At 32.8% G+C, this 72,089-nt stretch overlaps 5 protein-coding genes and 1 pseudogene across 6 annotated transcripts; all 6 read left to right on the top strand.

Annotated features, from left to right (window-relative positions):
* The first annotated feature begins 6,319 nt into the window (after positions 1-6,319).
* Positions 6,320-9,335, top strand: LOC106796472 (receptor-like protein EIX2). The gene is given in 7 exon segments (XM_026126038.2): positions 6,320-7,003; positions 7,005-7,059; positions 7,062-7,201; positions 7,203-7,493; positions 7,495-7,653; positions 7,655-8,449; positions 8,451-9,335. Coding segments are annotated over 7 exon segments (2,796 nt in total). The 5' UTR covers positions 6,320-6,433; the 3' UTR covers positions 9,237-9,335.
* Positions 9,336-15,324: 5,989 nt separating this feature from the next.
* LOC100792966 (receptor-like protein EIX2) lies at positions 15,325-38,585 on the top strand. 2 transcript variants are annotated; one of them, XM_026126217.2, is made up of 2 exons: positions 15,325-18,646; positions 38,166-38,585. In XM_026126217.2, exons 1-2 carry the CDS (start codon positions 15,346-15,348, stop codon positions 38,210-38,212), a joined length of 3,348 nt encoding a protein of 1,115 aa, XP_025982002.2. In that variant the 5' UTR covers positions 15,325-15,345; the 3' UTR covers positions 38,213-38,585. The 2 variants fall into 2 exon arrangements, with proteins under 2 accessions (XP_025982002.2, XP_040866515.1); XM_041010581.1 differs by lacking the exon at positions 38,166-38,585 and adding an exon at positions 19,512-19,775.
* Positions 38,586-44,351: 5,766 nt separating this feature from the next.
* On the top strand, positions 44,352-45,385 carry LOC121173745 (O-glucosyltransferase rumi homolog). Its single transcript, XM_041010591.1, has 2 exons — positions 44,352-44,632; positions 44,757-45,385. Exons 1-2 carry the CDS (start codon positions 44,352-44,354, stop codon positions 45,064-45,066), a joined length of 591 nt encoding a protein of 196 aa, XP_040866525.1. The 3' UTR covers positions 45,067-45,385.
* A 2,539-nt stretch (positions 45,386-47,924) lies between these two features.
* Positions 47,925-59,285, top strand: LOC100790856 (receptor-like protein EIX1). Its single transcript, XM_041010388.1, has 7 exons — positions 47,925-47,933; positions 48,307-48,694; positions 56,767-56,996; positions 57,076-57,124; positions 57,209-57,340; positions 57,881-58,119; positions 58,497-59,285. The coding sequence occupies exons 1-7, from the start codon at positions 47,925-47,927 to the stop codon at positions 59,283-59,285; spliced, it is 1,836 nt and encodes a 611-aa protein (XP_040866322.1).
* A 1,308-nt stretch (positions 59,286-60,593) lies between these two features.
* LOC121173742 (receptor-like protein EIX2) lies at positions 60,594-64,174 on the top strand (annotated as a pseudogene).
* A 4,365-nt stretch (positions 64,175-68,539) lies between these two features.
* LOC106796471 (uncharacterized) lies at positions 68,540-70,468 on the top strand. Its single transcript, XM_014768764.2, has 2 exons — positions 68,540-69,369; positions 69,466-70,468. Exons 1-2 carry the CDS (start codon positions 68,540-68,542, stop codon positions 70,466-70,468), a joined length of 1,833 nt encoding a protein of 610 aa, XP_014624250.1.
* Positions 70,469-72,089: the final 1,621 nt, after the last annotated feature.

Below are 72,089 nucleotides of genomic sequence, written 5' to 3'. Positions count from 1 at the left end.
TTAGCCACATAGCCAAAAAGCCAACCTGTGATGAAATGTATCCCTTGCACCCTTGTTGAGCCAAAATTAGTAATTATTATTTTTAAATAAAACCCCTGAGCCTAATTGTGATATCTCTAACCTTATTTTAGGGTTCTAAGAGAGCATAAAGGTTTTAGTCATAATAAACTCCTAATTTGGGGGATGGGTAGAATGAAGATGGTCTTGGGAATGTAAAAGTAGCACATAATAAGGCACCCAAAAAAAAAAAAAAAAGAGCTTGTAAGCCCAAAGTCTCTTTCCAAAAAAAAAATAATAATAATAATAAAAAGAGCTTGTAAACACAAAGTCTCTTTCCAAAAAAAAGAGAGAAAATAAGGGCAGAAAAAAAAAAAGAGGTGCCATAAGTGCTAAGGTTGGAAATAAGAAAAATAGATTGCATATGTGTTAAGGCTGAAAAACAAATAAAGCCTAGGCTAAGTATAAGTTTTTCTAGGATGAATGCTCTCTTATAACCTTAAGTTTGAAATCCCAGAAAAACCATGATTTCTTGTCTAGCCAGGCCCCATTACAAGGCAATAACAGTCCTTAGTGATCCACCAAATGTAAGTAAGAATAACTTTAATTGAGATGAAGTGCAAAATTTGGGAATCTTAATTGCAGGTCGTATAAATTTTAAACACTCACCCCAGACACTTGTGCGTAGAGATAAACACTAACCTTGTGAGGAAAGTGAGGCAAACCAACTTGATTGATTTCCGATACTAACCAATTGCATCTTGATGTAATTCATGCTTCCATTGTGAGATTATGACAAATGCGGAAAGGACCAGTTGGAGGAATCTGAGAAATTGTAGCCATTGAAAGTGTTGAAGCATTCGGAGCCTGCTTTTAATTTGATTTGCTTGGGGACAAGCAAAGTTTTAATTTGGGGGATTTTGATAACTGCTAAATAATTGTATTTTGATGATAGAAAATAAGGCAAAATTGTCTTTAAAAATAATTATTTAGCAGTTATTTGCGCTTAAATATTAAAGAATTGATGTTTTGTTGAATTTTGGCTGCAGATATAAAAACTGGAGGTGTAACAAGCAAAAAGGCTAGAAAAATTGAAGAAAAGAAGAAAATCTGAAGCAGGCCCAGTGCAACACGCGCGCTAAGCCCGCGATCTAACAGATGCGTGCGCTAAGCCTGCAACACGCGCGCTAAGCCCGCGATCTAACAGAAGCGTGCGCTAAGCCTGCAACATGCACGCTAAGCGCGCGATCTACACGCGCTGAGCGAGGGGGTGTCGCGCTGAGCGCGCCTACGAAGGCCCAAAGCCCACTTCAGCAGCTATAAATAGAGAGCCAGTCCAAGGGACAGAACACACCACGACAGAACCCCCTCTCCTAGGGGTTTCACTTACTCCCTTTCTTTCACCCCTTCTCATTGTAAAGTCCTCAATGGCCATGAGTGGCTAAACCCTTAGTTAGGGTCTGGCAGGCCTAGAAACCAATGCGATGTATGATGTACTCTTCACTATTTATCAATGCAATACCAGGTTTTTCTTTCCTATTTTCTTTTCTGTTTTTACCTTGCATACTCATCTTTATATTCTGTTAGGGGTTAGATGCTCGGGAGAGGGTAACTTCTAAATAAGATTTAAAGAAGATATGCATGCATTAGTTTTAGGGGGTTAGACGCTCGGGAGAGGATAACTTCTAATAGAACAAGAAGAAAAGATATCATAATAAAATCATTGCTAGGCATAGAGTGATTGCATTATGCCCATGCGTCAAAGCAAACATCTAGAATTAGAACTTCATGCATTTTATCTATTGCGTCTTTGCAAAGGCATTTGGGGGATAGATAGGTAAAATAGGCTTGTCATCGTGAGGCATCAGGGACAAGTAAATGAATAGATGTGGGTGGGATAGAATCACCTGAATTGGTAAAGAAAAATCATAAACTCATACATCCTAGGCAGGTTAGGCAAGTCAGTTCCCAATATCTTATCTTGACTTTATCTTTTTCTTTTATTTTAAATTTTAAAAATCTTTTATCTTATCTTATCTATTATCTTTATCTTTTATTTTAAATTTCTTTCATCTTATCTTATCTATTATCTTTATCTTTTATTTTAAATTTTAAATTTCTTATCTCTTGCTTTTAAATTGGGTTTGCATTAATCTAAGTACAAACAAAGTCCCTGTGGATTCGACACTCGGACTTCCGAGAACTTTACTACTTGTGACGATTTGGTACACTTGCCAACGAGTTAACAGAGATTATCAGGTGTTTTGCAAAGAGAAGGGAGACCAACAGCAATTGTGATGTTAATCTTTAAGCCAAGGTCAGGATCATCCCTGTCTTTGAGAATAAGGCAGACACACTTCTTGTTGATCTTCATGGCTTGTGTGAGACCACTGCAACAATCTGCTGTGGGTGCTTTCGCGTCAGCACCCAAATATGGCAGACACGTTGCAACAGCTGTCAGGGATTCTGCACATTTCTGTTTGTCTTGAGCTGAATCTCCCATTGCATGACTAACCAATACCAATGTTATTGCTAACACTAGCAAGTGTGGTAGACAAGCATTTGAATCCATTTCTCAATCTTGATGAATGAATGAGTGGAGATAGATTATATTATAGTCTATAGAAAAAGTTGTAGGTAGAAATTGTTAGGTTGTGGTGCTACATGTAAAATATTGGTTTTTTTGTTTTAATTTATTAGAAGGTTCTGTAGTGTGTTATGTTTTAGAAAACATGGGAATTGGGAAGGAAACTAGTAGATGAAAATAAATTCTGTGGTTTCAGTGTGAGTTCAATGAAGAAGACCAGTTTCTTGACTTAGTCTGGATCATTTCAATTTTGTACAACACCAATTGTCCACTAAAGAGTTATATACTATTTCTCGGGGTTTTTTATTTTTTGTCTAGAGCTTAGTGTTCATGGATAAACATATATTTTCTTTTCTTAAAGTACATTTTCCTACTCCAAAAGTGTTAAATCCTCTCATGTTATTGTACCCCTAGTAGTTATTTGTTTCTGACCGAGTCTCTTTAGTGTCCAATTTGCTGATGTGAAGGGTAGAAGGACCCAATGACAATGTTGTCATCAAATTTGAAAAGAAATAACTATAAAAAAACAAAAAAAAAAATAGACCAAAACACTATTAAACACTAAATGAAATTAAATATGTTTTTATCCTTTTTTCAGGAGTGTGTGATTTAGGCTCATTCAATTTAGAAACACTACATGATTATACAGAGACTTGCTTATAATATTAAGATAATTGGTGTTCAAGAAAAATTACGTTTTCTGACTATAGCAATTACAGTCTACTGCATTTGGCTGTCTAGGAACAAGCTGATTTTTGAAGATTATCAATTTTCTGTCATAGAGGTTATTAGCAAGATTAAGTTTCTTATGTATAGACAAGCGCACCTGTTGCATTTGTTTTAGCATCTTGATATATGTCTTCTTGTATTAGGGAGACTTTTGATTTTCTTTAACTGCGGAGTATGCCCCGTTTATTATTGTATCATTTTGGGTTTAATATAATTTACATTTTTTCCCAAAAAAAGATAATTGTATATTTAATTAAATGAATTTGATAATATAAAGATGATCGTGAAAAGTTTACGAAAGATAGTGTGCGAGGAATATGTTAGCTATTTAGGTGTAACTTATTGGAAAGTAAGACATAGTCATGTAGATGTGGTAGGTTTAACCCTTGCTGCCAAAGTAAAAAATTAAGTGGGAAAAAGAAAGATAGAAACCCTCAGGGTAGCTTATAGTTAGGAGGGCTCAATATGTCTCCCTTGACCAAACAATTTTTATAAAATCATAATATTTTTGTGTATAAAATTTACTTTAAAATTCATTTAGTAAAACATTTTAGTTTTAGCTTTATAATTTTAAAAACCTAAGACTTAATATATGAGAAAAATTTGCTAAATAAAATATGAGATCAGCTGAATTTTTTATTTTAATAATTTTTAATATAAAAAATAATATATTAGAAAAGTGTGTTAACATTTCTCTTGAAATGATTAGTGTTTTTACTAGCCTATGTTCCTAACCGCAACAGGCGCCGAAATTGTGGGTTAACCAGGCATAGAGAAATTCCAAAAGTTGTGAGTTGTAAGAAGTCTTTGAAAATCACATGTCCTTAAAAAAAAATCCAAATAAACTGAAACAATGTTTGACTGATCTATTTCCTATCTTCAAAGTTAAAGGCAAGTCTCTGGAGAAGATGACTTCGATAAAGACACAATAAAACTGCTTCTGGTGAAGAGGGAATTTCAAGACATTGGTTCTTCCCCAAAAGCAACTTAACTCTAATGAGAATGTGAAAACTGAATAAGAGGATATATAGTCTAAAACCAACTAACATTCCAAAATTCCTCACCAACCATCCCTATTATATTAGACAACCACACCCGTGATGAAAATTGTAGTGCGATCTCATTCCACTGTCTCAATTAAATAAAAAATATACAAAATATCACAATAAGGATATGTTAATTAAGAATTTAATTTAAATACACTTTCATTTGCAATTAATTAATTATATATATTTCCTATAACTTTTTTACTAATTGTTTTACAAATCATTTGGTGATTTCTAATTAATTAACAATTTAAATTTTTACACTATCTATCAAAATTAAACTCATATATTAACAGCATCAAAGTTATTTTCGTTTTAATTTTGATACTTTTGTTCTAATTAAGTAGTACTAGCAGTTGCCATTCTCATTATTTTATTATACGTACATTCTACATTCTGCTTACAACTTGCAATGAATGGAAAAAGTGGAGCTTGGACATCATTTGTCTGCATGACATTCACACCACTCACAAAAAGTGAGTGGAAATTTTTAGACAAAATAGATGAAGAATTATTAATGTTCAACCATCATTGGAAGTGGAAAGTTCATTATGAGAAAGAAAAGCAGTTCGCCAAAATGGAAAGCAGTATAGGTAAAGAAAGCTCAAGTAATTTTCAACTTCTGGGCATTCCATGTAGAGATAAGAAATGACAGTTCATAGAAAAGAAAAGGCAAAAAAAATGATGGCTTAAAGATCTTTATCTTTGAGCTGTTTGTCTCTACTAATCAACTATAGTTAGCTATTTTAATTTATGATTGTCAACTTGAGATACCATTAAGATAAAAGTGGTGTGAAAAAAGAGCATCAAAGTAGGCGTACGTATGGCGTCGATCAAGAGTCACATCACTTGTTCTGTGAGGGAAACAAAAAACATTACAAGTTCAAAATTAAAAATAATAGAATTCCCTTTATAAAACACATATATAATTTGTTTCTCAATTCTCATAAGAAAAAACCACTTGCACTTATGGGTTGGCACAAGGGTCCTTGTGGCAGCCATCATGCACAACAATGCAAATTCCCTGACTTGGTAAAAAAGGCTAGGAGATTGTAACATTTGGAAATATGTCAGTGAGATTTTCAAAACACCAAACAGTTATAGTATCAAATGTTGTATCTTCAAATTTGGCTTCTTTCTACGAAATAAAGTTGCAAAAACGGAAGACCGAGAGCTTAATTAGACATAGAATTCAAATGGAGCATGCATCATTGACATGAAGACTGATGAGAAATTTGAAATAACATTTCTTACATAGAATTCAAAGATTTCACACGTAGTCCATTGTTTAGAATAAACTGCTACATATATATAACCCGTTGTAAAAAAAAATTATAAAAAAATAAAAGGTTTAATTATCCTTTTGGCCCTTAAAGATACGACAATATTTTTTTTAGTCCTTATAGTTTAACTCATGGGACCAGAAACTCACAATGACACACTTTATCTGCAGCAATCAAAACCATCATCCCATTGGAACGATCAACATAGTTCAATGCTGTGATACCACTCCAACTTGATGAGAGACTGTCAAGAAGGAGATTACATCATGGCAATTGGCAAATGCTAAGCTTGCAGAGGTCGGTGGCAGACTCAAGAATAATGGAATGTGTAGTGGCTTTGTCTCATACCTCCATTACACTTCATTTGTACCTGAGCTTGCTTCCCTATTTTTATTAATTTTGTTCATGTTTATGTGTGAGTTGAATCTTCCCCGCGAGGATCAAAAGATAAAAAAAATTGTAAATATAAGAATCAAAATGAATGTCTTAAACTATAGGGACTAAAAAAAATTATCACAACTATAAGGACTAAAAGGGTAATTAAATCAAAATTAAATAAACTAGAGCAAAATAATGGTGGTGTGGTTAGACACTTTTAATCCTAATTGTCTCCTTGTAGACATATATACCTCTACATATGTGTGCATTTTGCAACCACCACCATTAGTGGAAAAAAATTTTAAATGCAAACCCTTCTATGGTATATATCCTATATAGGCATTGTTAGTAGTAAATACCAACCGTGAACCAGAAAATTGTGGATTCAACCTTTTTCGTCTTCCTTCTTCTTCATGGCAGTGCTATTTGCAACTCATGTTCTTCTCTTGATATTGTCCACTGCAACAACTCTCCACTTCAGTGCAAGCAAGGCAGCAAGGCTCAATATGACTTGCAGTGTGAAGGAAAGGAATGCACTCCTCAGCTTCAAGCATGGACTAGCAGACCCTTCAAACAGGCTTTCATCGTGGTCTGACAAATCGGATTGCTGTACATGGCCAGGGGTTCACTGCAACAACACAGGTAAAGTCATGGAAATCAATCTCTACACACCTGCGGGCTCTCCCTATAGGGAGTTGAGTGGAGAGATTAGTCCTTCTTTGCTTGAACTAAAATATTTGAATCGTTTGGACTTGAGTTCAAATTATTTTGTTCTTACTCCAATACCAAGCTTCCTAGGCTCATTGGAGAGTCTGAGATACTTGGACCTTAGCTTAAGTGGGTTCATGGGATTAATCCCTCATCAACTAGGAAACCTCTCAAACCTGCAGCACCTTAATCTGGGATACAATTATGCTCTTCAGATAGATAACCTTAATTGGATATCAAGGCTATCTTCCTTAGAGTACCTTGATTTGAGTGGTTCAAGACCTTCATAAACAAGGTAACTGGCTTCAAGTACTGAGTGGACTTCCATCTCTTCAGAACTACACTTGGAGAGCTGTCAAATTGATAACTTAGGACCACCAAAAGGAAAAACCAACTTCACACATCTCCAAGTCCTTGATCTTTCAATTAACAATCTCAATCAGCAAATCCCTTCATGGCTATTTAATCTCAGCAACAACTCTTGTCCAACTTGATTTACACAGTAACCTTTTACAGGGACAAATTCCACAAATAATATCAAGCCTTCAGAACATAAAAAATCTAGACCTGCAGAACAACCAGCTCAGTGGGCCACTTCCAGATTCATTAGGCCAGCTTAAGCATCTTGAAGTTCTAAATCTCAGTAATAATACCTTTACTTGTCCAATTCCCTCACCATTTGCAAACTTGTCATTCTTGAGAACTTTAAACCTGGCTCACAACCGACTGAATGGAACCATTCCTAAGAGTTTTGAGCTCCTCAGAAAACCTGCAGGTATTAAATCTTGGAACTAATTCTTTGACTGGTGATATGCCTGTAACTCTTGGAACTCTCTCAAATTTAGTGATGTTAGACCTTTCATCTAATTTGTTAGAAGGATCTATAAAAGAGTCAAATTTTGTAAAACTTTTGAAATTAAAGGAAACTACGTTTGTCTTGGACAAACTTGTTCCTCAGTGTCAACTCTGGATGGGTTCCTCCTTTTCAGCTTGAATATGTTTTACTGAGCTCCTTTGGAATAGGTCCTAAGTTTCCAGAATGGCTAAAAAGGCAAAGTTCTGTGAAGGTTTTGACAATGTCTAAGGCAGGTATTGCAGACTTGGTTCCAAGTTGGTTTTGGAATTGGACTTTGCAAACTGAATTCCTGGATCTGTCCAACAATCTGTTAAGTGGAGACCTATCTAACATCTTTCTCAATTCCAGCCTCATAAATTTGAGTTCTAATTTGTTCAAGGGTACATTGCCAAGTGTGTCTTCAAATGTTGAAGTGCTGAATGTTGCCAATAACTCAATTTCTGGAACAATTTCTCCCTTTTTATGTGGAAAGGAAAATGCTACTAATAAGTTAAGTGTGCTTGATTTTTCAAATAATGTCTTATATGGTGATCTTGGTCACTGTTGGGTGCATTGGCAAGCATTGGTGCATTTGAACTTGGGTAGTAACAATTTGTCTGGTGTTATTCCAAACTCCATGGGGTATCTATCTCAACTTGAGTCTTTGTTGTTAGACGACAACCGCTTCTCTGGATATATTCCTTCAACACTGCAAAATTGCTCTACAATGAAATTCATTGACATGGGCAATAACCAACTTTCTGACGCAATACCTGATTGGATGTGGGAAATGCAATATCTAATGGTTCTTCGTCTAAGATCCAACAATTTCAATGGCAGCATTACTGAAAAGATGTGTCAACTTTCTTCCCTTATAGTGCTGGATCTTGGCAAATAACAGCCTGTCAGGATCCATTCCAAATTGTTTGGATGACATGAAGACAATGGCTGGTGAAGATGACTTCTTTGCCAACCCTTTAAGTTATTCATATGGCTCTGACTTCAGTTATAACCACTACAAGGAAACTCTTGTCTTAGTTCCCAAAGGAGATGAGTTAGAGTACAGAGACAATCTGATATTGGTGAGAATGATTGATCTTTCAAGTAATAAGCTGTCTGGAGCAATTCCATCTGAAATTTCCAAGCTATCTGCTTTGCGGTTTTTGAACTTGTCTAGAAATCATCTGTTTGGAGGGATACCAAATGACATGGGAAAAATGAAATTGTTAGAATCCCTTGATCTCTCACGAAACAACATTTCAGGTCAAATCCCTCAAAGCTTATCTGATTTGTCCTTCCTCAGTGTCCTGAATCTATCATACAACAACTTATCAGGCAGAATTCCCACGAGCACCCAACTTCAGAGCTTTGAAGAACTTAGCTACACTGGAAATCCTGAGCTTTGTGGTCCTCCTGTAACAAAAAATTGCACAGACAAGGAAGAGTTGACAGAGAGTGCTTCTGTTGGACACGGTGATGGTAATTTCTTTGGAACATCAGAGTTTTATATCGGTATGGGAGTTGGATTTGCAGCAGGATTTTGGGGTTTTTGCAGTGTTGTTTTCTTCAACAGAACTTGGAGGCGTGCTTATTTTCATTATCTTGACCACTTGAGAGATCTGATTTATGTGATAATAGTTTTGAAGGTAAGAAGGTTACTTGGGAAATTGTGAGTTTACATGTTAACTGTTAGGAGTGAGAGACATTACAACGTGTTATTCTAGACATTAAAAATGTGAAAAGGTTTACCATACTATGTACATGTTCATATGGGGTGTCTGTTTGTTTTGCTTTATTGGTAATAAATGTTCTTAATGTTAAGAGAACTAGACGAGCTTCAGACTTGAGCATCAAATTCTGTTTTGTATTTATGACGCATTATTGTCTTCTACTATCTGTGCACTAACAATGATTAGCATTAAAATACCTGAAATGACACACTCGATGATTGGATTTAAGAAGATTGTTTTACACATGTAACTTAGAATTTGCCTGAATGAATTTAATTAGTGTAGAATGTTGGAGCTTGCATAGGATTCTGCAGTTTCTAAACCCTTCCACATCTTCCTTCTCTTGCTATTCATGCATTTTTTCTATAATACTCATTAACAGGACTTAGGAAATAATTGGGTAATAAAAAGTATAATTTCTATACTATGAATATTTGAAATTAATTAACATTAGCTAATTTGATTTAAATAACAATACGCATAACGATAAAGAAATTAAAGGAAGAAATAAAAATAAGAAAACTAAAGAAGAAAATAAAAGAAAAAATTTAGGAAAAAAATTGTTTGGGAATTTTAACAAACACCTCATGTAATTGTTGGGGTTAAATCAATGAAAAAATTGTTGGGGTTTAATTTCATTGAAGTTTCTATCACCTAATAACTACACATTCATATTTAATAAAGGTTATATTATCATAAACCCATCATATTATCTTCACTTTAATTCCTAGTGAAGAGACCTAAATCCCTTGATTACACTATCAATCCCTTAAATTAACATAACTAAATGATTTTCATTAAGATAAAGTGTTTATTGATGCTCAATTCTTTTTATCTTATTCCTAGACATAAAAATTATTAGGTGTTTTTTGCAATTCGTAGTTCAAAGAATTTTTTAATTACAATTGAATAAAAAAAATCATACAAACAGGTGATTAAGCCAAAAACGCATATTAAACATAGAAGAGAAACAATTAGAATGCTTTATTCAATTAAAAAATAGTCATTACATAAAAAATGAACCAATTATATTCAACTCCAACAAAAGAGAAGATTAGTTCATGACAATAAAAAAACATAAAAGACATATATCACATAAATATCCTAAAATGACACCAAAATCTAAGAATACATGATAATTATCTATCATCCAAACTTAACTCAGGATAAAAAAAAAAGTAGCACATTAAAATTTTATAGGGATAGAAATGATATATTTTACCCTATTTTTTTTCATGCTTGACTTAACTCTCAACATTTGTTGTCAATGATAAGAAACTTTGGCATAGATTTGATGGAGTGGCCTACGGTTCAAGTTAAAAAAGTGGGGACCTTGATATGGATTTGGTGGAGTTGTCTGTGGTTTGTCTAGAAGACAATTTTTTTTTCTTTTCTTTTATTTTCAATAATAAAAATTTGATCATTTAAAATTAGTTATAGGTTCAAATTGCATGTAATAGAAGACTTGAATTTAATAATGCAAGACTTTTTTTGTTGTTTATATGGCACAAGAATAAATTATATTTCTTTGTAGATTGTTTAAGTGATCTCATGAATTATTTTTTTTAAATATTATATTGAACGTGAGTATTTTTATGATTGCTTAAATTTGGCACTTAAAATTATTTAAAAAGTAAAATGGAAATTAAAATTATGTTGCTCCTATTAGTATTTAAGTTGATAACTTGTAAAGAAAATAAAAAATATGATACTAATTTTTATGATAAAAAATTAAGATTCATTTTCAAATTAATTAGAAATAGACAATTAACACAACAAATATTTCCAAATAGTGATAATATATAAACTGAAAAGCTTATGCATTAAGAATGCAAATCTTCATAAGTTAGATATTTCAATAAATTATATATTTATTTTTCTCTTCTATCACTATTCTTAAAATATCACCACACAAGTAAATGAAATTCATACAAAGACTTTAATATATGAAGACTTGTGGTCTAACAATAAAATAGCTAAGGCCATAGATAAATAATTTAAAAAAACATGCCACACTTCTTGGTATATCATATCCTCTAATTTACTTTTTAAGCTAAATATGATCTACAATATATGGAGAAATTTGGACCAAGACTTATAAAAGAAAAAAGTTATGATCTCAATAATTATGGTAGACCAAGTTAAACAAGCATTTTACACTTCTTTGTATCTTACTAATTAATTTTTAATGAAAAAGAATATAATATTCAGGCTAAAATACAATTAGAAATAGACGACACAACAATCTTTTTGATTAATGACAATGAAAATTAGTTTTTTTTCACATATAAGAAGAATATTATTTTGTAAATTAAAAAATAGATCAAAATTAAATAGTTAGATTGAAACGAAAGAGTCTTTTTTTATATAGATTTTTTAACCGAAATAATATTTAAATTAGATCATTTTCCTATAATTGATGTATTCATCATTTATAATTTTTTTCCTTGCTTACTTAATTCTAAACATTTGTTGTCAATGATATGAAACTTGATATGAAGGTAATGTAGTGACCTATGGTTCATGTTGAAGAAGATAGAGACCTAAATATGGTTGGCTGGACTTTGTGGAGTGTCCTAAGGTTCAAGATGAAAAAATGAAGGACATTGACTTGGACTTGATGGAGTAGTCTATGGTTCAAGTGGGAAAAGTGGGGTCCTTGATATGAATTTGGTGGAGTGGGAAGTGGTTTATCTAGGAGACTAGACAATTTTGTTTTCATTTCTTTTATTTGGAATAATAAAAGATTGATATTTTAAAATTAATTATGGGTTCAAACTGCAAGTAATAGAATATTTGAATTATATAAGGCAAGACATTTTGTTATTTACTTAACACGTACAGGTTTAACGAAAGGATTAATTGATATAAATAATAGTTAAAATTTTAAGACTAATTAAGCCGAATTTAATTACCTTTGTTGTAAACTACTCAAAGTTTTTAAAAAATTATTAATATTTTCTTAAAATAAAAATTTCGTTGATTTAAGAAATCCTATACTGTAAATTAAAATAAAATGTTTCTTATTTTAATATTTGAGACAAGAATAAAATATATTTATTTGTAGAAGATTATTTACGTTATCGTATAAATATATTTTTTAGAATATTATATTGAACGTGAGTATTTTTATGATTGTTTAAATTTGGCACTTACAATTATTTAAAAAGTAAAATGAAAATAAAAATTATGTTTCTCCTATTATTTAAGTTGATAACTTATAAAAAATACAAAATATGATACTATTTTTTATAGAAAAAAGTTAAATTCTTTTTCACCACTTCTTTTTTTATCAATAATTAATTTTTATATGATAAAGGAAATCATATTTAGGTTTGAATACAATTAGAAATAGATGACACAAACAACCTTTTTTTTCATGTGGAGAGCTTGAGACGGGTGGAAGACTAAGTTTCAAATGAAACTTTTTTTAGTAATTGTTTTACAAATCATTAGGTGATTTCTAATTAATTAACAATTTAACTTTTTACACTGTGTATCAAAATTAAACTCATGTATTAACAGCATCAAAGTTATTTTCGTTCTAATTTTGATACTTTTGTTTTAATTAAGTACTACGTACTAGTAGTTGGCATTCTCATTATTTTATTATACGTACATTCTACATTCTGCTTACAACTTGCAATGAATGGAAAAAGTGGAGCTTGGACATCATTTGTCTGCATGACATTCACATGTAGAGATAAGAAATGACAGTTCATAGAAAAGAAAAGGAAAAAAAAATGATGGCTTTGAGATCTTTATCTTTGTGAGAGTGTTACTGCTTGCACCTCCTTGCTTGCTATGCAATCATTTACTTAACAAAAATGTAACGAAAGGATTGATTTAAATAATAGTTAAAATTTGAAGACTAATCAAACCAAATTTAATTACCTTTGATTTAAAGTATTAAACGACTTGAATTAACAAAAGTTGGACTTTTAATAAAAGACTTGATGGAGTCCATGAAATAGAAAACTTGAATTTTTTTAATAAAATGTTGAACTTTTATTGTTTAATTAACAAAAGTTTAACGAAAGGATAGATTAAATAATAGTTAAATTCAATATAAAATTTTGTGTATATAGGAATTTTAAAAAGGGAGATAGATAAAGTAAATTCAAAATTATTTCCTATTCTAAGAATTAACTCGGGAGAATTGGATAATAAAGTCAATAATTAAAAAAAGGAAACATAATAAAAAAATTAAAAAAGTCAAGAAAGACACTTGCAGCAGTATAAATAATAGAAGTTTTATAATTTATATGCAGAAGCAAGAAGCACTTATACAATTAAGTTGATTTCTATATATGCGTTGCAGAAGTTGAAGAAGGCAGAGACCTTAATATTAGTGGACTTTGTGGAGTGTCCTAAGGTTGAAGTAGTCTATGGTTCAAGTTGGAAAACTGGGGACCTTAAAATGGAGGACCTTGACATAGACTTGATGGAGTAGTCTATGGTTCAAGTTGGAAAAGTGGGGACCTTGATATGGATTTGGTGGAGTGGGCAAGGGTTTCTCTAGGAGACAATTTTGTTTTCATTTCTTTTATTTTGAATAATTAAAATTTGATATTTAAAATTAATTATGGGTTCAAACCGCATGTAATAGAATGTTTGAATTTTATAAGACAAGACTTTTTGTTGTTTACTTAACACGTACAGGTTTAACGAAAGAATTGATTTGAATAATAGTTAAAATTTGAAGACTAATTAAGCCAAATTTAATTATATTTGATGTAAACTACTTAAAGTTTTAAAAAAATCATTAATATTTTCTTAAAATAAAAATTTCATTGATTTAAGCAATTCTATACGGTAAACTAAAATAAAAAATGTTTCTTGTTTTAGTATTTGGCACAAGAATAAATTATATTTCTTTATAGATTGTTTAAGTTATCGTATGGATTTTTTTTTTTGAGAATATTATATTGAACGTGAGTATTCTCATGATTATTTAAATTTGACACTTGCAATTATTTAAAAAGTAAAATAGAAATTAAAATTATGTTTCTCCTCTTATTTAAGTTGATAACTTGTAAAAAATATAAAATATGATACTGATTTTTTTTTGAGAAAAAAAGTTAATATTATTTTCACTTCTTTTATATAACTAATTAATTTTTATATGATAAATAAAATAATATTCAAGTTAGAATACAACTATAAATAGATGACACAATAACTTTTCCAATTGATGATAATTAAATCTAGTCTTTTTTTCCTATATAAGAGAATATTATTTTGTGAACTGAAAAATTGATTAAAATTAAATAATTAGATTGGAAGGAAAAAAAAAATTATAGATTTTTTAATAGAAATAGTCTTTAAAGTACACCCTTTTCCTATAATTGATGTATTCATCAATTAATTGAGTTAGATATTTCAATAAATTGAATATTTATTTTTGTCTTCTATCCTATTCGTAAACTATCACCATAAATGAAATTTAGACAAAAACTTTAATATATGAAAACTTGTGGTCTAACAATAAATAGCTAGGACCATAATTTTATAATTTAAAAAACATGTCACACTTCTTTGTAGATCTTCTAATTTACTTTTTAAGTTAAATATGATCTACAATACATGGAGAAATTTGGACCAAGACTTATAAAAGGAAAAACTATGATCTCAATAATTATGATAGATCAAATTAAACTTCTTTGTATCTCACTAATTAATTTTTAATAAAAAGAAAATAATATTATGATTAAAAAACAATTAGAAATAGACAACACAACAATCATTAATGACAATGAAGATTAATTAGTCTTTTTCACATATAAGAAGAAAATTATTTTGTGAATTGAAAAATTGATCAAAATTAATTCGGGAGAATAATTCGGGAGAATTGGATAATTAAATTGATAATTTAAAGAGGCCAGCGTAAAAAAAAGAATGAAAGAATAATTTAGTATTTGGCACAATAATAAAAAAGGTAAAAAATAATGAAAGTGAAGAAAAAAACAGGCAGGGCAGCAGTATAAATAATAGAAGTTTGATGATTTATATGCAGAACCAACAACTACACTTGTTTTCTATATATTCTTGCATGATCATGAATTCTTCCTCCATTTATATTCTTGTCTTTGTCCAGCTTTGGTTGTTGAGCTTACCATGCAGAGAGAGTGTGTGCATCCCAAGTGAGCGTGAGACACTTTTGAAGTTTAAGAATAATCTCATAGATCCTTCCAATAGGCTTTGGTCTTGGAATCATAATAATACCAACTGTTGCCACTGGTATGGAGTCCTCTGCCACAACGTCACTTCCCATGTTCTTCAGCTTCACCTCAACACTTCAGATTCTGTTTTCGAGTATGACTATGATGGCCACTATCTCTTCGATAACAAAGCATTTAAAGCATTCGATGAGGAAGCTTATAGGAGATGGAGCTTTGGTGGAGAGATAAGTCCTTGTTTGGCTGATTTAAAGCATTTGAATTACTTGGACTTGAGCGCCAATTATTTCCTTGGAGAAGGTATGTCAATTCCTTCTTTCCTTGGGACAATGACTTCCTTGACTCACCTCAACCTCTCTCATACTGGATTCAATGGGAAGATTCCTCCTCAGATTGGGAATCTCTCTAAGCTTCGATATCTTGACTTGAGCGGCAATTATTTACTTGGAGGAGGTATGTCAATTCCTTCTTTCCTCGGGACAATGACTTCCTTGACTCACCTCGACCTCTCTGGTACTGGATTCATGGGGAAGATTCCATCTCAGATTTGGAATCTCTCCAATTTGGTGTATCTTGGCCTTGGAGGTGATTCTGATGTCGAACCTCTGTTTGCTGAAAATGTAGAATGGCTATCAAGTATGTGGAAGCTTGAATATCTTCATTTGAGTTATGCAAACCTATCCAAAGCATTTCATTGGCTACACACTCTCCAATCTCTTCCTTCTTTGACCCACCTATATTTGTCATTCTGCACACTCCCTCACTATAATGAACCATCCTTGCTCAACTTCTCATCTCTGCAAACTCTCCATCTTTCCGATACTAGTTATTCCCCTGCCATTTCTTTTGTCCCCAAGTGGATATTCAAATTGAAGAAACTTGTTTCTCTTCAATTATCATATAATGAAATCAACGATCCGATTCCTGGTGGTATTCGAAACCTCACACTTCTTCAAAATCTTGACTTGTCTTTCAATTCATTCTCATCTTCTATACCTGATTGCTTATACGGTCTTCATCGTCTCAAGTCTTTGGACCTAAGTTCCTGCGACTTGCATGGGACTATTTCTGATGCCTTGGGAAATTTGACTTCTCTTGTTGAACTTGATTTATCAGGTAATCAACTTGAAGGAAACATTCCAACTTCTTTGGGTAATTTGACTTCTCTTGTTGAACTTTATTTGTCATATAGTCAACTTGAAGGAAACATTCCAACTTCTTTGGGTAATCTCTGCAACTTAAGGGTGATAGATTTATCATATCTCAAACTCAACCAACAGGTTAATGAACTTTTAGAAATTCTTGCTCCTTGTATTTCCCATGGACTCACAACACTTGCAGTTCAGAGTTCACGACTTTCAGGCAATCTGACAGATCATATTGGGGCATTTAAAAATATTGTGCAGCTAGATTTTTCCAACAACTTAATTGGTGGTTCTCTTCCTAGATCATTTGGAAAACTTTCATCATTAAGATATCTCGATCTCTCTATGAATAAATTCAGTGGAAATCCATTTGAAAGTCTTCGATCACTCTCTAAATTGTTATCTCTTCATATTGACGGCAATCTTTTTCACGGAGTTGTCAAGGAAGATGATCTTGCAAATCTTACAAGCTTGACGGAGTTTGTCGCATCGGGGAACAATTTCACTTTAAAAGTGGGTCCCAATTGGATTCCTAATTTTCAACTTACCTATTTGGAAGTGACATCATGGCAGTTAGGTCCCAGCTTTCCATTGTGGATTCAGTCACAAAACCAACTTCAATATGTTGGACTATCTAACACGGGGATTTTCGATTCTATTCCCACACAGATGTGGGAAGCACTTTCTCAGGTTAGGTATTTAAACCTCTCTCGTAATCATATCCATGGTGAGATTGGGACTACATTAAAGAATCCAATATCTATCCCAACTATTGATCTAAGCTCAAATCACTTGTGTGGTAAATTACCCTATCTTTCAAGTGATGTGTTTTGGTTAGATCTTTCAAGCAATTCATTCTCTGAATCCATGAATGACTTTTTATGTAACGATCAGGACGAGCCAATGGGATTAGAATTTCTGAATCTTGCATCAAATAATTTGTCAGGAGAGATACCTGATTGCTGGATGAATTGGACATTTCTTGCGGATGTAAATTTACAAAGCAACCATTTTGTTGGGAACTTACCCCAATCCATGGGTTCCTTGGCAGACCTGCAGTCTTTACAAATTCGTAACAACACACTCTCAGGAATATTTCCATCCAGTTTGAAGAAGAATAACCAATTGATATCCTTGGACCTTGGGGAAAATAATCTTTCAGGAAGTATTCCAACATGGGTTGGAGAAAACCTCTTAAATGTGAAAATCCTTCGCCTTCGATCAAACAGTTTTGCCGGCCACATTCCAAATGAAATATGTCAGATGAGTCTTCTTCAGGTTTTAGACCTTGCACAAAACAATCTGTCTGGCAATATACCGAGCTGTTTCAGTAACTTGAGTGCCATGACACTAAAGAACCAAAGTACAGATCCTCGTATCTATTCTCAAGGAAAACATGGTACGTCTTACTCTTCGATGGAAAGTATAGTTAGTGTGCTACTATGGCTGAAAAGAAGAGGAGACGAGTACAGAAACATTCTGGGTTTGGTAACAAGCATTGATCTGTCAAGTAACAAGTTATTAGGGGAAATACCAAGAGAAATCACATATCTAAATGGATTGAATTTTTTAAACATGTCCCACAACCAATTGATTGGTCATATTCCACAAGGTATAGGTAATATGAGATCATTACAGTCCATTGATTTTTCCAGGAATCAACTTTTTGGTGAAATCCCTCCAAGCATTGCAAATTTGAGCTTTCTGAGCATGCTAGACTTGTCATACAATCATTTGAAGGGAAATATTCCAACAGGAACTCAATTGCAAACCTTTGATGCCTCCAGCTTCATCGGCAACAATCTATGTGGTCCACCACTGCCCATAAACTGCAGCTCCAATGGGCAAACCCATAGTTATGAAGGAAGTGATGGGCATGGAGTGAATTGGTTTTTTGTCAGTATGACAATTGGATTTATTGTGGGATTCTGGATAGTGATTGCTCCTTTGCTGATTTGTAGATCATGGCGGTATGCCTATTTTCATTTCCTTGATCATGTGTGGTTCAAACTTCAATCTTTTCGCTCAGGTATTATCACTGTTTAGTGTTGCTTAGAATACTCCGGTGTTTTATCATTGTATTGGCAGGTTGATCAATTTGTAGTCATTGCTATCTTCTTTTTCTTTTTTTTTTTCAAATTTGAGAGCCTTATTTAAATTCTGTTTTTGGATGTAAAGAGGGAGAGTAGCTGAACGTAAAGAGGGGAAGGATAGGAGGTGTGGGGAAATGAAACTAAGGATAACCAAGTAATTTCAAATGCTTTGGTAGTCTCAATAGTAGACCATATATATATATATGTGTGTGTGTGATACAACAAAGTCCAGGATAGATAAAACAACCCATACCAACTATACAAATTACAAGTTAATTATTATTTTTACATATTTTGATGTACAATAAATAGCACCAACACAACAATGTTATATTTACTAATATTTTTTTAATATTAACTATTTTAATATAATTAATACTGTTATTTGAACAACATAGACATTATCTTCATTTTTTCCCTTCATTTTTTAATTATATAATTACATTAAATATTTATATATATACAAAACTATCATCTATATAATTCTATTTCTATTGAACAAATAGATTATCTTTAATAAAAAATACTTGTGATTTAAAAATAAAAAACTATAACACAACATCAATTTTTACATTGCTAATTAACTAAAAATAATTCTAATTTTTTATCATTGAATGCATGAATTATATTGTAACAAAAACAAATTGATCTAATATTGTATGTAGTTACTTTTGTTTTGTATTTATTTTTATCTTTTATGAATACGCATCTAAAAAACATTTTCAGAACTGAACACACAAAATGATATATGATTATAAATTGTATAATAAATTATAAGTTTTGTCTTTCATGTATGCACAGGTGTGTTTCTTTCCAAATTGTGCAAATGCTGGTTGACAAATGGGTGAGATCAAAAGCTCAGGTATGGTGGCTGCAGGACCTGTGCACTCTCTTCAATTTCTCCACAACCTTTTGATGATGTAGATCTCTCAGATGAACCTGCCGTTGCTCCATTCCCGCAATACTAAGTAGTAGTATTTTTCTTAATGCTAGCAAGAAATAATTTAAATGGGTGTATTTTGATGCTTAATGCGTGTTTAGTTTGTAATAAGGATGTTGCGCTACACACCAATATGGAATGTGCCATTAATTTATGTATTCTGTTTTGTACAAAATTTTAATGCTGGAAGTGGTCTCTCGGACTCTTCCCATTGAAAACCAGTGTAGCCAGCTTTCATTATTTTTGGTTAATATATATAGATTGTTCTTTAGTACTGATTGGTCTGAATAGAGTAATAGATTCTAACTCTTTAAATGAATGGTTAAGAATTTGAATTTTATCAACTTTTAGTTCTTCATCCTTCTACAAATTGTTGGTTAATTTTGAAAATCGAGATAATCCTGGATAAATCTGAAGTCGTGTATAAACACTTTCAGATTGAATCAAATTTCGGGGTTCAACCAAAATTGTTCAATCGGATAAAATCAGAAGATTATAATTCAAGAGTTTTGTTTTGGTCTTGTGAGTTTTTCACATGTTATGCTTTCTGAACCAGGATGATTATTTATAATCAAAGAACAGGTGGTTTTTGGCGGTTGATGGAAGTTATTTATTTTTAAAAATTGCCGTTGATGGAAGTTTTAGTAACTTCCATGTAACTTCCAACCGTTGATGGAAGTTTTAGTAACTTCCATGTAACTTCCAACCTTTGCCTAAACCGAACATCTCGTTATTACATTAAAACAAGCGTGCACTCTTATTTTAACATAATAAAGAGATCAATTACACTAAAATGTCCAACAAACCTCCCCCATTTTAGTGTAATTACCGATCAAATCACCAAAGTCATAACATACCACAAACTACTGCATAGATGAAATATCGTGACGATTGAATTTCATCTTAGCAAATTACACGTTTCAAATATTCGAATATCAGGGTGTCACTAAGGATTGAACCCTTTCTATTCATAATGAATACATGAAGATAATCTCCACAATAGTTTATAACATTACTCTTGCTCGACACTAGTTTTACTAGCCTGTGTCCCTATCCTTCATAAGCATATCAAAGCCAAGTCCCAGCTTCTTGAAGCGGCTAAACTTCATGCTTATATAGGTAGTCCTTTTCTTTCTTGCACCTGCAAATGCAATTTTTCAAAAGAACCATTGAGAAGTTATACTTCAACCTCCTTAACTTACAGAACCGAACACATTCCTTTTGGGATACTTTCGATGATGTGTTCCAATCTCTATATGTTAAGCTTTCCACATTGAATTCAGCACCTAATGTCATATTAGATGGGAATTGGGTATCTTAACATAAGAGATTTCATATGGACTTTAATCCTAATCCCACAGCCGACCTTTTCACGAGATCTCTACTTAACCCTTTGGTTAAATGATCGGCCAAATTATGCTGAGTTCTCACAAACTCCACTGATATCACACCATGCATGATTAACTCCCGAACCATGTTGTGTCTAACACCCAAGTGTCTAGACTTCCCATTATACACTTGACTATATGCCTTAGCCAAAGCTGCCTGACTATCACACCTGATAGACATGGGAGGTATAGGTTTGGGCCACAATGGAATCTCATAGATTAGATTTCTTAGCCACTCAGCTTCTTTACCAGCTGCTGCTAAAGCTACAAATTCAGATTCCATTGTTGAATTTGTAATGCAGGTCTGTTTCTTGGATGCCCAAGAGATAGCACCTCCTCCAAGGAGGAATACCCAACCACTTGTGGATGAATAATCCTCCATATTGGTTATCCAACTTGCATCAGAGTAACCTTCAATAACCGAAGGAAATCCAGTATATGTCAAACCATAGTCAATGGTTCCCTTTAAGTACTTGAATACTCTATTCATAGCTTGCCAATGATGAGAACTAGGATTACTTGTAAACCTACTGAGTTTAGCAACAGCATAAGCTATATCAGGCCTAGTACTAATCATTGCATACATGAGTGATCCTATCGCCCTTGAGTATTCAAGTTGAGACACTGCTACACCTTTATTAGGTAATAGCTTCAGGTTAGGATCAATGGGAGTACTTACCGGAGAACAATCTTTAAAATTAAATTTCTCCAATATCTTCTCAATATAATGTGATTGAGAGATGGAAATACCATTGTTTCCACGTTTGATCTTTATTCCTAAGATCACATTCGCCTCCCCCATATCTTTCATATCAAACTTAGAAGACAAAAATGCCTTAGTTTCATCAACTTGATCTTGGTCGGTACCAAAGATCAACATGTCGTCTACATACAGACAAATGATAACTCCTTTGCCATGAGTATCAAACTTGCTGTATAGACATTTATCTGCTTGGTTTATAACAAAACCACTAGACAACACAACCTCATCAAATTTTTGATGCCATTGCTTAGGCGCTTGTTTCAAGCCATAAAGAGATTTCATCAGTTTACACACCTTATTTTCATTTCCTGGCATAACAAACCCTTCAGGTTGTTTCATGTATATCTCTTCATCCAATTCACCATTTAAGAATGCAGTTTTCACATCCATTTGGTGAATCATCAGATTGTGGATAGCAGCAAGTGCTAACAACAGTCTAATAGTGGATATCCTAGCAACAGGAGCATATGTATCGAAAAAATCAATACCCTCCTTTTGCCTAAAGCCTTGGATAACCAATCTGGCTTTGTACTTGTCAACAGTACCATCCACTTTCATCTTTCTCCTAAAGATCATCTTACATCCTAATGGCTTACATCCAGGAGGTAAGTCAACCAATTTCCATGTATTATTTTGCATGATGGAATCCATCTCACTTTGGATTGCTTCTTTCCAGAATACAGCATCCCTTGAAGCCATTGCTTCACTAAAAGTCTTTGGGTCTTCCTCAACATTAAGGCAATATTGATATTGAAATTCAATATCATTCCTTGACCCTTCAACCAAATAGAGTTGAAAGTCATCACCAAATGACTTAGCTTTTCTTACTCTCATACTCTTTCTAGTTTCAGTACTAGTTAAAGGTATATCCTCAATATTAACTGAGATTTTCGACATGGAATTCATGTCCTTTGGCCTAGGTATAGATGTAAATCTTTGTTCATCAAAGATAGCATCCCGTGACTCTATAACCGAGTTCACAGCAACATAATCATTAGATTCTAGCACATAGAATCTATATGCTTTAGAATGTTCAGCATATCCAATAAATATGCAATCTATACCTCTTTCACCTATGGTTTTCCTTTTAGGTTCTGTAAGCCTGACTACAGCCCTACATCCCCAAATTTTGAGATAACTCAAATTTGGTGTCTTTTTGTGCCAAAGTTCATATGGGGTAACCTTATTCCTTTTGTTAGGAATTCGGTTCAACAAGTAACAGGCTGTCAACATAGCCTCACCCCAAAATCCTTCACTTAAACCCGAATAGGATAACATGGAATTCACCATTTCTTTCAAGGTTCTATTCTTCCTTTCGGCTACACCATTCTGTTGTGGTGTATAGGGAGCTGTAGTTTGATGTATTATTCCAGTAGATTGAAAATAAACCGGATCATAATACTCACCTCCCCTATCCGTACGAAGAGTTTTGATTAGCCCATTTTGATGAAGTTCTACCTCTTTCTTATAAATTTTAAATTTATCAAGAGCTTCATCTTTTGTATTTAATAAATATACATAACAATACCTTGATGCATCATCAATAAAAGTAACAAGATATTTTTTATGACCTAATGATGGAGTAGCATGAAAATCACACAAATCACTATGAATAAGGTCTAAGACTTTAGTCTCACTTTTAACATCCTTAAAAGGTTTCCTAGTGATCTTGGTCAACATGCAAGTTTTGCATTTTTCAATGTTCATATCAAAAGGAGGAATCATACTTGTTTTTGACATATCTTTTAATCTTTTGTAATGAACATGTCCTAATCTAGCATGCCAAATTTCTGATTTTGTCATATTAGTTATAGAACTACACGAGGCCATACAAACAGATTCATGAACAAAAGGAACATCAATGTTTAATTTAAACATTCCATTACAACGATAACCAAATCCAACAAACGAACCATGTCTTGACAAGATGTACTTGTCACTTTCAAGTACTTGCTTGAAACCATAATTATTTAAAACCATACCAGACAATAAGTTCTTACGAATACCAGGTACAAATAAGACATTATCCAAATACAAACTTTTTCCGGAAGTAAAAACTAAATTCACACAACCTAATCCTAGGATTGGTTCAGTTGCAACATTGCCCATCTTCACAATAGAGCCATCATCGATTGGTCTAAATTCCTTGAACCAACGACAATCTTTGCACACATGGCTTGTTGCTCCCGAATCAAACCACCAAGCAACGTCATCATCCTGCACATAGAATGCATCAGATATTAGTGATACATAATTTGAATTCGTATTCGAATTAAAATTATTCACTACAATCTGACCTTGTTGCTTTTCAGGATCATTAGACCCACTTGGACCAGCCTTGTTCTTTCCTTTGAACACCCGGCAATCCCTCTTTAAATGACCAGGTTTCCCACACTTCCAACATGACAATTTTGTCTGTTTGTTTGGACCTTTGTTCTTATTTCCTTGAAATTTTCGTTTGTTACCTTTAGCATTGTAATTTTGCTTAACTGTTCCACTTTCCTCTACCATATTAACGGAAGAGGAACCTGCTACGGTTTTATTATTGACTTTGTCAATTTCCTGAGCCCTCAGCGACTCCTCAATCATGAAATGACTACCGAGTTGAACCAGAGTCAACTCTTCCTTCATATGTTTCAAGGTATGCTTGAAGTCTTTCCAAGAAGAAGGCAGTTTATCAATTATAGATGAAACTGCAATGGATTCATCCATTTTCAAATCATGTTGAGTAAACTGACCCAAAATCCGCAGCAGTTCATTATATTGCTCCATAACAGGCCTCGAATCAATCATTTTGTAATTAAAGAAATTACTAACTAAGAATTTGTTACTTGAGGCATCTTCTGCCATATACTTGGATTCAAGAGAGTCCCATAATTCCTTAGCAGACTCAACATTTTGATAAATATCAAAGAGAGAGTCAGACATACCGTTCAGAATGTGTCCACGACAAATGTAATCGTCGTTCTCCCATTTCGAACGCTTCCTTGTTTGATCCAGAGTTTCGCCTTCCATATACACCGGCATCGGTGTACTCAGCACATACACCACATTCAATGTTGTCAAGAGAAAGTGCATCTTCTTCTGCCATCTTCTGAAATCCTGCCCTTCAAACTTGTCCAACTTCGCAAACTTGCTTGTCATCTTCGAACTATCGTTCGTCATCTCGAAAGATTTGATTCAATCTTTTGTTGGTTAATTTTGAAAATCGAGATAATCCTGGATAAATCTGAAGTCGTGTATAAACACTTTCAGATTGAATCAAATTTCGGGGTTCAACCAAAATTGTTCAATCGGATAAAATCAGAAGATTATAATTCAAGAGTTTTGTTTTGGTCTTGTGAGTTTTTCACATGTTATGCTTTCTGAACCAGGATGATTATTTATAATCAAAGAACAGGTGGTTTTTGGCGGTTGATGGAAGTTATTTATTTTTAAAAATTGCCGTTGATGGAAGTTTTAGTAACTTCCATGTAACTTCCAACCGTTGATGGAAGTTTTAGTAACTTCCATGTAACTTCCAACCTTTGCCTAAACCAAACATCTCGTTATTACATTAAAACAAGCGTGCACTCTTATTTTAACACAATAAAGAGATCAATTACACTAAAATGTCCAACACAAATTTTATTATTAGTATCTCAATTATCTTTTGGGCGGTCTTAATCTATATTTCTGTTTGTCATTGGCAATTATAGTGCGAAACTATTTAAATTGAGAATATTTTATTGGAAACCTCCCGGCAGAGTTTTATATTTAAAGTGACCTAAAAATCATGTGATAAAATTTTAAGGTATTACAAATATTTTGTCAGCGTAAAACTGCTAAATAATTAAAATTTTGACAAAAAAGAAGAAAAAGGATGTATAATAAACAAAATCAATAATTCACAATACACAAATTAACCTTTTAGCATGTTATTATTATATCAAAACCTTTTTTTTTTGGTACCTTTCAATTTGTCATTCAAGTCTAGAAGGACCTATGTGTGGACATCTAAAGGACTCCATTTATGGGTGAAAAATTTCAAAATTTGTTTATCGTACAGAGCAGGATTTTATATAAATATATAAGTGGAGTTACTATTATCACTTCGTGCCATCAATGTTATTCACAATACCCATGTGGGTAGAAAATTAGGAAATTCCAGAAGTATTTTTTTATGGAAATATAATTTTATCATACAAATATATAATAGAATCATATTTTTGTGACATTGTTGGGGACATAATTTTCTTACTACAAAACTGTATTTTCGTTATTATAATAAAAGGGATGTAAAGTAAAATGCAACCGAGATACAATTCTATTATTGTTATAATAAAGGAGTGTAAAACAAGGTAATGAGAAAAGGATTTTATTTTAATTATTGAATATACACCCAATATAATCTTGATTTCGTTTCAATTTAATTATTTTACAACCCCTTTATTCCGTGTATATTTTAATAAACAAAACCATGTTTCCATTTAGACCATTGTCACCCTCCATCCCTTTCAAGTCTTTCTTCTTGCTCCCTTAACTTGCACATCCCCTCCCCACTTGTTTCATTTTCAGCAAGCGTCACACAAATCTCTGCCACTCGTGGCGCAATGCCATCTCTACACTGTGCAGCAATCTGACTCAAAGAAAAAAGTGGAGTCGTCATCATCTGAATAGCTCAAGCAAATTCCATGGTGGTGGCATCTCACTCTCTTTACCTTCCTTAACCAGAAATGGAAAAATGACTAAAAAGAAAAGAATCATGACCACAACACACAACTGCAAAGGACAATAGTAGCCCCATATATAAGTCATAATAGATGTTAAGACTTGTAACTTAAATGTTATAATACCACTTATTCACTTTTGGAGCATAATTTGAAAAGTACCCACATGAGAAAAAAAACACAAAAAACTTGTCCCTAGATGATAAAATAACCCAATTTGACGGATTAAATTGGAGTTTTTAAAAATGTTGACATGCTAGATTTTTACAACAACTCAATTGGTGGTGCCCTTTCTAGATCATTTGGAAAACTTTCAACATTAAGATATCTTGATCTGTCTATTGATAAATTCAGTGGAAATCGATTTGAAAGTCTTTGATCACTCTCTAAATTGTCATCTCATGAATATCTCTAAATTGTCATCTCTTCATATTGATGGCAATCTTTTCAAAGAGTTGTCAAGGAAAATGATCTTAGAAATCTTACAAGCTTGAAGGAGTTTCATGCATCAGGGAACAATTTCACTTTAAAAGTGGGTCCCAATTGGCTTCCTAATTTTCAGCTTACCTCTTTGGATGTGAGATCCTGGCAGTAAGGTGCCAATTTTCCATCATGGATTCAGTCACAAAACAAACTTCAAGATGTTGGACTGTCTAATACGGGGATTTTAGATTCTATTCTCATACGGATGTGATAAGCACTTTCTCAGGTTTTGTATTTAAACCTCTCTTACAATCATATCCATGGTGAGCTTGGGACTACATTAAAGAATCCATTATCTATCCATACTATTGATCTAAGCTCAAATCACTTATGTGGTAAATTATCCTATCTTTCAAGTGATGTGTTTCGGTTAGATCTTTCAAGCAATTCATTCTCTGAATCCATGAAATTAGAATTTCTGAATCTTGCATCAAATAATTTGTCAGGAGAAATACCAAATTGTTGGATGATTTGGCCATTTCTAGTGGAAGTGAATTTACAAAGCAACCATTTTGTTGGGAACTTACCCTCATCCATGGGAATGACTACAGAGATAGAAATGAGGACGAATTTTACTCTGTCTTTGTTCTGCATAATGAAGTTTTTTCGTATTATTTAGTTTTTTCACCATTTTTTGTTTCCTTATCTTCCTGATGCTATTTTAGACTCTTCTCAATCATCAAACTGACAGCCTAGACTTGTTTATTTCAGCTTTGGTGGAAGTTAATTTTTAATGTAATGAATTATTATATCACTTTGTGGGATAATGTACTGTCTTACTCTATCCCACTCAAAATATCTTTATTGTTTTTCCTATTATTGATTTCATCACGAGTCAAGAGTTGTAGTAATTGTTTCTCCAACTAATGGAATTAATCCGAGAAGACCCACAAACCCAACTTGAACATTTTGTTAGGTCACTGGGTGAGAGAAAGCAGTGCATGCTAAAGTCAATTTTGAGGGACCAATGGACTTGGAAGAAGATCCTCATTCCCACAAAGTACATATCAAGTATATATGCTCCTGCCAATTATCAAGCAGTGGATCCAACAGCAATTGTCATGTTAATCTTTAAGCCAAGGTCAGGATCATCCCTGTCTTTGAGAATAAGGCAGACACACTTCTTGTTGGTCTTCATGGCTTGTGTGAGACCACTGCAACAATCTGCTGTGGGTGCTTTCGTGTCACCACCCAAATATGGCAGACACGTTGTAACACCTGTCAGGGATTCTGCACATCTCTGTTTGTCTTGAGCTGAATCTCCCATTGCATAACTAACCAATACCAATGTTATTGCTAACACTAGCTGATAAAGCCATATCAGCCAACCTCTGCAATAGCTGATAAAGCCATATCAGCCAAAAACACAGTCTCTTCCAAGCTCGGATACGCTGACAACAACACCGAAACAACTCAAGCAAGCCATCAAGAGAACACACAACCATCAACAATCTCTTTAGCAACAGCTTGCAATAGCTGATAAAGCCGTGTCAGCAAAAAACACCGTAGCTTCCAACCTCGGATATGGCAACAACGCTGAAACAAAAACAACTCAAACCACTCAAACAAGGAATCAATTAAAGAACACAGGCAATGAGAAACCTTCAACCATCTCATCAGCAACCTCTGATAAAGCTTTCTCAGCCAAAAACACCGTAGCTTCGAAGCTTGGTTTTGGTGACACAGCAACAACAACACCACAAGAGAAGAGAACTGACCATGCTGCTGCTCCTACAGAATATGGAAAAAGTGTTGCTCAGTCTCTGACAGAGAAACTAGCTCCAGTTTCTGGAAAAGTTGCTGGTGTAGGAAGTGGTGTGAAGTCCAAAGTTTCTGGAACTCAAACTAGTAGTGTGGGTGTGGAACAGGACAAGGGGGTTTCTGTGAAAGACTATTTGGTAGACAAACTGAGGCCTGGTGATGAAGACAGGGCTCTCTCTGAAGTGATATCAGAGACTCTGCACAAGAAGGAACTGCCCCCAGTGGAAGTTACTGAAGAAGGTGTGAGAAAGGTGTGACATTTTTTCTTGTGACATTTGTTTATTATATTTGTCTTGTGACATTTTTTCTCTCTATTTGTTTATTATATTTGTCTTGTGACATTTTTTCTATTTTCTTATCTTGGAAAAAGTGTTTTGAGAAACAAACGAAATTATGATTATGTATGTTTCTGTTAGTCTTAAGACTTGATTCCAAGATGAATCGCAGTTATTTGTTTACTTGTTTTGGTCATGCTTGCATATTTTTTTACTTTATTTTGGGTATGCTATTTTTTACTGAAGCAAAGTGCCACATTAATTTTGAATTTGTGGTTTGCATGGGTCGAAGATTCATCTATGAATTATGAGGCAGGAAGGGCAGAAGTGGAACAAGTTAACCAAGGTGCAGCAGGTGAAAGAAGGCTGCAGGAGTCATCTAATTGAAGAGGTGCTTTGAAGGAGTCTTTGCTTTGGGTGATTGTGTAGATTTTCTTAAAAGCTGTTTCTATATCTGTGTGTCTTGTTCTTTGTTGGAACAAAGTTAGGAAGTTCAAGTCACAGTAAAATAAAAATCCAATTGTGTTTTTTTTTAATGTTTATGTAAATATCCAATTTTTTCCGGGTTTATTTTTATCTTTTAAATAAAAAAATTTAAAATATTTTTGAGAAAAAGAAAAAAGAAAAATTATAGAAGATGTGACAGTTACAAAATTGATCATCAGAAAACTGGAGTAATGGTGATTCAATTGAGCAAAAAGTAAAATATTACCTAAATTGTTCTTGGAATATAAAAGAAGAGACGCACTAGCATACAAGGAGGGGGACGGAGAAAAAAAGGAGAATTCTGTGAAGGAAAACCCATAGAAAGATTGTTTTTTCGCAATTCTTTCAAAAGATGATTATGATGCTATAAGATCAGGTCCCTGTTCTTTTTTCTCTATAAGATCAGGTTTGTTCTTCTTCTTCCTTTTTTTTTTTCTTTTCCCTCGTTCATTTGTTGTTATGTTTGGCTTTCTCATTTAATTTTTGGTTTCATGAATTCGTGTATGTATGCTATCCAAATGTTTATTTTCTATTAAGTATATACATTTTGACCACATGTTTACCTTCATATTGTGGGTTAAAAAGCATCATTTTTTATTGCTTATTGGCCCTCGAAAAATATTCATTTTTTTTTCAGATCAGATTTCTAATATTTGAAAAAAAAATTTAGATCTTTATTGTTAGTTCAAAATCATTATTTATCCACATGTTGTTAATCGGCCATGATGCATGTCACTCGTGTGTATTCTTTGTCTGTTTGGGATTATCGGGATTACACGTGCAAATTTTTTTAAAAAAAATAAAAAATAAAAACGATGTCGTATTGCTCCTTTCTTCTTTCTTCTATTTTCTATTTGTCTACATCACCCATCATCTTCCTCAGATGGTGTTTCATTTTCCCCCCAGTAGGTGGACTAAATGAAAACAAGCTAGATGAAAGAATAGACATAAACCAACAAAATCTTAACAACAAAAAATCAAATCACAAAATCAAGAAAAGAAAAACTGTTTGATGGGCTTCACTAGGTTGCACCAGTGGATTCGCAGTTGGATTGATCACAGTTGTTAGGTTTTATGACGGGGTTGCAGTTGAGATCAAAGTTGGGTTCCTGCCAATAATTCTGCACTACAAATAAAGATAAAGAAATTTCTACACTATGAATATTTGAAATTAATGAAGATTAGCTAATTCAATCTAAATAACAATATGCATAAAGATAAAGAAATTAAAGGAAGAAATAAAAATAAGAAAATTAAGGAAGGAAATAAATGAAAAAAATAAGGGAAAACTTTTTGTTTGGGAATTTTAACAAACACTGATTAAATCAATGAAAAATTTATTCAGGTTTAATTTTATTGGAGTTCTTATCATGTAATCACTCACATTTATATTTAATAAATGCTATATTATCATTAATCTATCATATTGTCTTAACATTAATTCCTTAAGTGAAGAGACCCAAATCCATTGATTAAATTATTAATCCCTTGAATTACCATAATCAAACGATTTGCATCAAAACAAAGTATTTGTTGATGCTCAACTATCTCTAGACATAAAAATTATTGAGTGTTCTCTCCAATTCGCAGCTCAAAGAAATTTTTCTATTACAATTGAATAAAAAATCATACAAACTCTAAGAGAAGATTGGTTCATGGCAATAAAAAAACATAAGAGATATACATCACATAAATGTCCTAAAATGACACCAAAATCTAAGAATACATGATAATTATCACTCATCCAAACTTAGCTTAGGATAAAAAAAAAATAACATTAAAATTTTATAGGAACGAAAATGATATATTTCAGTCTATTTTTTTCTTGCTTGACATAACTCTCAACATTTGATGTCAGTCATAAAAAACTTTAACATGGATTTGATGGAGTGGCCTATGGTTCAAGTTAAAAAAGTGGAGACCTTTATATGGATTTGGTGGAGTTGTCTACGGTTTGTCTAAAACACAATATTTTTTCTTTTATTTTATTTTGAATAATAAAATTTTGATAATTTAAATTAATTATAGTTTCAAATATGTAGTAATAGACTTAAATTTAATAATGCAAGACTTTTTGTTGTTTACTTATTACACATGTAACAAAAGGATTGATTTAAATAATAGTTATAATTTGAAGACTCATTATTAAACCAATTTTATTACCTTTATTGTAAACTACTAATGTTTTTTTATAAAAATATTAAAATTTACTTAAAATAAATTTTTTTATTAATTTAAGCAATTCTACACGTTAAACTAAGAAAATAAAATGTTTCTTATTTTAGTATTTGACACAAGAATAAATTATATTTCTTTGTAGATTATTTAAGTTATCGTATGAATTATTTTTTTAAAATATTATAGTGAAGGTGAGTATTTTTATGATAGCTTAAATTTGGCACTTAAAATTATTTAAAAAGTAAAATGGAAATTAAAATTATGTTGCTCCTATTATTTAAGCTGATAACTTGTGAAGAAAATAAAAAATATGATACAAATTTTTGTGATAAAATAATTAATATTCATTTTCAAATTAATTAGAAATAGACAATTAACACAAACAACCTTTCCAAAATGATAATGAAAACTGAAAAACGTATGCATGATGAATGTAAATCTTCATAAGTTGGATATTTCAATAAATTGTAAATTTATTTTTTCTCTTCTATCACTATTCTTAAAATATCACCCCACAAGTAAAAGAAATTCAGGCAAAGACTTTAATATATGAAGACCTGTGGTCTAACAATAGAATAGCTAGGACCATGGATAAATAATTTTAAAAATATGCCACACTTCTTGGTAGATCATATACTCTAATTTACATTTTAAGTTAAATATGATCTACAATACATGGAGAAATTTGGACCAAGACTTATAAAAGGAAAAATTATGATGTCAATAATTATGATAGACCAAGTTAAACAAGCATTTTAGACTTCTTTGTATCTCACTAATTAATTTTTAATGAAAAAGTAAATAATATTCAAGTTAAAATAAAATTAGAATCAGTTGACAGAACAATCTTTCCAATTGATGATAGTGAAAATTAGTCTTTTTTCATGTATAAGAAGAATATTATTTTGTGAATTAAAAAATGGATCAAAATTAAATAGCTAGATTGGAACAAAATAGTCTTTTTTTATATAGATTTTTTAACTGAAATAGTCTTTAAATTTAGATCCTTTTCCTATAATTGATGTATTCATCATTTATAATTTTTTCATTGCTTAATTCTAAACATTTGTTGTCAATGATAAGGAACTTGATATGAAGGTAATATAGTGTCCAATATGGTTCAAGTTGAAGAAGTGGGGGGACATTGACATGAAATTGGTGGAGTGACCTATGGGATATGGATCAAGTTGAAGAAGTCAGAGACCTTAATATGGCTGGACTTTGTGGAGTGTCCAAAGGTTCAAGATGAAAAAATGGAGGACCTTCACATGGACTTCATGGAGTAGTCTATGGTTCAAGTTGGAAAAGTGGGGACCTTGATATGGATTTGGTGGAGTGGCCAGCGATTTGTCTAGGAGAAAATTTTGTTTTTCATTTCTTTTATTTTGAATAATAAAAATTTGATAGTTTAAAATTAATTATGGGTTGAAATTGCAAGTAATAGAATATTTGAATTTTATAATGCAAGACTTTTTGTTATTTACTTAACACAAGTGTAACCTCTACCACACCATTGACAATCTCATACCTCTATAACCACCAAAAAAAATTCAAAGACAAAAGATATTTTGTTACCATTGTGAGGCAAAAAGTAATTCAGTCTAAAGTTCTATATAAGATCAAATCCCATGAAATTTCAAATCCTTTTTCAGCAAGAAATCTCATAAATCAAATAAGATATCTGACAAGTAAAAAGGTTCATTGCTCATTATCAATGAACAACATGCACACTTTTGTGTAAAGCAGTTCATTAAATAATAGTTAAAATTTGAAGAAGAATTAAGCTAAATTTAATTACCTTTTATGTAACTAAACTACTCAAAATATTAAAAAAATTATTAATATTTTCTTAAATCAAAATTTTCATTGATTTAAGAAATTCTATACGGTAAACTAAAATAAAAAATGTTTCTTATTTTAGTATTTGGCACAAGAATAAATTATATTTCTTTGTAGATTGTTTAAGTTATTGTATGAATTTATTTTTTAGAATATTATATTGAAGGTGAGTATTTTTTAGAATATTATATTGAAGGTGAGTATTATATTGAAGAAGTCAGACCATAACATGGCTGGACTTTGTGGAGTGTCCAAAGGTTCAAGATGAATAAATGGAAAACCTTGAGATGGACTTGATGGTGTGGGCTATGGGGTGGGATATCATGAAATAGTACATTTGTTGTCAATGACAGGGAACTTCATATGAGCACAAGAATGTTAGAAAACAATTTTCTTTTACATTATTTTTGTAAAAAAAACTGTACCAAAAAGGATGTTTCTTATTTTAGTATTGAGCTCAAGAACAAATCATATTTTTTTGTTATTAATTTTGATTTTTTTATGAATTTAGTGTACATAGGAATTTTAAAAAAGGAGATAGATACAATAAATGCATAATTTTTCGTATTCTAAGAATTAATTCGGGAGAATTGGATAATTAAGTCGATAATTTAAAAAAGTCAGCGTAAAAAAAGAGGAAGTGAATTAAAATTTTAAAAAAGGAAACGTCAAAAATAAAATTTCCTAATTTTTTTTTAATTTAAACCGTTCTAAGAAGTGAATTAAAGTTTTAAAAATATATTTTAGTATTTGGCACAATAATAAAAAAAAGAGTGAAGAAAAAAACAGGCAGGGCAGCAGTATAAATAATAGAAGTTTGATGATTTATATGCAGAACCAACAAGTACACTTGTTTTCTATATATTCTTGTGTGATCATGAATTCCTCCATTATTTATATTCTTGTCTTTGTCCAGCTTTGGTTGTTAAGCTTACCATGCAGAGAGAGTGTGTGCATCCCAAGTGAGCGTGAGACACTTTTGAAGTTTAAGAATAGTCTGAATGATCCTTCAAATAGGCTTTGGTCTTGGAATCATAATCATACCAACTGTTGCCACTGGTATGGAGTCCTCTGCCACAACCTTACTTCCCATCTTCTTCAGCTTCACCTCCACAGTTCACCTTCTGCTTTCGATGATGGCTACATTGCATCCGATGAGGAAGCTTATAGGAGATGGAGCTTTGGTGGAGAGATAAGTCCTTGTTTGGCTGATTTAAAGCATTTGAATTACTTGGACTTGAGCGGCAATTATTTCCTTGAAAAAGGTATGTCAATTCCTTCTTTCCTTGGGACAATGACCTCCTTGACTCACCTCAACCTCTCTTATACTGGATTCATGGGAAAGATTCCATCTCAGATTGGCAATCTCTCTAAGCTTCGATATCTTGACTTGAGCGTCAATTATTTACTTGGAGAAGGTATGGCAATTCCTTCTTTCCTTGGTGCAATGAGCTCCTTGACTCACCTCGACCTCTCTGATACTGGATTCATGGGGAAGATTCCATCTCAGATTGGGAATCTCTCCAATTTGGTCTATCTTGACCTCGGAAATTATTTTTCCGAACCTCTGTTTGCTGAAAATGTAGAATGGGTATCAAGTATGTGGAAGCTTGAATATCTTGATTTGAGTTATGCAAACCTATCCAAAGCATTTCATTGGCTACACACTCTCCAATCTCTTCCTTCTTTGACCCACCTATATTTATCAAACTGCACACTCCCTCACTATAATGAACCATCCTTGCTCAACTTCTCATCTCTGCAAACTCTCCATCTTTCCGCTACTAGTTATTCCCCTGCCATTTCTTTTGTCCCCAAGTGGATATTCAAATTGAAGAAACTTGTTTCTCTTCAATTACCGGATAATGAAATCCAAGGTCCCATTCCTGGTGGTATTCGAAACCTCACACTTCTTCAAAATCTTGACTTGTCTGGAAATTCATTCTCATCTTCTATACCTGATTGCTTATACGGTCTTCATCGTCTCAAGCTCCTCAACCTAGGGGACAACAACTTGCATGGGACTATTTCTGATGCCCTGGGAAATTTGACTTCTCTCGTTGAACTTGATTTGTCATATAATCAACTTGACGGAATAATTCCGACTTTTTTGGGAAATCTCCGCAACTCAAGGGAGATAGATTTAAAATATCTCTATCTCTCTATTAATAAATTCAGTGGAAATCCATTTGAAAGTCTTGGATCACTCTCTAAATTGTCATCTCTTTGGATTGATGGCAATAATTTTCAAGGAGTTGTCAAGGACGATGATCTTGCAAATCTTACAAGCTTGACAGTGTTTGATGCATCAGGGAACAATTTCACTTTAGAAGTGGGTCCTAATTGGATTCCTAATTTTCAACTTACCTATTTGGATGTGACATCATGGCAGATAGGTCCCAACTTTCCGTCGTGGATTCAGTCACAAAACAAACTTCAATATGTTGGACTGTCTAACACGGGGATTTTAGATTTTATTCCCACTTGGTTCTGGGAAGCACATTCTCAGGTTTTGTATTTAAACCTCTCTCATAATCATATCCGTGGTGAGCTTGTGACTACAATAAAAAATCCAATATCTATCCAAACTGTTGATCTAAGCACAAATCATTTATGTGGTAAATTACCCTATCTTTCAAATGCTGTGTATAGGTTAGACCTTTCAACCAATTCATTCTCTGGATCCATGCAAGATTTTTTATGTAACAATCAGGACAAACCAATGCAATTAGAAATTCTCAATCTTGCATCAAATAATCTATCAGGAGAAATACCTGATTGTTGGATGAATTGGCCATTTCTAGTGGAAGTGAATTTACACAGCAACCATTTTGTTGGGAACATCCCCCCATCCATGGGTTCCTTGGCAGACCTGCAGTCTTTACAAATTCGTAACAACACACTCTCAGGAATATTTCCTACCAGTTTGAAGAAGACTAACCAATTGATATCCTTGGATCTTGGAGAAAATAATCTTTCAGGATGTATTCCAACATGGGTTGGAGAAAAGCTCTCAAATATGAAAATTCTCCGCCTTCAATCAAACAGTTTTGTTGGTCACATTCCAAATGAAATATGTCAGATGAGTCTTCTTCAGGTTTTAGACCTTGCACAAAACAATCTGTCTGGCAATATACCGAGCTGTTTCAGTAACTTGAGTGCCATGACACTAATGAACCAAAGTAGAAATCCTCGTATCTATTCTGTAGCACAAAATAGTACAACTTACAATTCCGGATCTACTATAGTTAGTGTGCTACTATGGCTGAAAGGAAGAGGAGATGAGTACCAAAACATTCTGGGTTTGGTAACAAGCATTGATCTGTCAAGTAACAAATTATTAGGAGAAATACCTAGAGAAATCACAGATCTAAATGGATTGAACTTTTTGAACTTGTCCCACAACCAATTGATTGGTCCTATTTCAGAAGGTATTGGTAATATGAGATCAATACAATCCATTGATTTTTCGAGGAATCAACTTTCTGGTGAAATCCCTCCAACCATTTCTAATTTGAGCTTTCTGACCATGCTAGACTTGTCTTATAATCATTTGAAGGGAAAAATTCCAACAGGAACTCAATTGCAAACCTTTGATGCCTCCAGCTTTATCGGCAACAATCTATGTGGTCCACCACTGCCCATAAACTGCAGCTCCAATGGGAAAACTCATAGTTATGAAGGAAGTCATGGGCATGGAGTGAATTGGTTTTTTGTTAGTGCGACAATTGGATTTATTCTGGGATTCTGGATAGTGATTGCTCCTTTGCTGATTTGTAGATCTTGGCGGTATGCCTATTTTCATTTCCTTGATCATGTGGTTCAAACTTCAATCTTTTCGCTCAGGTATTATCACTGTTTAGTGTTGCTTAGAATACACCGATGTTTTATCATTGTATTGGCAGGTTGATCAATTTGTAGTCATTGCTATCTTTTTTTTTTTTTTTCAAATTTGAGAGCCTTATTTAAATTCTGTTTTTGGATGTAAAGAGGGAGAGTAGCTGAACGTAAAGAGGGGAAGGATAGGAGGTGTGGGGAAATGGAACTAAGGATAACCAAGTAATTTCAAATGCTTTGGTAGTCTCAATAGCATTTTTGGTAGTGACAATAGTAGCCCATATATATATATAAATGATTATATGTGTGATACAACAAAATGCAGGATAGATAAAACAACCCATACCAACTATACAAATTACAAGTTAATTATTACTTTTACATATTTTGATGTACAAAAAACAGCACCAACACAAAAATGTTATATTTACCAGTAGCAGTAGTAATTAACTAGTTTTTTATATATAAAAGTGGTAATTAACAACTCTTTCATCACACATATGGACCCCTCCAAATACAATCTTTTTTTTTTTCACAGTAAAGGGAATCTGCCGTCAATTCAGTTCTCACTATCAGATTTAATTAAACCACTGCCCTAACGAGGCACATATCATGTTAATAAATTTAGTATTTTTAATGAAAAATTCAAATAAAATATCTCAATAAATAATATACATGCACTTACACATATAAAAATGTTATTTAAACCCTGAACTGAACACACAATGATATATGATTATAAATTGTCTAATAAATTATTAATAAATTATAAGTTTTGTCTTTCATGTATGCACAGGTGTGTTTCTTCCCAAATTGTGCAAATGCTCGTCGACAAATGGGTGAGATCAAAAGCTCAGGTATGGTGGCTCCAGGACCTGTGCACTCTCTTCAATTCACCTCAATTTCTCCACAACCTTTTGATGCTATGGAGCTCTCAGATGAACCTGCCGTTGCTCCATTCCCGCAATACTAAGTAGTAGTATTTTTCTTAATGCTTGCAAGAAATAATTTAAATGAGTGTATTTTGATGCTTAATGCGTGTTTAGTTTGTAATAAGGATGTTGCGCTACACACCAATATGGAAGGTGTCATTAATTTATGTATTCTGTTTTGTACAAAATTTTAATGCTGGAAGTGGTCTCTCGGACTCTTCCCATTGAAAACCAGTGTAGCCAGCTTTCATTATTTTTGGTTAATATATATAAATTGTTCTTTAGTACTGATTGGTCTGAATAGAGTGACAGATTCTAACTCTTTAAATGAATGGTTAAGAATTTGAATTTTATCAACTTTTAGTTCTTCATCCTTCTACGAATTTTATTATTAGTATCTCAATTATCTTTTGGGCGGTCTTAATCTATATTTCTGTTTGTCATTGCTTAGTCACTTTCATAAAAAAAAAATCACTGTTAAACGATGTAATAATCATATGATTTCTTACTTGGGTTATGACCTAAAAATCATGTGATAAAATTTTAAGGTATTACAAATATTTTGTCAGTGTAAAACTGCTAAATAATTAAAATTTTGACAAAAAAGAAGAAAAAGGATGTATAATAAACAAAATCAATAATTCACAATACACAAATTAACCTTTTAGCATGTTATTATTATATCAAAACCTTTTTTTTTTGGTACCTTTCAATTTGTCATTCAAGTCTAGAAGGACCTATGTGTGGACATCTAAAGGACTCCATTTATGGGTGAAAATTTTCAAAATTTGTTTATCGTACAGAGCAGGATTTTATATAAATATATAAGTGGAGTTACTATTATCACTGCGTGCCATCAATGTTATTCACAATACCCATGTGGGTAGAAAATTAGGAAATTCCAGAAGTATTTTTTTTATGGAAATATAATTTTGTTATATAAATATATAATAGAATCATATTTTTGTGACATTGTTGGGGACATAATTTTTTTACTACAAAACTGTATTTTCGTTATTATAATAAAAGGGATGTAAAGTAAAATGCAACCGAGATACAATTCTATTATTGTTATAATAAAGGAGTGTAAAACAAGGTAATGAGAAAAGGATTTTATTTTAATTATTGAATATACACCCAATATAATCTTGATTTCGTTTCAATTTAATTATTTTACAACCCCTTTATTCCGTGTATATTTTAATAAACAAAACCATGTTTCCATTTAGACCATTGTCACCCTCCATCCCTTTCAAGTCTTTCTTCTTGCTCCCTTAACTTGCACATCCCCTCCCCACTTCTTTCATTTTCAGCAAGCGTCACACAAATCTCTGCCACTCGTGGCGCAATGCCATCTCTACACTGTGCAGCAATCTGACTCAGAAAAAAGTGGAGTCGTCATCATCTGAATAGCTCAAGCAAATTCCATGGTGGTGGCATCTCACTCTCTTTACCTTCCTTAACCAGAAATGGAAAAATGATTAAAAAGAAAAGAATCATAACCGCAACACACAACTGCAAAGGACAATAGTAGCCCCATATATAAGTGATTATATGTGTGATACAACAAAATCCAGCATAGATAAAACAATAACCCATACCAATTATACAAATTACAATTAATTTAATTATTATTTTTACATATTTTGATGTACAATAAATAGCACCAACACAACAATGTTATATTTACTAATATATTTTTTAATATTAACTATTTTAATACAATTAATACTGTTATTTGAACAACATAGACATTATCTTCATTTTTTTTCCTTCACCGTCTTCACCCATCTTTCTTTGTTATAAAAAATGTAACAATTACAGTAAAAGTTAATTTCTTATGAAACATGCTTCATTTAGCTTATTTTAAAAATTAATGTAATAACATTTTTATCAGTTGTAAATAAAGAAGAGTATTTATTCTAAAAAGAATTATATAAACATACACTTAGTATTGGATATGACTTTACACTCCATGTAAAACAAATTCAATAAACGACACCTGAATCTTTTGTTCATAAATTTAGGGACATTACATGAAAGGTGCATAGATTTTTCTAGTAGTGTCACAGTCCTACTATTGTACGTATCCCGCTTTTTTTCTCCTTTTCAGAATGATAGATACCACCACGCATATTGTTTCTGGTTCTATACTCCTTTCAGGACAGATTCCTCCATGAACAGTGGTATTTGGCCAAAGAGTGTTGGGTAGGTACGTATAAAAAACAATTCGACACGCAAATTTCCAAACAGAGCACTAAATTAAATGGAAAATATAACATACCAGGATATAACTAAATTTGGGTTTAAACGCGGGTGATCTACCACTGACTAATAAGATTTTAAAAAACAGTTTGCCATTGCAATTTCTACTTGATCATGATTTACTAAACATATTCTTTGAGGAGTCTTCGTAATAGCAACATGACAATAATTAATTATGCCTGTATCAATTATATCTGTCCCTAGTATTTTCCAATACAGAAAGTCACGAGAAAACTATAACAACTTCTGTGGCCATAGTTTAAAAGCTACAATAACGTTCTAAAAGTAGGTGAAAGCATGCAGGTGATGCAACACAAACCTTGGGGTGGGGTCGATCCAATTCAGATGGCTATGACTAGGAGGATGGTCTAGCTATAGGCCCAAAATGTTTGAACTTTGAATCTACATTTGGGCATATATATGTGTACTCTTCCAATACAAAACAATTATTTTATATTTTTATCATTTAATATTCAGTCTCTCTTTTAAACTATCAATACATATACCTTGAGTGAGTTTATCAGATGTGCATCAAGCATTTTTTTTCTGTGGCCGAGCAAGATCTTTTACAGTTGCTGATGTGTGTAATTATAACCACCGCCATGATTGGTATGAGCCTCTATCTAATGTTAAAGTAAAGCTTTTCTGCCTTTGATGAGTGTTTAATTGACTCTATAATTGTTGTAGATATAAACAATTGTACTTCATTATAAAGAGTTTTTATCTGCAAGTAACACGTTTAATCGTAAAGTAAATAGTATATGCGTACTCGGAACAATGGAGGAAACAAAATTAACAATGATCGACATGGTAGTTATCGAACTAATAATTTAATAGTATAAATAACAATTGATTCTGGGGGAAATAAAATAAAGTGAAAAAACTTGTGTAAAAGACAGATACACTTTGATAAGGAAATCTAAATTATTTAACAAAACATGAAACCATATTCGACTTAGCTGGAATGATGGTTAGAGTAACATGCAAGTAACTTTGTTACTTTGATTTTGATGTTACTCCACACCGGAAAAATGATATAATAACATAACAAGCATAATTAATTAGATTTATTTATTTTACACAAAGAATCAATTTTTAATTTTGTTATATGTTGTAATATATACTTTATAATATCAAGAGTCTAATCCATTTGATTCAACAGACTATACGTGAGCTGTTAGAATTAAGAATTTAAAATTAATTTTATTCATTGAAAAATCATTGAACCCTAATCAATGAGGTTTATTCGTTAGTGGAAGCAGAGAATGGAGAATGGAGACACATGAGATGATGCAAGGAACAAAAGTTTATGCAAGTGCTATCAACCGAGTGTCTTTAGTGTCGTGAAGACCCGGTTTCTAATAACTACATTATTTATTAATTAATTCATTTTCAAAAAGTGCCTCATAAAAACACCCTTTTTGTGGTAATTTGATTTTTAAAATAATAATAATGACATGATAACTTTAGAAGAAAAAGAAGTACCAATTTTTTTTTTGTTTTCATCAACTGGTTTGCGTGGAGCCATTTTTCCACTCTGTGACTGTCTGACCCGGGTGCTTTTGAAACAGGTTTTGCTTTGCTTCTTTGGCACTCTGCAACCATTGTGTACTACCAAAGCCATTTGCTGCCATTTTTCACATCCATAATCTTTCAGTGATTTTCTTGTCTCAAAACAAAATCCTTTGAACAATACTAAGACTCTAAGCAGAAACACACACACACAATTTTATTTTTTTTGGAAGCTCAATGTTACTACTATCTATCTACCCTTCTCACAATCACAAAGTCAATGCTCCCACTTAACTGTTTTCCTACTCCAAAAGTGTTAAATCCTCTCATGTTAGTGTACCCCTAGTAGTTATTTGTTTCTGACCGAGTCTCTTTAGTGTCCAATTTGCTGATGTGAAGGGTAGAAGGACCCAATGACAATGTCATCAAATTTGAAAAGAAATAACTATAAAAAAACAAAAAAAAACATAGACCAAAACACTATTAAACACTAAAAGAAATTAAATAAGTTTTTATCCTTAATAAATATTCAAATTTTATGTTTATTTTTTAATAAATTATTATTTTACGTCGAGATCCTAATAAATTAATACTAAATGAAATTAAATATTGATATTATTGTTGTTCTTCTACCTCCAACGTTGGTTGGCTCGATATATGCGTGTGCTTATTTTAACGTTATTAGATGCTACTTGTTTATTTGGTACGTTATTGTTGTCTGAAGCATAGACACGTTGTGGAATTCCTTAGAAATTGTTAGGAATGGTGTGTGAGAATTCCCTCGGCCTGAGGCATACGCATCGTTGAGGACACGACAAAATTAACACATTGTCATTTCGTCGCTTAGCCAACTATATTCGTGTGGCCATTAAAAACGTTTCTCACTTACTCTTTTACCCATTAATTATTCACAAGTTAAAGTCGCACGCAGTAAGTTGCTACCGACAAACATATTCAGAGTTATGATATTTAGACATTCAGGTTTATTGTAAAAATTAAGGTTATAGTATATCAAAATCTTGCCCATAACATAGTATTTCTATCTTTTTACGGATATTTTGACAATATGACTTTTTTTTCAGGAGTGTGTGATTTAGACTCATTCAATTTAGAAACACTACATGATTATACAGAGACTTGCTTATAATATTAAGATAATTGTATATTAATTAAATGAATTTGATAATATAAAGATGATCGTGAAAAGTTTACGAAATATAGTGTGCGTGAGCAAGAGGAATATGTTAGCTATTTAGGTGTAACTTATTGGAAAGTAAGACATAGTCATGTAGATATGGTAGGTTTAACCCTTGCTGCCAAAGTAAAAAATTAAGTGGGAAACAAAAAAAAAAAGAAGAAGAAAGATAGAAACCCTCAGGGTAGCTTATAGTTAGGAGGGCTCAATATGTCTCCCTTGACCAAACAATTTGACTAAAACTTGAAGACAATTGAATAAGGATTCAAGTTTTTTTTATTGTCGGACGACTCAGGAAAGATTCAACATTACATTTTAAATTTTTTATATAGTTGGAAATTAGTATTAAATTATAAGACTTTTTATTTGAAGTAATATTTTTATAAAATCATAATATTTTTGTGTATAAAATTTACTTTAAAATACATTTAGTAAAACATTTTAGTTTTAGCTTTATAATTTTAAAAACCTAAGACTTAATATATGAGAAAAATTTGCTAAATAAAATATGAGATCAACTGAATTTTTTTATTTTAATAAATTTTAAAATAAAAAATAATATATTAGAAAAGTGTGTTAACATTTCTCTTGAAATGATTAGTGTTTTTGCTAGCCTATGTTCCTAACCGCAACAGGCGCCAGAAATTGTGGGTTAACCAGGCATAGACAAATTCCAAAGGTTGTGAGTTGTAAGAAGTTTTTGTAAATCACATGTCCTTCAAACTTTACACACATCCCAAAGAAGGGACCAACGAATTCTTGACTTTATGGGATCGTGAGCCTTGTAGTTTCATGCACGTAGAATTATCTTGGACCCATAATTTTGTCACTGTTGTACCCTTACATTATTCATTAAATAATGCTATTTTAACGGCACTCTTGTTTTATTCTCACTTCTCTCTAGCTTCTTAATTTTAACCATTTCAAAGCTTACGTTCCCATGCAAATTACAGCACTGTATATACGTTTTTCTAGTTAAACTCTGGAGCTACGTGGGTGTTGTTTTTATTTGATGAGGCATGCATGGTTTGTTTGAATATTTGTGGTCATTGTGTGGCACGTGGTGTACGTGTAGCGTATGTTTTCCGGTGCATCATCTTCCAAATCAGCACAAAGCACCACGCCATATGGCACGAGTCCTTTCACAGTCTCCATCCGGAAGCCAATAGCCCCGTTGAACTGCACCGCATACAACCTCACCGGAACATGCCCCACAAACCTACAAGACCATCAGAGCACTCCAGCCACCGCCACGTGTCCAGATTACTTCCGTTGGATCCACGAGGATTTGAGGCCATGGGCCCGCACGGGCATCACGCAAGACATGGTGGAGAGGGCAAAGCAAACGGCAAATTTTAGGTTTTTTTTTTATCGGTCAATATTAGTTATTAGTTTTTGTTAGAGAAAAAAAAAAGATTCAAACCCATCTGTGTTTTTTTTTTTATCATCAAATCAACTTTATAACTTGTAAGAATTATTTTAGGTTGATAATATTAAAGGGTAGGGCTTATTTGGAGACTTACTCAAGGCCCTATCAAACAAGGGATGTTTTTAGCATATGGGGGATTCTACAATTGTTGAGAAGGTACCCTGGCAAGATACCTGATTTGGAGCTTATGTTTGATTGTGTGGATTGGCCTGTGGTTTTGTCTGATCGTTACAATGGCCCTAATGTTGAGCAACCAACTCCCTTGTTTCGGTATTGTGGAAATGATGCTACCTTGGACATTGTCTTCCCTGATTCTTCCTACACTTCAATAATATATATCTCGATCTGCCTATTCTTCTTGTAAATTTTGAATTAGATAATCCATAATGTAAAAAATTAACTTAGTGCAATTTTTGTTGAACATGTTTGTATTTTGAAATTATATTTTAAAACGGAAAATTGAAAATTCACAATCAGCTCTAACGGGACCTTAATTTTTAAACAAGTAAAAAGTATTGCATGTGTGGTGCACAGGGCAGAGATTAATATAAAGCCATGGCATATTTTGTTGGGAGAGTTGAAAGAAGGCACTACGAGGATACCATGGCTGAACAGAGAGCCTTATGCTTACTGGAAAGGTAATCCAGCTGTTGCTCAAACCAGATAATATCTCATGAAATGCAATGTTTCTGAAAATCAAGATTGGAATGCTCGTTTATTGGCCCAGGTATCACACTTCTTATTAGTTTTGTTTGATTACACTAGCTTATTGAAAGTAGTTTTATTATTTGGATATGAAAAAATTAATTTTGTATGTAATATTTCTTATAAGCAAAAGTTTCATTATATAAAATTGGCTTAAGCACATGGTGTGCAGAAACTAGAAATAACAGGAAAATTCAAGCAACACCATCCAGTAGCAATATTGTGTATAACATTATACACTTTTTTAACTTTTAATCTTTTATTAATACACATGAAATGAAATGTTAATTAGGGAGTGGAAAGGGTTAGCAGTACCTCATGTAAAGGAAGGTTCATTCCAACTTCAGATGAAGTTAAACGCAAATTGGCAAATCGTCGTAAATTTCTTTCAGCTATACTTGGAAGGATATACCCATCTATTTAATGAAATGTAAATTAGCAACACAAAATAACTATGAAAAGTCCAGCACAGACATAGCACAGCTCAAATTTATAATTCAAATCACTAAGAAATCATTACATGACCAATGAACAAAATAGTCTTTACTTAGTAGTAAGTGCTCACAGTTGTGCCCCCAGGCCACCCCCAAACCACAAAATAAATTAGTTGTTAAGACATGTTACTATAATAAATTATTTCACTGGAGGTATGAATTGTTCTATTAGAATATGTCAAAGAAGACGAAGAACCTGTTTTCTCTGAAGGCCACTCAAAGAATCCAACACATATCTGCTGGAGTTTAGTACGTTGAAACGGATATTGAGCAAGACCCCTATAGAGATGAGTAAATTTTAAGTAGCTGACAACAGTGCTATACAATTTATATGCCAGATCTAATTCATCAGGTTACATTAAAAATAAAATTCCAATTAAGAATCTCAGAAGCTTAATTAAATTTTAACAAAACATGTGCTATCAGTAACTGTTTCAAATGGACTTCATATCTGTTTTCAGAAAATAACATTTATACCTGATCATTAGTCAGTATTAAGAACCATAACAGAAAGGCATGACCTTTCTTGGCTAGAAAGAGAATGAGATGCGTTAACAATACCAGACGTAAATTGACTCAGTTTTCGCATGTTCGGATTAGTGAGTATATTGAATATATTTCAATCAGTATTAAGAATCAATCTTTATGAGTGGAAACCATGAATAAAAAAGACAAACCTACTTGTGCACAATATCTGAATCTGCTTGGTGACATTTTGGGTTCATATAAGCATTAATTACTTGTAAAATGTTATCATCCGGCCATAAATCATTCTTACCTCCTGCATAGACAAAAGATAGAAGCTAAGATACAATGTTCAAGAGACACCAACAATCCTCCATTTGACAAAAATAATTATTAACTGCAAGTCAACATTTGTGTACAAGTTGATGCAGACAATGCATTCTAGAAGACATAAAAAAAGCACAAAGATATTAGGTATATAATTCCATCCTTTGGTTTAGAATTAGATATTATATTGGGTCCACTGTAACATCTCTCATTGCTTAACAATTTACATTTACATGGACAGTAATCAGTTAGTGTTAATTTAGCTTTTTTCTAATATACTAATTTAGCTGATATTATATTTTCAGATAGCGGATATAATTGGTTCATGACATGCTATCAAAACATGCATGATTAATAGCATGTTTGAATCTAACTCCATGATCCACATTGTCCAAGAAATTTGAGTCAAAATTTTAAAAATGACACAAAAGCAAGTATTTTTTGCTTCAATTTGACGTGCATTCACAACAATGAACACCAAACCAAACGGGCACTAAGTGGTCTAGAGTTTGATCATTGTTACCCCCATTTTTCTAATAAAAAGTAGAATTTCAAAACAAGGTAGGTGAGCATTTACATTATTTATGCTTCAATCCAAAAGGTTTTGGTGTTTTACTAGTGGAAAGGGACATGTAAGAGACTCAATAATTCACACCTTAAAGTTTGCATTTATTATGTACAAATACAGTTAATAACCTATAAATCAAATCCTGATACGTTTGTTGACAAAATTCTTTTAAAAACATTAAAACCTCTCTTCTATGTCAAATATTAAGTGTATTATTACATAATTTGGACAGATAATATGTCCCTAATTCTCTGAAAAGTTTACTTGTATAGTAACACTAGAGCAGTGCCATAAACTGTTTTCTAGTTTGAGAAGGAAACCTGTCAGAAAAAATAATCAACTGCAACTTTCAATTCAAGTAATGTGAATTGAATACTCCGAAGAAGGTAATATCCCCACACTTACAAGTTACAATGACAAATGTTGAACATTTTTCATGTGACATACAAACATTTACCCCCTTAACTAAAAAAAAAAAGACGATAAAAAATATCAAATTAAATTGTAGTGAAAAATGAAACTATTAATTTTAATTAAAGAAAATACTACTTATTTATTCCTTCCAATAATCAAATATTTTCTCATTACCAACTTGTCTCATTCATCTCTTATTTACTACTAATTGTTACTTGTAGTTAAGTGTGTTAGATTCATGGGTTAACAATGAGTCATGTATGTAATTAATAATCATTAATGTCATATTTTTTTATCATTTGAAGTGGAGTATTCATTTTTTTCTCTTAATATTATTTTATCCTTCACAAAATTCAAATAAGATATTTTATTTGAGAGGATGAATTCAGAACCACTCAAACTAATGAGTTAAGGACTCTTATTGGTTATTAACATCGAATTAAAACTAGTTTTATGTATTTTGTTTTTATAAATTAAAGACTAATACTTGCTTATTGTCATTATTCAAAAAAGAAAAAAGGTTAAAAAGAAAAGAAAAGTGAGTGGGAAAGACACACTCGAGTCGAGCGGGAGTCAAAGCTGGAAGTCCAAAGTTTCTGGAACTCAAACTAGTAGTGTGGGTGTGGAACAGGACAAGGGGGTTTCTGTGAAGGACTATTTGGTGGACAAACTGAGGCCTGGTGATGAAGACAGGGCTCTCTCTGAAGTGATATCAGAGACTCTGCACAAGAAGGAACTGCCCCCAGTGGAAGTTACTGAAGAAGGTGTGAGAAAGGTGGTTTCTGATGCTGTGCATAAGAGAGACGATGATCCTGAGAGAAGAATGGAACATCAAAGAATACTGGGAAAGGTAACTGAGTCAGAGGAAGTGAAGAGAAGGTTAGGAGGTGAAAGTGTGGTGACAGAGAAAAAGTACCAAGAGATGTATGTGAATAGTCCGGGGAAAGGTGTGGTTGATAAGCTTAAAGGTATGGTTGGGACATGGTTTACCAACCCAGCAGAGAATCAATCTTCACAAGGTAAATAGCAATGAATAGTAGCTCTAGTTGTCTCCATGAGGTTTCTCTTGTTTGATCAATGCCTTTTGCAAATTTTACTTATTTCTAAATTAGTTGATTGTATTCTTTTACCATACTTCTCTGACTAATTCTTTTGTTACTCTTCACATTCTGCTTGAGTTTTGCAGCTAGACAAAGATATTTTGTATCGATATTAAAATTTATTATCTCTCTATTTGTTTATTATATTTGCCTTGTAACAGTTTTTCGATTTTCTTATCTTGGAAGAAGTGTTTTGAGAAACAAAGGAAATTATGATTATGTATGTTTCTGTTAGTCTTAAGACTTGATTCCAAGATGAATCGCAGTTATTTGTTTACTTGTTTTGGTCATGCTTACATATTTTTCTATATGTTTCTTTTTTTTTTCATTTTGTAAGAACTGTTTAAAAAAAAGTGGAGTATTTTTTATCCTAGTGGTTTTAGACTTCAGTCCAAGATGAGTTACAATTTTTTTTTTTACTTTATTTTGGGTATGCTATTTTTTACTGAAGCAAAGTGCCACATTAATTTTGAATTTGTGGTTTGCATGGGCCGAAGATTCATCTATGAATTATGAGGCAGGAAGGGCAGAAGTGGAACAAGTTAACCAAGGTGCAGCAGGTGAAAGAAGGCAGCAGGAGTCATCTAATTGAAGAAGTGCTTTGAAGGAGTCTTTGCTTTGGGTGATTGTGTAGATTTTCTTAAAAGCTGTTTCAATATCTGTGTGTCTAGTTCTTTGTTGGAAGAAAGTTAGGATGTTCAAGTCACAGTAAACTAAAAATTTGTGTTTTTTTTTTTAATGTTTATGTAAATATCCAATTTTATTCGGGTTTATTTTTATATTTTATATAAAAATATTTAAAATATTTTTTGAGAAAAAGAAAAGAGAAAAATTACAGAAGATTTGACAGTTACAAGAAGACTTGGCATCAGAAAACTGTAGTAATGGTGATTCAATTGAGAAAAAAAATATTACTAAAAGATAAGATCATTTAAAATATTTTTGAGAAAAAAGAAAAAAAGAAAAATTATAGAAGATTCTTTTAAATAAAAATAATTAAAATATTTTAGAGAGAGAAAAAAGAAAAATCATAGAGGATCTGAAAGTTACAAAATTGATCATCAGAAAACTGGAGTAATGGTGATTCAATTGAGAAAAAATAAAATATTAGTAAAAGATAACGTCATTGAAGTTGTAAGTCTAAAGACAAGGAGATCGTGGTATAATGGAATCCTAAGTTGTTGTTGGATTTTAAAAGAAGAGACGCACTAGCATACAAGGAGAATTCTGTGAAGGGAAACCCATAGAAAGATTGTTTTTTCGCAATTTTTTCAATGGATGATTATGATGCTATAAGATCAGGTCTTTGTTCTTTTTGCGCTCTATAAGATCAGGTTTGTTTGTTTTTTTTTTCTTTTCTCTCGTTCATTTGTTGTTATGTTTGGCTTTTTTTATTTAATTTTTGGTTTCATGAATTCGTGTATGTATGCTATCCAAATGTTTGTTTTTTGAATAAAATAAGTATACACATTTCGACCGCATGTTTACATTCATATTGTGGGTTAAAAAGCATATTTTTTACCTGCTTATTGGTCCCGATAAATTTCCGTATATAAAACAGTAAGATCGAGTATCGAGTTTACAAGGACTTTAACTGTATCCAGAGTTTGTATATGTTCAATTTTAAGTAATCAATAAATTAAAATTGATATTTGTCAAATAATGATACGGAATATAAAATTTGACATAAATGAAGATAATTAAGCATAGTACATTAAAGAGATAGAATACAAACACTCAGAGGTGGGTTGTCAGTTGAAGTAGAATTACAGAATATGTTGAGACTCAACCTATCAAAATTACTCTTGATGCAACATTAAGGGTTTTTTACTATTTAACGTTATTTTGATTATTACCTTCATCCAGTAACATACCCTAATCATGATTTCTCATGTGAAAGAGTTTGAATTACCTAATTTCACTCTTAATCCCTTAAGAGCTATATGAAATAATTTGCTTTAAGAATAAAGATGTATAATAAATAAGGCAAAATAATATCATTCTATTCCTAAACATGGATTACCTAGATGTTCTTTTCAAGTTCATAGGAAATAAACATTTTCCAATACATAAACCCTATAACACTACATGAGAATAGGTAATCAAGCTATAAACATGATATTAAGCACAGAAAAAGACAATAATATTAAAATAACATTAAATAAATAGTTAGAATCATTACATCAAGAGTGTTTAATAGTTGAACTCCCAACAATGGGTGATTTAGCCTCTCATTGTCATGAGAGGGTTACTAATACAAAAAGAAAGCAAGAGGTGTGAAAGAAAATGGAGGAAAGGGTCCCAAGTGAATAGATTTTCTCTCATCTCTCGTGTCTTAGCTTCTCAATTTTGGTCCCACTAAAGAATTGCTTGATTTTTCCTTTCTTTTTCCTTTAAAATGAAGCACAATCATGTTTTGTGATATTGATCATGCGCTAAGCCAGCATGTGCTCGCGAAGCGCACATGCAAAGTCCATCTGACATAAGTGAATGTGCGTTAAGCCGCAAGGTGCAGGCTAAACCGCAGATGCGTACTAAGCCGCCACATACAGGCTAAGCTGTAGATGCGCACTAAGTCGTCGTATGCACGCTAAGCATGACCTCCAAGTTGGCTCCTCGCGTTGAACGGTTGTTGACGCGCTGAGCGAACTGCTCCAGTTCTTCAACCATATTACAGACCTCCTACTGTGTAATTCTATAAAAAAAAATACACTAAAAAATACTATAAATTTGATAACTTTAACATTTATTGGACAAAAACTCAGAAGAAGTTAAATTTCTAATGTTCTAACACAAAAGAAGCAATAAAAGAGAGGAAAATTAGATAATTGTTATGTGATTTAAACATTTAAATTACGTAAGCGTATCAATTAACAGATTATACGTGGAAAAAAGTTTTTTTTAAATAAAAACAATGTTGTATTTGCCCATTTCTTCTCTCTCTTATCTATCTCTCCATCACCCTTCATTTTCCTCATATCCCACCACTGTGCCACTGATGGTGTTTCGTTTTTTCCCTGGTGGTTGGACTAAATGAAAACAAAATAGATGAAAGAATAGATATGAACCAACAAAATCTTAATATCAAAACATTAAACCACAAAATCGAGAAAAGAACAATGTTTGGTTGGCTTCACTAGGTTTCATGGCTGGATTCACATTTGAATTTCATGTGGGATTTCACAATGAGGTTTGTTGTGAGTTGGGGCTCATTGGGTTTTGCAACGGTGGTGGCAGTGGAGATCACAGTCGTTGGGTTTTATGACCGGTTGAGATTGAGATCATAGTTGGGTTCCTACCAATATTTCTACACTATGAATAAAGATAAAGAAATTTCTACACTATGAATATTTGAAATTAATTAAGATTAGCTAAATTCATCTAAATAACAATATGCATAAAGATAAAGAAAATTAAGGAAGGAAATAAAAGAAAAAATTAAGGGAAAATTTTTTGTTTGGGAATTTTAACAAACACTCGTGTATGCAAAGTAAATTGAGATTAAATCAATGAAAAAATTGTTCGGGTTTAATTTTATTGGAGTTCCTATCACGTAATCACTACACATTTATATTTAATAAAGATTATATTATCATTAACCTACCATATTATCTTAACTTTAATTTCTTAAGTGAAGAGAGCTAAATCCCTTGATTAAACTATCAATCCTTTGGATTAGCATAATCAAACAATTTGCATTAAGACAAAGTGTTTATTGATGCTCAAATATCCCTAGACATAAAAATTATTGGGTGTTCTATCCAATTCGCAACTTAATGGAATTTTTCTATTACAATTGAATGAAAAATCATGCAAACTGGTGCAAGCCAAAAACACATATTAGGCATAAAAGAGAAACAATTACAATGTTTTATTGAATAAAAAAAAGTAGTTATTACATGGAAGAAGAAACAATTACATTAAACTCTAAGAGAAGATTAGTTCATGACAATAAAAAAACATGAGATATACATCACATAAATGTCTTAAAATGACACAAAAATCTAAGAATACATGATAATTATCGATCATCCAAAATTAACTTAGGATAAAAAAAAGTAACATATTAAAATTTTATAGGAATGAAAATGATATATTTTAGTCTATTTTTTTTAATGCTTGACATAACTCTCAACATTTGTTGTCAATCATAAAAAAACTTTGACATGGTTTTGATGGAGTGGCCTATGGTTCCTGTTGAAAAAGTGGGGCCTTGATATGGATTTGGTGGAGTTGTCTACGGTTTGTCTAGAAGATAATTTTTTTTCTTTTATTTTATTTTGAATAATAAAAATTTGATAATTTAAAATTAATTATAATTTCAAATTGCATGTAATAGAAGCCTTGAATTTAATAATGCAAGACTTTTTGTTGTTTACTTAACACACGTGTAATGAAAGGATTGATTTAATTAATGATTAAATTTGAAGACTCATTATTAAACCAAATTTTATTACCTTTATTGTAAACTATTAATGTTTTTTTATAAAAATATTAATATTTACTTAAAATAAAATTTTCATTAATTTAAGCAATTCTATAAGTTAAACAAAGAAAATAAAATGTTTCTTATTTTAGTATTTGGCACAAGAATAAATTACATTTCTTTGTAGATTATTTAAGTTATCGTATGAATTATTTTTTAAGAATATTATATTGAAGTGAATATTTTTATGATTGCTTAAATTTGGCACTTAAAATTATTTAAAAAGTAAAATGGAAATTAAAATTATGCTACTCCTATTATTTAAGCTGACAACTTGTAAAGAAAATAAAAAATATGATACTAATTTTTATGATAAAAAATAATAATATTCAATAAATTGTATATTTATTTTTCTCTTCTATCACTATTCTTAAAATATCACCACATAAGTAAATGAAATTCAGGAAAAGATTTTAATATATGAAGACTTGTGGTCTAAAAATTAAATAGCTAGGACCATAGATAAATAATTTCAAAAACATGCCACCCTTCTAGTAGATCATATCCTCTAATTTACATTTTAAGTTAAATGTGATCTACAATACGTGAAGAAATTTGGACCAAGACTTATAAAAGGAAAAACTATGATTCAATAATTATGATAGACCAAGTTAAACAAGCATTTTACATTTTTTTGTATCTCACTAATTAATTTTTAATGAAAAAGAAAATACTATGCAGGTTAAAATACAATTAGAAATAGACGACATAACAATTTTTCCAATTAATGACAATGAAAATTAGTCTTTTTTCATATATAAGAAGAATATTATTTTGTGAATTAAAAAATGGATCAAAATAAAATAGCTAGATAGGAACGAAATAGTCTTTTTTTATATAGATTTTTTAACTGAAATAATTTTTAAATTATATCCTTTTTTCTATAATTGATGTATTCATCATTAATTTTTTCCTTGCGTACTTAATTCTAAACATTTGTAGTCAATGATAAGGAACTTGATATGAATGTAATGTGGTGACCTATGGTTCAAGTTGAAGAAGTGGGGGGACATTGACATGAACTTGGTGGAGTGGCCTATGGGCTATGGATAAAGTTGAAGAAGTCAGAGACCTTAATATGGGTGGACTTTGTGGAGTGTCCTAAGGTTAAAGATGAAAAAATGGAGGACCTTGACATGGACTTGATGGAGTAGTCTATGGTTCAAGTTGGAAAAGTGGGGACCTTGATATGGATTTGGTGGAGTGGCCAGCGGTTTCTTCTAGGAGAAAATTTTGTTTTCATTTCTTTTATTTTGAATAATAAAAATTTGATAGTTTAAAATTAATTATGGGTTCAAATTGCAAGTAATAGAATATTTGAATTTTATAATGCAAGACTTTTTGTTATATACTTAACACAGGTGTAACAAAAGAATGATTTAAATAATAGTTAAAATTGAAGACGAATTAACTAAATTAGTTACCTTGATGTAAATTACTCAAAGATTAAAAAAATTATTAATATTTTTTAAGATAAATTTTTCATTGATTTAAGAATTATATACGGTAAATTAAAATAAAAAATGTTTCTTATTTTAGTATTTGGCACAAGAATAAATTATATTTCTCTATAGATTGTTTAAGTTATCGTATGAATTTGTTTTTTTTTAGAATATTAAATTGAACGTGAGTATTTTTATGATATTTTAAATTTGACACTTGCAATTATTTAAAAAGTGAAATGGAAATTAAAATTATGTTTCTCCTCTTATTTAAGTTGATATCTTGTAAAAAATACAAAATACGATACCATTTTTTAGAAAAAAAGTTAATATTCTTTTTCACACTTCTTTTTATATAACTAAGTAATTTTTATATGATAAAAAAATAATATTCAGATTTAAATACAATTAGAAATACATGATACAACAACCTTTCCAATTGATGACAATTAAATTTAGTCTTTTTTCATATATAAGAGTATTATTTTGTGAATTGAAAAGTTGATCAAAATTAAATAGCTAGATTGGAACGAGATAATCTTTTTTTTATATAGATTTTTTTAACTGAAATGGTCTTTAAAGTACACCCTTTTCCTATAATTGATTTATTAATCAATTATATATTTTTTCCTTGCTTGACTTAACTCGCAATAATTGTTGTCAATGACGAACTTGATATGAAGGTAATGGAGTGACTATGGTTAAAGTTGAAGAAGTCAGACCATAACATGGCTGGACTTGTGGAGTGCCAAAGGTTCAAGATCAACAAATGGAAAACCTTGAGATGGACTTGATGGTGTGAGCTTTGGTTTAGAAGACAAATTTTCTTTTACATTATTTTTAGTTTGAATATTGAAAATTTGATAATTTAATATTAATTATGGGTTGGAATATCATGAAATAGAAGACTTGATTTTTTTTTTTAAAAATTTGGACTTTTACTGTTTTCGTAACAAAAGTTTAACGAAAGGATTGATTAAATAATAGTTAAAATTCAAAGTTTAATGATACCAAATTTTCATTTAAGCAGTTCTATAGGGTAAATTAAAATAAAGTGATTCTTATTTATTTTTGTAAAAAAAAAGCTGTACCAAAAAGAATGTTATTTATTTTAGTATTGAGCACAAGAATAATCATATTTCTTTGTTATTAATTTTTTTTATGAATTTAGTGTACATAGGAATTTTAAAAAAGAGATAGATACAGTAAATGCATAATTTTTCGTATTCTAAGAATTAATTCGGGAGAATTGGATAATTAAGTCGATAATTTAAAAAGCCAGCGTAAAAAAGAAGTGAATTAAAATGTTAAAAAAATATTTTAGTATTTGTCACAATAATAAAAAACGTAAAAAAATAATGAAAGTGAAAAAAAAGGCTTAAAATATAATTGTCGTCTTTTTTTAATATGTTATTTTAGTTTTTTATTTTTAATTGAAATATTTTATCTCTTATTTTTAAAAAATCTTGTAATTTTAGTCTTTTTATTTTTTAATTGAGATATTTTTAAAAAATATGTCATTTTAGTCCATTTGATCAAATTCTTGTTTTTAATTAGGATATTTTGTCCTTTAAAAGTTATTTTGAAGAAACCAGAAATACAATAAATTTTATTGATTTTAATAAAATAATTATTTCCTATTCTAAGAATTAAGTCGGAGAATTGGATAATAAAGTCAATAATTAAAAAAAGGAAACGTCAAAAAAAAAAAAAAGAAAGACACTTGCATCAGTATAAAGGAAACCGTTCTAAGAAGTGAATTAAAATATTAAAAAAATATTTTAGTATTTGGCACAATAATAAAAAAGGTAAAAAATAATGAAAGTGAAGAAAAAAACAGGCAGGGCAGCAGTATAAATAATAGAAGTTTGATGATTTATATGCAGAACCAACAACTACACTTGTTTTCTATATATTCTTGTGTGATCATGAATTCCTCCATTTATATTCTTGTCTTTGTCCACCTTTGTTGTTAGCTTACCATGCAGAGAGAGTGTGTGCATCCCAAGTGAGCGTGAGACACTTATGAAGTTTAAGAATAATCTGAATGATCCTTCAAATAGGCTTTGGTCTTGGAATCATAATAATACCAACTGTTGCCACTGGTATGGAGTCCTCTGCCACAACGTCACTTCCCATCTTCTTCAGCTTCACCTCAACCTTCAGTTCTCTTTTCAATGATGATTGGGAAGCTTATAGGAGATGGAGCTTTGGTGGAGAGATAAGTCCTTGTTTGGCTGATTTAAAGCATTTGAATTACTTGGACTTGAGCGGCAATTATTTCTTGGAGAAGGTATGTCAATTCCTTCTTTCCTTGGGACAATGACTTCCTTGACTCACCTCAATCTCTCTATACTGGATTCTATGGGAAGATTCCTCCTCAGATTGGGAATCTCTCAAATTTGGTGTATCTTGACCTGAGTTTGTTGCCAACGGAACAGTACCCTCTCAGATCGGGAATCTCTCTAAGCTTCGATATCTTGACTTGAGCGCATTATTTTGAAGGTATGGCAATTCCTTCTTTCCTTTGTGCAATGACCTCCTTGACTCACCTCGACCTCTCTTATACTCGATTCCATGGGAAGATTCCATCTCAGATTGGGAATCTCTCCAATTTGGTCTACCTTGACCTCGGAGGTATTCTGGTTCGAACCTCTGTTAGCTGAAAATGTAGAATGGGTATCAAGTATGTGGAAGCTTGAATATCTTGATTTGAGTAATGCAAACCTATCCAAAGCATTTCATTGGCTACACACTCTCCAATCTCTTCCTTCTTTGACCCACCTATCTTTGTCAGGATGCACACTCCCTCACTATAATGAACCATCCTTGCTCAACTTCTCATCTCTGCAAACTCTCCATCTTTCCGTACTAGTTATTCCCCTGCCATTTCTTTTGTCCCCAAGTGGATATTCAAATTGAAGAAACTTGTTTCTCTTCAATTACGGGTAATGAAATCCAAGGTCCGATTCCTGGTGGTATTCGAAACCTCACACTTCTTCAAAATCTTGACTTGTCTTTCAATTCATTCTCATCTTCTATACCTGATTGCTTATACGGTCTTCATCGTCTCAAGTTCCTGAACCTAGGGCAACAACTTACATGGGACTATTTCTGATGCCCTGGGAAATTTGACTTCTCTTGTTGAACTTTATTTGTCATATAATCAACTTGAAGGAACAATTCCGACTTTTTTGGGAAATCTCCGCAACTCAAGGGAGATAGATTTAAAATATCTCTATCTCTCTATTAATAAATTCAGCGGAAATCCATTTGAAAGTCTTGGATCACTCTCTAAATTGTCAACGCTTCTTATTGATGGCAATAATTTTCAAGGAGTTGTCAACGAAGATGATCTTGCAAATCTTACAAGTTTGAAGGAGTTTGATGCATCAGGGAACAATTTCACTTTAAAAGTGGGTCCAATTGGATTCCTAATTTTCAACTTACCTATTTGGATGTGACATCATGGCAGATAGGTCCCAACTTTCCATCGTGGATTCATCACAAAACAAACTTCAATATGTTGGACTGTCTAACACGGGATTTTAGATTCTATTCCCACTTGGTTCTGGGAAGCACATTCTCAGGTTTTGTATTTAAACCTCTCTCATAATCATATCCATGGTGAGCTTGTGACTACAATAAAAAATCCAATATCTATCCAAACTGTTGATCTAAGCACAAATCACTTATGTGGTAAATTACCCTATCTTTCAATGATGTGTATGAGTTAGACCTTTCAACCAATTCATTCTCTGAATCCATGCAAGATTTTTTATGTAACAATCAGGACAAGCCAATGCAATTAGAATTTCTCAATCTTGCATCAAATAATCTGTCAGGAGAAATACCTGATTGTTGGATTAATTGGCCATTTCTAGTGGAAGTGAATTTACAAAGCAACCATTTTGTTGGGAACTTCCCCCCATCCATGGGTTCCTTGGCTGAGCTGCAGTCATTACAAATTCGTAACAACTTGCTCTCGGGAATATTTCCTACCAGTTTGAAGAAGACTAGCCAATTGATATCCTTGGATCTTGGAGAAAATAATCTTTCAGGATGTATTCCAACATGGGTTGGAGAAAAGCTCTCAAATATGAAAATCCTCCGCCTTCGATCAAACAGTTTTTCCGGTCACATTCCAAATGAAATATGTCAGATGAGTCTTCTTCAGGTTTTAGACCTTGCAAAAAATAATTTGTCTGGCAATATACCCAGCTGTTTCCCAGCTAGTAACCGGAGTAAACAGTATCCCCGTATCTATTCTCAAGCACCAAATGATACAGCATACTCTTCGGTATCAGGTATAGTTAGTGTGCTACTATGGCTAAAAGGAAGAGGAGATGAGTATGGAAACATTCTGGGTTTGGTAACAAGTATTGATCTGTCAAGTAACAAATTATTAGGAGAAATTCCTAGAGAAATCACAGATCTAAATGGATTGAACTTTTTGAACTTGTCCCACAACCAATTGATTGGTCCTATTCCAGAAGGTATTGGTAATATGGGATCGTTACAACCATTGATTTTTCGAGGAATCAAATTTCTGGTGAAATCCCTCCAACCATTTCTAATTTGAGCTTTTTGAGCATGCTAGACGTGTCTTATAATCATTTGAAGGGAAAAATTCCAACAGGAACTCAATTGCAAACCTTTGATGCCTCCAGCTTTATTGGCAACAATCTATGTGGTCCACCACTGCCCATAAACTGCAGCTCCAATGGGAAAACTCATAGTTATGAAGGAAGTCATGGGCATGGAGTGAATTGGTTTTTTGTTAGTGCGACAATTGGATTTGTTGTGGGACTTTGGATAGTGATTGCTCCTTTGCTGATTTGTAGATCATGGCGGCATGCCTATTTTCATTTCCTTGATCATGTGTGGTTCAAACTTCAATCTTTTCCTCGTATAGTATCACTGTTTAGTGTTGCTTACAACCGATGTTGTATCATTGTATTGCCAGGTTGTTCAATTTGCATTGTAGTCATTGCTATCTTCTTTTTTTTTTTTTTTTTTTCAAATTTGAGAGTCTTATTTAAATTCTGTTTTGGGATGTACATATTTGCATATTGAGCATATTTGTAGTTAAGATCAACTAGTTGTTCAATTCTGTGTATCACATTCTTGTTTCCAAAAATGGGGGACTAGTGGTTCAAGAAAACGTGGTTTAATAGGAAAAAAACTTATATTTAATTTTAGTCACTAACCATGATTCTTATTTATTTTTGTAAAAAAAAAAGCTGTACCAAAAAGAATGTTATTTATTTTAGTATTGAGCACAAGAATTAATCATATTTCTTTGTTATTAATTTTTTTTATGAATTTAGTGTACATAGGAATTTTAAAAAAAGAGATAGATACAGTAAATGCATAATTTTTCGTATTCTAAGAATTAATTCGGGAGAATTGGATAATTAAGTCGATAATTTAAAAAAGCCAGCGTAAAAAAAGAAGTGAATTAAAATGTTAAAAAAATATTTTAGTATTTGTCACAATAATAAAAACACGTAAAAAATAATGAAAGTGAAAAAAAAGGCTTAAAATATAATTGTCGTCTTTTTTTAATATGTTATTTTAGTTTTTTATTTTTAATTGAAATATTTTATCTCTTATTTTTAAAAAATCTTGTAATTTTAGTCTTTTTATTTTTTAATTGAGATATTTTTAAAAAATATGTCATTTTAGTCCATTTGATCAAATTCTTGTTTTTAATTAGGATATTTTGTCCTTTAAAAGTTATTTTGAAGAAACCATGAAATACAATAAATTTTATTGATTTTAATAAAATAATTATTTCCTATTCTAAGAATTAAGTCGGAGAATTGGATAATAAAGTCAATAATTAAAAAAAGGAAACACCAAAAAAAAAAAAAGAAAGACACTTGCATCAGTATAAAGGAAACCGTTCTAAGAAGTGAATTAAAATATTAAAAAAATATTTTAGTATTTGGCACAACAATAAAAAAGGTAAAAAATAATGAAAGTGAAGAAAAAAACAGGCAGGGCAGCAGTATAAATAATAGAAGTTTGATGATTTATATGCAGAACCAACAACTACACTTGTTTTCTATATATTCTTGTGTGATCATGAATTCCTCCATTTATATTCTTGTCTTTGTCCACCTTTGGTTGTTAAGCTTACCATGCAGAGAGAGTGTGTGCATCCCAAGTGAGCGTGAGACACTTATGAAGTTTAAGAATAATCTGAATGATCCTTCAAATAGGCTTTGGTCTTGGAATCATAATAATACCAACTGTTGCCACTGGTATGGAGTCCTCTGCCACAACGTCACTTCCCATCTTCTTCAGCTTCACCTCAACTCTTCAGATTCTCTTTTCAATGATGATTGGGAAGCTTATAGGAGATGGAGCTTTGGTGGAGAGATAAGTCCTTGTTTGGCTGATTTAAAGCATTTGAATTACTTGGACTTGAGCGCAATTATTTCCTTGGAGAAGGTATGTCAATTCCTTCTTTCCTTGGGACAATGACTTCCTTGACTCACCTCAATCTCTCTGATAGTGGATTCATGGGAAGATTCCTCCTCAGATTGGGAATCTCTCAAATTTGGTGTATCTTGACATGAGATATGTTGCCAACGGAACAGTACCCTCTCAGATCGGGAATCTCTCTAAGCTTCAATATCTTGACTTGAGCGGCAATTATTTACTTGGAAAAGGTATGGCAATTCCTTCTTTCCTTTGTGCAATGACCTCCTTGACTCACCTCGACCTCTCTTATACTCGATTCCATGGGAAGATTCCATCTCAGATTGGGAATCTCTCCAATTTGGTCTACCTTGACCTCGGAGGTTATTCTGGTTTCGAACCTCCTCTGTTTGCTGAAAATGTAGAATGGCTATCAAGTATGTGGAAGCTTGAATATCTTGATTTGAGTAATGCAAACCTATCCAAAGCATTTCATTGGCTACACACTCTCCAATCTCTTCCTTCTTTGACCCACCTATTTTGTCAGATGCACACTCCCTCACTATAATGAACCATCCTTGCTCAACTTCTCATCTCTGCAAACTCTCCATCTTTCCGTACTCGTTATTCCCCTGCCATTTCTTTTGTCCCCAAGTGGATATTCAAATTGAAGAAACTTGTTTCTCTTGAATTACCGGGTAATGAAATCCAAGGTCCGATTCCTGGTGGTATTCGAAACCTCACACTTCTTCAAAATCTTGACTTGTCTTTCAATTCATTCTCATCTTCTATACCTGATTGCTTATACGGTCTTCATCGTCTCAAGTTCCTGGACCTAGAGGGCAACAACTTACATGGGACTATTTCTGATGCCCTGGGAAATTTGACTTCTCTTGTTGAACTTTATTTGTCATATAATCAACTTGAAGGAACAATTCCGACTTTTTTGGGAAATCTCCGCAACTCAAGGGAGATAGATTTAAAATATCTCTATCTCTCTATTAATAAATTCAGCGGAAATCCATTTGAAAGTCTTGGATCACTCTCTAAATTGTCAACGCTTCTTATTGATGGCAATAATTTTCAAGGAGTTGTCAACGAAGATGATCTTGCAAATCTTACAAGTTGAAGGAGTTTGATGCATCAGGGAACAATTTCACTTTAAAAGTGGGTCCTAATTGGATTCCTAATTTTCAACTTACCTATTTGGATGTGACATCATGGCAGATAGGTCCCAACTTTCCATCGTGGATTCAGTCACAAAACAAACTTCAATATGTTGGACTGTCTAACACGGGGATTTTAGATTCTATTCCCACTTGGTTCTGGGAACCACACTCTCAGGTTTTGTATTTAAACCTCTCTCATAATCATATCCATGGTGAGCTGGTGACTACATAAAAAATCCAATATCTATCCAAACTGTTGATCTAAGCACAAATCACTTATGTGGTAAATTACCCTATCTTTCAAATGATGTGTATGAGTTAGACCTTTCAACCAATTCATTCTCTGAATCCATGCAAGATTTTTTATGTAACAATCAGGACAAGCCAATGCAATTAGAATTCTCAATCTTGCATCAAATAATCTGTCAGGAGAAATACCTGATTGTTGGATTAATTGGCCATTTCTAGTGGAAGTGAATTTACAAAGCAACCATTTTGTTGGGAACTTCCCCCCATCCATGGGTTCCTTGGCTGAGCTGCAGTCATTAGAAATTCGTAACAACTTGCTCTCGGGAATATTTCCTACCAGTTTGAAGAAGACTAGCCAATTGATATCCTTGGATCTTGGAGAAAATAATCTTTCAGGATGTATTCCAACATGGGTTGGAGAAAAGCTCTCAAATATGAAAATCCTCCGCCTTCGATCAAACAGTTTTTCCGGTCACATTCCAAATGAAATATGTCAGATGAGTCTTCTTCAGGTTTTAGACCTTGCAAAAAATAATTTGTCTGGCAATATACCCAGCTGTTTCCGTAACTTGAGTGCCATGACACTAGTGAACCGGAGTCAGATCCCGTATCTATTCTCATGCACCAAATATACAGATACTCTTCGGTATCAGGTATAGTTAGTGTGCTACTATGGCTAAAAGGAAGAGGAGATGAGTATCGAAACATTCTGGGTTTGGTAACAAGTATTGATCTGTCAATAACAAATTATTAGGAGAAATACCTAGAGAAATCACAGATCTAAATGGATTGAACTTTTTGAACTTGTCCCACAACCAATTGATTGGTCCTATTCCAGAAGGTATTGGTAATATGGGATCGTTACAGTCCATTGATTTTTCGAGGAATCAACTTTCTGGTGAAATCCCTCCAACCATTTCTAATTTGAGCTTTTTGAGCATGCTAGACGTGTCTTATAATCATTTGAAGGGAAAAATTCCAACAGGAACTCAATTGCAAACCTTTGATGCCTCCAGATTTATTGGCAACAATCTATGTGGTCCACCACTGCCCATAAACTGCAGCTCCAATGGGAAAACTCATAGTTATGAAGGAAGTCATGGGCATGGAGTGAATTGGTTTTTTGTTAGTGCGACAATTGGATTTGTTGTGGGACTTTGGATAGTGATTGCTCCTTTGCTGATTTGTAGATCATGGCGGCATGCCTATTTTCATTTCCTTGATCATGTGTGGTTCAAACTTCAATCTTTTTCCTCGTATAGTATCACTGTTTAGTGTTGCTTACAACCGATGTTGTATCATTGTATTGCCAGGTTGTTCAATTTGCATTGTAGTTATTGCTATCTTCTTTTTTTTTTTTTTTTTAAATTTGAGAGTCTTATTTAAATTCTGTTTTGGGATGTACATATTTGCATATTGAGCATATTTGTAGTTAAGATCAACTAGTTGTTCAATTCTGTGTATCACATTCTTGTTTCCAAAAATGGGGGACTAGTGGTTCAAGAAAACGTGGTTTAATAGGAAAAAAACTTATATTTAATTTTAGTCACTAACCATTGAAGTGAATAATTAGTTCTTTCGTGTTAATTAAAGTCGTGACTCGTGGCTGCATACAAGACTTGACTCTCCAAGCCGGCCAGCCAAGAACTTTGATGAGATATCCATAGATAACCAATGATCATTGCCCAAGCATTCTTTGACAAGGTCACTGCCCATGAAAGCTACCGATATCGCATCAACATTTACTCACTTCTTCCATTAAAAGGAACTGGAGGCTGAAAGTCGTAATCTTCATTTTTATACTTTTTAGATTATACAAAGTTGGAAATATTAAAGCATTATGTGGTGGGCGAATTAGTGAACAAAAATTATAAGATCTGCACAGGTTATTCTAATTTAATTCTAATTAGAAATTAATTATTTTCCATTTTACTCCCTTTATGACAAATTTAATTTTTACTTATAAGCCGGTCTCTGATAAACCTTGTACCATATTTTAAAGCAAACCGTAACACATCATAAAACTTAGTGATCTAGTTTTAGATGTCTTTGGTGTGTGAGATGTATTGTTAATATTTTAGCATCCTTCCTCATAAAATTTAGGGATATAAAATAATTTGATTTGCCTTTTATGTGTGTGTGCGTGAGTAACGTTAATGTTTACGACCAAGCTAAAAGTACAAAAAATAATTTTTATCTAAAGGTTTTCTTGTAATAAATATAATGGGTGAAATTAGCCATAATCAAATTCTACTTTTTTTTATTTCCTTTTTATATACAGAGCCATATATAACAGGAAACTGAATTTGTCCGTTTCAACTAGACTAACAGCGCCAAGAATGAGAATGAACATAATTTTCAGCAACTTTGATCTGTAGACTCTAGGTTAGTATTAAAAACATAAAACAAAATATTATTGTAAACATAAAGATGAAAATTATTGAGTCTAACCTTTTTTTTATGAAAAGAGGAGAGTATAAGGGAGGAAAGGAAGAACCAATTGAAAAATCAATTTTTGATTCAGAATGTTCTTGCCTCTGTAGCTCAATGGTACGTAGAGACTTCAGTCTTGCAAACTGAAGGTCTGTAGTTGCACACTATGGGGGCATCCAATATTATTAATTTTTTTTCACTTGATCATGAAAAATGAATAAAGTACGAACTGATTAGATATTTTTTTCCAACTTATTTTCAGAGCATAGTAAATAATTTTTTTTTAGAATGTAAGTTGATAAAATTATATATGATAGAAATATGACACTCTTACAACAATTCATATAATTCAGACAACGTAATTTATTTATCTATTTCTAACCATCATATCATTTATTATACTTTAAATTTATCTTTCCTTTTGTTGTAAATAACATTTATGTTGTATTTTAAATTTTTAATTAAATTAAAAATATCCAGCATAATGTAAAAGATATTTGTTAATTTTCCCAAAAGGAAAATTTAATATATATATATTCAATAGTAGCTTGACCAAAAAGATCAGTAGAATAATTAAATTTGTCGAAAATAAGAAACGTAGCTCAAACATAAAGTATCGCAGGTTCTCCATTGATAGCGGGCACTGCTTGACTAGTAGTAGTAGCTAGTGACGAAACCTAATTCGTCATTATCATAGCCATCATACAAACCTAGCTCACACTGTTCACTTGCATCGATATGATCTTGTCTAACTATCACACCATAAAACACTAAGTCTATCGATCAATCAATGTAATCTTATTTTAGTTTAATTGGAAGTTTTAAATTTGAATCTTAAATATATAATTATATTAAATATTTATATAAAAAATTATCATCTATAATAATTCTATTTCTATTGAACAAGTAGATTATCTTTAATAAAAAAAAATACTTCTGATTTAAAGATAAAAACTATAACACAACATCAATTTTTACATTGCCAATTAACTAAAAATAATTCTAATTTCTATCAGTGAATGCATGAACTATTTGACATACGGTTCTATCTTCATTAAATTGATCTAATATTGTAACAAAAACAAATTGATCTAATATCGTATCTAGTTACTTTTGTTTTCTATATATTTATTTTTATCTTTTATGAATATGCATTTAAAAAACCAATTCTTTATAAAAGAGACACAAAATTATCTCATTTTTATTGTCATAAATTTGAATTATATATTATTGTATTTTATAATTTATCATTCATATCATTTCATGCTTCTTTCTTTACCTTCTCATTTCTTTTTGAATTATAAAAAGCTCTACACAAAAGTGTTAAGTGTAATCAAAATTTTCCAAAGCATTTTCATGTCATGTAGGTTAAATCAAACTTCTGTAAAAAAAAAAAAACTAAACTATTGTTCTTTGTTTTCCACTCTTTTGATTCGTATCGAAAAGTCCACCTTCTATAAAATATCCCTTTTCATCACTAAGAAAAGAATAAAATTGTCCTCTTGAAGAATACGCTATAAATACCCTCATTAACTAGCCATAAAGCATCACAACAATCCTCAAAGTATATGCAAAAGCACAACCAAACTTCCAAACTCCCAAGCAGAGTTTTGGCTTATTATCCCAACGATCTTCTTCTGCTTGAGCCATGGCCCTTAACATTAGCTCGAGATTTTTTACAATAGTTGCCCTTGCATTTCTAGTCATAATGCAAGGAACTCTTGTAAGTTTTTAAAGCCAATCAACTTCTTAATTAAATACTCATTTACGGCTTCCAGCATATTCTATCCATGTTTGATTTAATTTACAATTTTCTGACAGAAAGCTGTAAGAAAAGAATGACTACTTTTTTAATATCGTCAACCAAATACGAATTTGATTTCCATCCCAAGATTGTACATTCAAACTTGATCCCTGTATATTGCATAGAAAAAGGGTGTTAGTCATTGAAAAGTCTGGATTTTTTAAAGGGATGTAACTCCTAATTGATTAAAAATGGGATTGGAATTATATATAGTTTTGTTTTCTCATCAGTAGTAGATTGGAGTTATACCTCAATAAAATATCTTGATATTTGTTAGCCCATATTTTTTTTGATGAGCTAAAAATATGCTCTAAATACGAATTTTGTTGGATACTGTTCGAATCGAAAAGAAAGAAGAGTCTATTGAAAGGGATTCACAGGTTCAAGGAAGTGTTTACGAAATATAAGGCTAAGACAAGAAGGAGGGCTTCGAACCATTGGGCGATTCGAGCTGGTGTATGGTCGAGTCGAAGTCAAGGCAGCAAGATTTCTGGACTTAGCACAATTTCTGACAAAACTTCACAAAATCAGTTCGACTTCGAGCAATGTGGATAACCGTTCTAAGGAGCAGTTATGTGCATGTAAGGTGTACGTAGCAGGACACTTGGCATTAGGATAGTGTTCGACCGTTAGGGCAGTTTATTTTCGAATGTCTATATATAGCAGTTTTTAGTCAGATTTCGAGGTCGCAAATCATTTCTACAAATCCTTATACACTCAAAGTACCCAGCGCAGAGAGAAACGAGTACGCAAGGAGAATGTATGATTGTGAACCATTTTAAGTTTCTGTAAACTTTACAATTTCGAATGCAATGCAATTTACGTTTCATTTTTATATAATTCCTGTCTTTTAAATGGTTCATTCGATCGAATGAATTCGTTGGTCCTTTAAATTCTGCAATTTACCTTTCCCTTGTCAATTTACTTCCAGCATTTCGATTCTTTCAAAGAATTTTACTTTCTGCAAACCTCAGAACCAGTAAAGGTTTGTTGCAATGATGAACATTCAAAGCTTTACATTTAAATGCAAACACACAAATGACATGCTCCTGAGATTCACTAGTCGATCTCGCAAGCAACTCGATTAGACTAGCGATTGTTTACCAAATTTCAGCGTAAACAAATTGGCACGCCCAGTGGGACCGGTCAATTGTGTGTTTTGGCTTTAAAATTATTATTAAAGTTTTGTTTAGAACAGTTGGTTTATTGCATTCTTAATTGTTTTGATCTTGTATGCATTTAAGAAGTGGGAAATCTGTTCCACACTTAACAGAATTTAAAACTCGTACAAGGATGGCTAGACCACCCCCAAGTAATCAAAACAATGACCTTCCAAATATGGAGGGGCAACCAACGCAGACATCTGTCAATAACGCCAATATAAATTCTGGCATAGGAGCAATGCCTGGCCAAACTGTTGGCACGATAAGTTCGACCGCTTCGACAGTTATGAATCAGACAGGGGTAACTTCTCCCATGACCAACATGACGTTGGCAAGTTCGACCACGTCAGCGTCTGCTTTTGCCCCATGGAATAACCCCAGTTTAGGGAATCCCAGTGGAAGTCCCTTTCGACCACTTCAAAACCCTCTATATGGCATGCCTACATCTTTGATGGCAGGGTTGCAAAATTCTCAACCAAATATAGAGAATCTTAATATGTCCTCTCCATCAGGGTCTGTAGCAAGCAATCAAGGTAGGGTAATTCCTCAACATTTAACCAATACATCCGTTTTGTCACTCAGACAACAAATGGATGAAAGTAACCATGATATGGTTAACATGTTAACACAACAAATAGGAACTGTCATTAACCCCTTAATTCAAAATACAAATGACAGTTACCAAATGTTAACAAATCAAATAAGTCGAATTGCTGACTTTTTTGGGGCACCACCCATACATCAACCACCAATTCGACAGATCCAAATACAGGCGCCTGTCCCAGAGATACAGATGCCTAATAATCCAGGGATGCAAATGGCTCAAGCACCACAACCATTGGCACGCATAGAGCCACCAGCCCAACAGGTCGAACCAAACCCTGGTGTAGTATTGGTAAATAGAAACCAAAATGCTGATGAAGTAATAGGGAATGTTCAACAAAACCGTTTCGATAGGCAGAATAACTTGGCCCAAATGGTCGAAACAATTCTAGTACAGAATGGTTTGAACTTGGGCTTACACAGGCCCAATTTTGTGTCTCCATTGTCTGAATATGTGTTACAGACGGAATTACCAAGGGGTGTGAAAATCCCTAAGTTTACTAAGTTTGCAGGAGAGACAAATGAGTCTACTGTCGAACACGTTGCTAGATATTTGGTCGAGGCAGGGGACTTGGCTAATAATGAAAATTTAAGAATGAAATATTTCCCTAATTCCTTAACTAAAAATGTTTTCACATGGTTTACAACCCTTCCTCCTCATTCCATACATAATTGGAACCAATTGGAGAGGGTTTTCCATGAGCAGTTCTATATGGGACAGTCTAAGATAAGCCTTAAAGAGTTAGCCAGCGTTCGACGTAAGGCACCTGAATCAATTGATGATTATTTGAACAGATTCAGACTCTTAAAGGCAAGGTGTTTCACCCAAGTCCCTGAACATGAATTAGTCGAAATGGCTGCTGCTGGCCTAGACTATTCGATTAGAAAGAAATTAGATACCCAGTATTTAAGGGATATGGCTCAATTGGCTGATAGAGTTCGACAACTCGAACGATTGAAGGCTGAAAAGGCTAGAAATTCTAAGTTCCACAGGAAGGAAAAGGTTGCATATGTTGAAACCAATGACAGTGACCAGGAGTTCGATATTATTTATGAAGATATCGAGGACAATGAGGTTGATTTAGCAGAATTAAAACCTGGACCTCCATATGTTTGTAAACTCCTTAGACCTTCCAATGGAAAAAACCCTGTTGAACCTAAAAATGATAAATTTGTGTCTAAAACTTATACATTTGACATAACTAAATGCGATGAAATATTTGATTTATTAGTCACAGATGGCCAGATCGTTGTTCCTAAGGGCTTGAAAGTACCCCCAGTCGAACAACAGAAGAAAAGGGGTTATTGTAAATTTCATAATTTCCTTGGCCATAAAACCTCACGTTGTGTTCTTTTCAGGGATTTGGTTCAAAAGGCTCTCGACGAAGGGAGGCTCAAATTTGGTGAGAAACCAAAGGTTGTTCAGGCAAATGCTGAAACATCCAAAGCTGCTGAAACTCTCTATGCAGAACCCCAAGAAATAATGATGGTCGAAACAATGGAGTTGTCTCAGGTGCAAGTTCAGGGCATATCTGAAGAGGATTACAACGAACAAATGAAGGTTGTGTATCCTCAGGCTGAGGAGGATTTAATTGATTTCTTGAACAAATGCAAACTCGAAAACAAGATTGTGATGCTCTGCCCTCGCTGCAGTGCAGTATGTGATAGGGAGGCTACTGAGGGCCTCAAAGAATACCAAGTTGTTAACAAGGGGGCAAAGCAGAACCAACGTTTCGATAAAGGCAAAAGAGTTATGGTGCAGTCGAACACTAATCAGAAGTCTGGTCGAAGGAATACTTTCGCTCCTCCTGGTTCAGTTCCGGTCGAAAAATGGATGCACCAGGGACTCATAAGGTTCAACAAAGGGGCCATGGAAGTAGGCGGTTCGAGTGGAACGAAGCAAATTGGCCCATAGGAGGCTAATAGGTACTCTTATAGGAACAATTACAGAGGAAAAAATCCTATGACGAGGACCCAATGGCGTAGGTTCCAGCGTCAGAAGAAATTGGCCCAACAGAATCTGCAAACGGGCCAGTATAAAGAAGTATCTAGGAGGCCAGTAAAAGAGAGACTTCTGCCTCCAGTGGATGAAGATAAGATGGAGGATGAGGATCTACTGGATTCTGAACCAGACTTTGATGTCATTTGTGTGGTATCTATCTTGCCATCTGAATATGATGTCCAGTCTGAAGTTACTGAGATCGAAAGTGAGTTCGATCATTTTGATATGGCTGACCCAAAGCCAGTATGTTACTATGTTATGAACAATGGCTGTGTTGAAGAACAATTAGCTTATTTCGAAAGGCCAGATTTTCAGATGAAAAGTCATCTCAAACCTCTTTTCATCAGAGCAAAAGTTGAGAATATTGGCATCAACAAAGTGCTCATAGATGGAGGAGCGGCTGTTAACTTAATGCCTCGATCTATGCTCCACAAGATCGGGAAACATGACACTGATCTATCTGCCCATAACATTGTGCTTTCGAATTATGAGGGTAAAACTGGCTATTCTTTGGGAGCCATTCAAGTAGATGTTGCTGTAGGCAGTATAGTTCGACCAACTCTATTCCTGGTGATACAGTCTAAGGCTAATTTTAACTTGCTATTAGGAAGGGAATGGATTCATGGAGTTGGGGCTGTGCCATCTACCCTCCACCAGAAACTCATTATCTGGAGGGAAGATGGGATTGTTGAAAATATAGAGGCAGATCAAAGCTTCTATAAGTCAGAGGTTGATAATGTTACTGCACAAACCTTTGACAAAAAGTTGGCTAACATAGCACCTTGTGGTGACAAGGAGGCTGTTTTCGAATCAAGTGACAATGTTATCCACTCTGTCAAACTCCATCCTACCTATGGGTTTATATGGGAGAGGGAGGAAATTGATGCTGTTCCCTCTGAAGATGGAGTCATTCCACCAACTGGGTGGAATATATATGAAGATTAATATGACTGAGGCCACTGCATGGGCCAGAATTACGGCTTATATGGCCGAAAATAGACTAAATACGGCCTTTGAGGCTGAATCCCAACAAAATATGGCAGTTGAAGCCAAGATCGAAGATCATGAAAACAAAGAAACAAAGGATCGAAGACTGGATTGCATTTATGACGATGAGCCGCTGGGTTTTGAGAAAAATCCCATAAGTGAGGTGCCAAAGATGCAGGCTCAAGATCCTTTGGAGGAGATCGACATTGGAAATGGCTCGATAAAAAGGCCAACCTATATCAGTGCCAATATCACCTCAAGTCTAAAAGAAAAGCTGGTGCCTCTTCTTAGAGAATTTAAAGACTGTTTTGCTTGGGATTACCACGAAATGCCTGGGTTAAGCAGAGAAATGGTCGAAATGAAATTACCGATTAAGGAGGGAAAAAGACCAGTAAAACAACTACCAAGAAGATTCGCACCAGAAATCATGTCCAAAATTAAAGAAGAGATCGAAAGGCTGCTGAGGTGTAAATTCATCAGATCTGCCAGGTATGTCGAATGGTTAGCAAATATAGTCCCTGTCATTAAAAAGAATGGAACTCTTAGA

This window comes from Glycine max, chromosome 16, assembly GCF_000004515.6.
Source record: "Glycine max cultivar Williams 82 chromosome 16, Glycine_max_v4.0, whole genome shotgun sequence".
Classification (NCBI taxonomy): Eukaryota; Viridiplantae; Streptophyta; class Magnoliopsida; order Fabales; family Fabaceae; genus Glycine; species Glycine max.
Note: the sequence above shows the minus strand (reverse complement) of the source record. Positions and strands in the feature narration are given on the sequence as shown.

Coding starts and splice junctions, on each gene's coding strand:
- LOC106796471 (XM_014768764.2), top strand. CDS start 68,540: ATGGATGAAAGTAACCATGATATGGTTAACATGTTAACACAACAAATA. Junction 69,370..69,465: donor TTCAGACTCTTAAAGGCAAG/GTGTTTCACCCA, acceptor CCAGTATTTAAG/GGATATGGCTCAATTGGCTG.
- LOC121173745 (XM_041010591.1), top strand. CDS start 44,352: ATGTTTTCCGGTGCATCATCTTCCAAATCAGCACAAAGCACCACGCCA. Junction 44,633..44,756: donor AAGCAAACGGCAAATTTTAG/GTTTTTTTTTTA, acceptor GAATTATTTTAG/GTTGATAATATTAAAGGGTA.
- LOC100790856 (XM_041010388.1), top strand. Junction 56,997..57,075: donor GCAATTATTTCTTGGAGAAG/GTATGTCAATTC, acceptor TTCTATGGGAAG/ATTCCTCCTCAGATTGGGAA. Junction 58,120..58,496: donor GGAACAATTTCACTTTAAAA/GTGGGTCCAATT, acceptor TGTAACAATCAG/GACAAGCCAATGCAATTAGA.
- LOC100792966 (XM_026126217.2), top strand. CDS start 15,346: ATGATCATGAATTCTTCCTCCATTTATATTCTTGTCTTTGTCCAGCTT. Junction 18,647..38,165: donor ACTTCAATCTTTTCGCTCAG/GTATTATCACTG, acceptor ATGTATGCACAG/GTGTGTTTCTTCCCAAATTG.